This window comes from Rhipicephalus microplus, chromosome 3 (assembly GCF_043290135.1).
Source record: "Rhipicephalus microplus isolate Deutch F79 chromosome 3, USDA_Rmic, whole genome shotgun sequence".
NCBI lineage: Eukaryota > Metazoa > Arthropoda > Arachnida > Ixodida > Ixodidae > Rhipicephalus > Rhipicephalus microplus.
In genome coordinates this window covers 231,727,549-231,788,496 of record NC_134702.1, presented here as the reverse complement: position 1 = coordinate 231,788,496, position 60,948 = coordinate 231,727,549, and the positions used below count along the sequence as shown (strand labels likewise).

The window sequence follows — 60,948 nt, the reverse complement described above, 5'->3', positions numbered from 1 at the left end:
CGCGATATACGTGCGAATCCCCTGGCTGATCACCGTTACCTACACCTGAAGAGGGAACTGATCCACCGCTTTCACCTTCACAAGACGAGAAGGTGCGTCACCTGCTCCAGCACGAAGAACTCGGTGACCGCAAGCCATCGCAGCTCCTGCGTTGCATGCGTGACCTCATGAGCAGCACCCCGGTCGACGACTCCCTCCTCCGTATAATCTGGCTTCAGCGTCTACCCTCACATGCTCAGGCCATCTTCCAGGTGCAGCCGAATCTCCCGCTGGACCAGCTCTCTCACATCGCTGACCAATTCGTCGAGATTTCGTTGCCAGCATCGCCTCTCACTGTCAACGCCGTTGACACCCGACATCCCAGCAGCGAGCTCGCGCGCCGTGTCGACGAAATCACCCGTCAGCAGGACTCAATTCAAAAGTGCTTGGATCAAAGCCCGAAGCTTCGTCCACAAAAACGCTCCCAAAGCCAAGACAACAACGCCGCTCCATCGCACGGAAATGATAACGGCCCCTGCCACTACCATCGCCGCTTCGGGGACACAGCCCGGAAATGTCGACCACCTTGCTCAGCTGGACATCAGGGAAACTTCAACGGCAGCCCGCAAAGACGGCCGCGAGCTGCCAACTTTTTTGCTGCCAGCATTTTATTTTGCCAGTGGATTATGGAAAATTTTTGTAGACGCGCCGTCCGTTCAGTGGCATGCTTGGCCGGAAATTGTTCACTAGGTGCAGAGTGCCGACAGGAGTTTCTTCAGCTTGTAGATGACGGAAGACTTCCAGCTGCAACGGATGAAAACCAGTGGATTATAAAAGCTAGCATTCTAAAAACGACAGTTTTTGTATTTTTTGTGAGGCATACTGTGTGTCCTTGACTTTGAACTTGGATAGAAAGCATTGGTTCCCTGGTAGATCAATGTACTTTTATTGTAATTTCGCGCCTATCCCATTTCCTCGGCTTCTCAGCCCATATTTTCGAACACGGGAACTAGTATGACATACAGATGCTCTTCCTTTTTTGGGAGCCTGATAGAAGCATCAGTTTTTTATAATAAGAATATGCAAATATGTAACATACAGCGTTACTCTCAAGCTAACATAAATAGTCACGTGCTTCTAGGACAGCTGCTTCTGGAATAACATCTCTGTCGAGAGGCAAATGCACGTCGTTTAACATACAGCTTTCCTACCGAGAGCGTTTAGACAAAAAATTGTTTACATTGTGTGGGGCCCACCAAAAAGCATTGAAATAACTGCATTGATATTTTTTCATAACTTTTACTTCTTGCATCCACGTAGCTATACAAAAGAAACGTTACACGGCAACGTGAAATCCTAAATATAAAATGAATTGCCATTGAGTCTTACGGAACGAATAAACACCAAAAAAAATACAGAAAAAAAGCGACGGGCAGGTGCCACCACCGCGTCGTCGTAGCAAAGCGTTAGAAACACCTTTGTGAGCATCGCGTCGCACTGTCAGCGCAACGCAATAAACGCTACAGTCCTTAGAGTTACTTGTGTGTGCTTCTTCTAGTATAAAGGCAGACACACAAAATATTGACGTGTTGTTTTGGCGCCTCAGATATGCGCAATAATTGTTTTTTATCTGACACTCGCTCAACTATGAACGCCAAAACTTCAGCAATATTTGTGGGTGCTCTGGATGGGGTTGGCCGCTTGATGCCGTTTGAGGTATCGTTAGGGCGGACAAACAGACAAACGTATCGACAGACAGACAGACCAAAATTTTTTTTGTGGAAGCTCCTCAAGAAGAACTATCGTTTTCAAAAAAAAACAAATTGGCCCGAATCTACATGTTACACTGTATTTATTGTCGAAAGAAAAGTCTTGCGTCCGGAGAGAGTGAACAAAACGTTTATTTGATGTTCTGCGCAAGAAAATCGGTGAGTGGTATTCTGAAGGCGCTGCGTTAGAGTGACTCGAGTGTGTAGCAGAGGCGAACAAGCGCATCTAGGCACGATAGACACGAGTGCCACCTGGCAGTTATCTTCGAAAACGAAGGCGTGCGCGACCGCGGAGAAAAATGCGCGCCAGTCTCGGAGGTGATAAGGTGTAGAATGCAAAACGACGGGCAGGTGCCACCACCGTGTCGTCATAGAAAAGCGTTGGGAACACCTTCTTGAGCGTCGCGTTGTACTGTCAGCGCCGCGCGATAAACGCTACTGTCCTTTAAGTGTCTTTCTTCTAGTATAAAGGCGAACACTTGAAAATAGACGTGTTCTTATGGCACCTCAGATATGCGCAATATTTGCTTTTTTTTTCATTGACATTCGCACAACTATAAACGCTAAATCTTGAGCAGTATTAGTGGGCGCTGCGAGTAGGGTTGGCCGTTTGGTGCCGTTTCAGGTATCGTTAGGGCGGACAAACAGACAAATGTACAGGCAGACAGACAGGCCGAAATTTTGCAGTCCTGGTCTCCAAGAGAGACTATCGTCTTTAAAAAACAGCATATCCACGAAGTGTGTGATGATATGTTGCGACGAAGAATGCCTGCGTAAGTGGCATTCGCACGAGGGAGAAAACTCCGGAGGAGAGGGCAGGATGCTACATCACGGCGATAGAGAGAGAGAACAACTTTATTATGGTCCAGTGCAGACGCTGAGGTTGCCACGCGTCACCCGGTACTCCCACGTGGGGACTGGCAGGTCTAGCCTGACGGCCCTGTCGCGGGCACACTGGACGGCCAGGATTTGGCCCTGAAGTTCTGGACTGCTCAGAAGCGCATCCCACTCGGGTTTGCTATAAGTCGGTCCAAGCGACCCGCACTCCCAGAGCATGTGTGCTAACGTAGCGGTCTGCCCGCAAGCGGCGCAGGCGGCATCGGGGAATTTGTGAGGATAAATTTAATTTAGGTATTCTAACGACGGGTACGAATGGGTTTGAAGTAAGTGCAACGAGACGGCCTGTGCTCAATTGAGTTTTGAATGTGGCATTGGGAATGCCTGCCTCGCCATGTAGTAATACTTGGTAATCTCGTTGTGTGTAGTAGGTGTGTCTTTATGTCCCACGTAGTCGGCACTGCAGCCGTCACCCAGGTCGAGAGCAGCGCGGTCAGTGAGTACGCGCACTGCTGTGTGGGCCGACTCATTCGGGTTCAGTGCAACGCCGTTTACGGAGCCGACATGCACGGGGAACCAATGTATGGTGTGAGGGACAATCGTATCGCTGGTGGAGCTGTTCAAGATCCTGGCTGCCTGCGTTGATATGCGGCCCTTTTGGAAGGCTCTGACTGCGACTTTGGAGTCGCTGTACACCTCTTCGCACCGATCGTTTAGCATAGCGAGTGCGATGGCCACTTGTTCGGCCACCTGGGGATTCGTTGTGCGTCCGTGGCGCAGTTCGTAGTCGAGCCCGTCTGGTCCACGACCACCGCTGCGAACTTTTTGCCGTCTAGATATGCTACAGCGTCAACGAAACTTGCATTTACGCCACCTTTTCCCAGTTGCTTCAGTAGAGCCGTCGGCCTTGCCCGACGACGTCCCTCATTGTGTTCATGGTGAGTGTTGCGGGGTATTGGGGCAACAATGACGTTTTCCTGTATATGTTTTGATATACACATGTTATTTGTTTCCAGCTCCATTGTGTTAAAACCTAGCTCGCCAAGTATGCGCTGACCAGCCGTCGTAGTGAAAAAGCGAGCCAGCTGCGAGCGTTGCTGCGTTTCCGCTATCTCGGCGGCAGAGTTGTGCACACCGAGCGCGAGCAAGTTCTCGGTGTGCGTGCGTACGGGCAGCCCCAGTGCTTTATTGACGGTCTCTCTGATAATCACGTCGAGCTTGTCCCACTCCGACCTAAGCAAGTTTTGCATGGCAACGGTGTAGGCGAAGTGGCAGAGCAGAAACGCATTGATGAGCCTTAACAAATTTTCTTCCTTAAGGCCTTTATGTCTCCTGGAGACTCTTTTGACGAGTCGAAAAGCGTTGTCAGTCTTCGCGGCAATCTTCCGCAGTGCAGTGCCGTTGCCACCCTTCGCTTCAATAAACATGCCGAGGATCCGGATGGTGTCTACCCTCGGGATTTCCTCGCCGTCACTCGTGTAATTGTGAATATCGCTTTCTTCGACGGTTTTCCATCCCTTAGGTCGGCCACCTCGTTCTTTTCTATAGAGCAGGAGCTCCGAGTCGGTGGGTGAGCATTTGAGTCCCGTTTGGCGCAAGTACGATTCCACCTCGGTGACTTCTTCTTGAAGGGCATCTTGCACCCGGCCTTCGCTGCCGCCAACGCACCAGATTGTGATGTCGTCGGCGTAAATGGTATGCTTGATGCCGTCCACGCTATCCAGTCTTTTCGACAGTCCGATCATGCAGAGATTGAACAGCACCGGAGAATTCCTAGACCCCTGGGGCGTGCCTCGATGTCCGAGTGGTACGTCTTCAGAGAAGAAGTTCTTGATGCGCAGCCTCGCTTTTCTTCCAGACAAGAAGGACTTGATGTAGTTGTACAGCCTGGGCCCAAGCTCGAGTTTTGTTACAGTCTCCAAGATGAATTCGTGCTTGATGTTGTCAAAGGCCTTTTCTAGGTCTAGGCCAAGAAGAGCCTTTGTATCTCTAGATTATCCATCAAGGACTTGGTGCCTAATGAGCAGCATTGCATCCTGCGTTGAAAGGCCGATACGAAACCCAATCATATTGTGCGTATAAATCTCATTTCCCTCCAGGTAGTCGTTAAGTCTGTTGAGAATTGCGTGTTCTGCCACCTTGCCCACGCACGACGTGAGGGAAATGGGGCGAAGATTCTCAACGCTAGGAGACTTTCCTGGCTTGGGAATCAGTACGGTGTCAGCTAGCTTCCATTCCTCAGGAACCCTTCCCGTTTTCCATGCTTCATTGATGAAACCAGTTAGACGTTCTATGGATGCGTCGTCAAGGTTTCTGAGGGCTATGTTCGCGATCCCGTCTGGCCCTGGTGCCGACTTGCGATTGAGCATTCACTCTCCTGATTTCAGCCTCTGAAATGTCTTCGTATAGTTCCGGTAGAGGAGGACCGCCATACTCCGGGAACACGCCGTCTTCGTCCTCTAGTTCGACCGGCAGATACTTGGAAACTAATTGGGTAACGAGTTCGTCAACCCCTATTCTTTGGTGGCTTCGTGAAGGGCACGCGCTAAAGTGTGTCTCTGGTTGACTCTAGTGCTGTGCTCGTCCAGGACGTGCTTCAGAAGGTGCCATTTCTGATTTGACCATCGGCGGACTCGCACAACTCGTCCCACTGCTGTTTGCACAGTGTGTCGCAATGCTGTTCGATTTCTTTGTTCAACTTTGATATTCTTTGCCGCAGCCTACGGTTGTGCCTCTGCTTCTTCCATCGAGAAAATAGAACTAACTTTGCTTCGAGCAGGTGGGCAAGCCTACTGTCCGTCTTCTGCACATACAAATCTGTTTTTATCTTCATGATGGCAGCGGTGGTATCTCTGCGGATGCCCCCGCACCATTCCTCGAAACTATCAGGAGCACTGGCCCTTGCACCGCGAACGCTGCGAAAAAGATCCCAGTCAACCACCGCGAACTCTCGGACTTTGCTTCAGTCCACTATAATAGAAGTTTGCAGAACGTAGTGGTCGCTGCCAAAATCCATGGCGGTGTTGGCCCATGTAGTCTTTTCGACATTCTTGATGAAAGCGAGGTCTCGCGTCGTGTCTCTGGTTGCAGAGTTGCCTATCCGCGTAGTAAAAGCCTTATCATTGATTGAGGTAAGGTCTAGTTCGGTGGCATCCTGCCAGAGACCGCGACCTTTTCTCGTCTCATACACGTATCCCCTTAAGCCATGTGGGGCATTGAAGTCACCTACTCTGACAAGGGGCCGAGGACCGGCTAATTCAACTGCCTTCTCGAGCAACGTCTTGAAATGCTGGCGCCTGTGCCTGGGGTTACTGTAAACATTCAAAACAAAAACACTGTTTTTCCGATGATTGCGCCTTGGTGTGTGAAGTAGGATCTCTACCATTACATATTCGATATTGCATCTGGCCATCTGCAAGCTGTGCGCGACGTGCATCAGCTTTTTACTTATAAGTGTGCAGACACCTCGTCCTCCTGACTGGCCAGGGACTGCACGGTAACCAGAAAAGGACGCTGCAGAGGCTAAGGTCTCTGGAGGGCTACAGTTTGAGGTTTCTTCGTTATTGTTCTAAAGTACTGCTGCAGGAGTGCTCTTTTACCAGCATACCCCCTGCAATTCCATTGCCAAATACAGGCAGTGTCTTTATCGTTATTCATTATGGATTCTACTTTGATCACCGCCCGGGGGGGTCAGTGTGGCTCGAAAAATCTGTTCATCTTCATAATTAGCTCCTTGGCTATCGACGTGCACGGTAATGGCCATCTCCACGTTGCCAGGCAACGCACCCTGTGGTGCAGATTTAGGCAGTTTGGCGTGAATTTCTAGGGCAATGATGCGCTCGTTCATTGCCCTAAGCCCCTCTACTGGGTCACTGAGTGCAGCCTGCATCTGCCTAACACTCTCCGTGAGGCTAGCTACGCTCCCTGCCACCATCCTAATGTTCTCTGTAATTGTAACCAGCGTTTGCTTAATCTCCTCGACTTGAGATTCCGTGTTCGTAAGCTTGCTTACTACCGCTCTGCGTTTGGTTGCCATGGGACCATCGCCAATAGTAGCCGGAACCGGCGAATCGGTGGTTTCGCCTTCAGTTTTGCTGTGCGTCGCGCTCAGCATTCTTTCAAACTCCGCCATTTCATTTGCCAATTTAGTAAGCGTATCCTTAAGCTCGGCGTTTTTCTTTTTCAATCGTAATATCTCCGCATCTCTAGCATGCTCTGGGGACGGGTCGCATTGCCAGGGTTGCTCTCCGTCATTACTACAAACCCTGTCGGCCCAGGTAAGGTTTAACGTGCGCCTGCTCTGGTCCTCGGTGACGTCGACTGCCCCGGACAGCTGGAGTCCCCGTGCGTGCCCACAGTCTGTCCTGGGCGGGGTGTCTGGTCTGGTGCTCGATGCGTTCGTCTTTCCCTGGCCAGGTCTGAGACTGGATCCGGAATGGGCACCACAGCTGGGACGTAGTCTGGTGCCACCCCTGGATTGAGACCGTGTCCTGGACATGGAGTGGCCCCCGGATCTCAAACGGTATGCGAGACGCCATTTGGACGTGGAACAACTCCTCCAGCTGCCTCTAGTTCTGGATCTCCCTCGTGATTTGAATCAGCCTCCAGGAGTCGATGGTCTGGGCTGGCCCTGCTGATGACAGTCATTGAGCTCGAGGAAGCCATCTACATTGATGGATGGAGACCTCTCCTGAAGGGCGCAGGCCCTAAGGCCTCGCCTGCGCCTGACAACATAGGGTATCCGATATCGGTGCTGGCATTCCCTGGATGCGGTGAGGTGCTTTGCGCCACACAAACTGCATATTGGTTCACAAACATGATTCTCTTCTTGCTGGATAGCTTATCTGCAAGCCTTGCAGAGTGAAGCGTCGGGCGTCGGGCAGACGTCAGAGCGGTGTCCTAGTTGGCCGCAGGCATAGCAAACATCAACTTGCTTTCTGTATGAAGTGCACTTGATGAGGGTGCCGCCATAGGAAACATAATTGGGAACCTTGTACCCGTCGCACGGCCCTATGATCACGCCAGTATTCTTGATTCTTTTTGCTCCGAGGGCCAGTGGATTTCTCGCGTTGACAATCTTCCGGTCGATGGCTCCTGGATCATCACTAATAGGGATCCCATGGATGACTCTCTTGCAGGTGGCATGTGGAGCAGCAACATATGCACTGATTTCGTGGCGCTGTCCGGCCAGAGTAATAGCTTCAACGTTAACGTAGCGCTTAACATTCTCTTGGCTCGAAGTACTGACGACCATAATATTTTGCAGGTGATTAGGGCACATTGTGTCCGTGTTTCTCTCTTCCGGACCGAGCCCCGCCGCACTCCATATGGCCTCTGCCACGACAGACGCACCAGAATTGCTAATACACAGACCACCTCTCGGCCTCACGACGACCTTAGTTTCTTCACATGGCAGCGGTGGCGTCTTGCTTCCCCTTATAAGGCTTTTGTTTACATCTCTGAAGCTGTGACGGCCGGGCGTAGGTTCTCGAGCATTCTTCTTAGACGCCGGCGTTCTGGCGCAAGCAGCTCTACTAGCTTTCCTCGCTTCTGATCGTCTTTTAGTCACCGTAATCCACCCGGAATCCTTGTTATCCTCTTCAGCGTCCCCCGGGGTATTCGATTATTCATCTTCCATCTCTAAATGTGGCGAGAACAAGTCCTTTAATGTTTGAGACGCGGTGCCTGTGCACCACGCAAACAACGGCACGGCCGGGCCGAACGGCGGCGTTTGTAGCTGCACACTCAGCGTCGTCGTCACGAAAGTCACCTTATAATGTACAAATAGTCCACCCACCGGTGTGGTTCTTGTGTCCACAGCGTCCCGGTGATTTTAGAAGTCCTTTGCGACCCAATTTCTTGTGAATGCTGCCTTACATAACACCAAGAAGCGAATAAATCACTGGAACTGATCGCAACGCGTCCGACCTGCACGGCGCCATCCTGGCCTTTGACCTCATCACGGGACAACGACGTCACGGGTTAGTGTGTCGACGCGACCTCTTCGCGTCTCCTCGGGGAAGACGGGGATCGTTTCTTTTTTTTTCGGGAGACGGGAACCCGTGCAGCTTGCATGTAGCGAAATTTCGATAGGGTCTCTGGCCAGCTTGTAGCTCTTTCTCCTGCAGTGCATGCAGAACGCGGCGGTGGTGGTTGTTCCGAATTACGCTCCGGACTTGCGTGCACCGGGATGGTAAAAAAATGAACGATGATGCAACTTTTTAAATATGATAGTCTTTCTTGGGGACCTACGACGGAAAAAGTTTGGTCTGTCTGCCTGTCTGTCTGTCTGTCTCTACATTTGTCTGTTTGTCCGCCCTAACGATACCTCAAACGGCAACAAACGGCCAACCACATCCGCAGCGTTCACCAATAATGCTCGAGGTATAGCGTACATAGCTGTGCGATTGTCAATTAAAAAGAAATTATTGCGCATATTTGTGGCGCCACAACAACGCTTCGATGTTTTGCATGTCTGCCTTTTTACTAGAACAGGCACGCACAATTAACGCCAAGGAATGTAGCGTTTATCGCGCTCCGCTGACAGTGCAACGCGATCCTCAGAAAGGGGTTTCCAAGGCTTTGCTACGACGTCACGGTGGTGGAACCTGCTCATCGCTGTGCGTTCTACACTTTATCACTTCCGAGACTGGCGCGCATCTTTCTCCGCAGGATGCCCGCCTTCGTTTTCGAAGATAACTGCCAGATGGCGCTGGCGTCTAATGTGGCTCGATGTGCTCGTTCGCCTCCGCTACACGCTCGAGGAACTCTAACGCAGCGCCTCCAGAATACCATACACGAAGTTGCTTGCGCATAACATCAAATAAACGTCTTGTTCACTCTCTCCAGACGCGAGACTATCGTCTTTCGACGACATTTGCTGTGTAAGATGAAGATTTGGAACCAATTTTTTTTCTTTTTTCTCGTGAATGAATACTCTCGCTTGTCGGACATCTCTTCCGATTACTATAGTAAAACTAACCTCAAGAATGGTGTGTGGAAGACGATAGTCAAGCAGATGATGGAGCGCTACCTTCTCTATACAGTGATATTTAGTCAAGTTTTAAAGTGGTTATTCCGCTAAGAATTGTGACATCACCCGCTTTTGCTGTTGTCACTGGTTCCACCGCGGTGGTCTAGTGACTAAGGTACTCGGCTGCTTACCCGCAGGTCGCGGGATCAAATCTCGGCATCGGCGGCTACAGTTCTGATGAGGGCGGAAATGTTGTAGGCCCGTGTGCTCAGATCTGGGTGCATGTTAAAGAACTCCAGGTGGGCGAAATTTTTGGAGCCCTCTACTACGGCGTCGCTCATAATCATATGGTGGTTTTGGGACGTTAAACCTCACATATCAATCACTAAATTGTTGTTGGCACTGCTGCTGCTACTGCTCTGCTTGTTCAACCTGATGGAGATGTCTTAAATTATAACAAATTTTTAACGGGCCTCTTTATTCAAGATTAGATTATTACAATATAGTATAGGCAGACCAAGAAACCAAGAGCTGCTTTTTATTTTCAGAAACATGACCAACTTCTCATTTTACTTTATCGGCTGCACTGATGCACCAGAATCTTAGGCTGAGTTCACGTAGTGAAGACAGAAGTGGTCTGTTATTACCTTGTGTTTCTAAATTAGAATGAGACGCTTGTTCAGATAATTGCCAAATATCATAGGCTAGATCCCTTCCATTTTTCGTTGTTGACATGAGAGAAATGCTATGATAGCATAATTCCTTCGTTCACAGAAAGCCAACCGACATTGAAAGATACTAAAAATTCTATCTGCTGTCTCAATAGTAGTATTTGACGAGACAAAGAGGCTGTGAGCAATTTCTTAGTCTAAAAAAAGAAAAGCTGTTGTCGATGACGCTGCCCAGAAGGGCGCTTTGGGCGAGATCATATCTGCAAAAAAAAAGAAAAGCTTGTGGGGGCGAGTCAAACCAAAGGTAACGCCGAGTCTGCATTCCACAAAAAAAGACATATAAGCAAGAAAGTTTCTGAAACCAGCAAAGCGGCAGGGGGGAGGGGTGGAAAACTGGAACTTCCCGAAAACTACAATAGCACTTTCCTCACCCAAGAAACACTAGCGCTTTCTTCCTTCTTCAGTCAAGACACAACGCAGCTTTGACCCCCACTCCCTCCAAGACGAAAGCTTGCCGATATCTATGGCTGAGGGGTAAAAAATACTTCAGTGCTCCAGCTCCATTGTATGGGGGAGGCTCTGGGAACACTTATCTCGCAGACCGTTTGCCTCGTCCGTGTGAGTGAGGGACATTTGGGGAGGGGGAGCTTATCCTCGCCTGTTGACGTCATTAGGCTCCGCCTTTATTCCTTGTGTATTTCTCCCGCGTGTGAATCCCGCTGTAAATACGTCTTGCAATGTGCATCTGTCCGTCCGGCTGTGCATCATCCGTGTGTTCGTTCAAGCGTCCGTCCGTCCGCACCTCGATATTCTGCCGACGAGCACAAACTGCAGTGAACTTCTGCAGCCGACGCTCTCGTCATCCATGCTCTGCCATGCAGCACGATCCGGCAAGCAGACTTGTACGTCAACAATCCAGGAAAATGAAAGATAACGGGCGCGCTGGCGGAGCCCCGCGGAACCCGTGCAGTAGCCAATCGGAGAGCACCTGCACCGCTAATGCCATCTAGAGTACCTTTGTAAGCATTCATTAAGCGCATCTACTTTCTTCACGCAAGTTTGTCATCATGACTGGTCGTCATCTTCATCTGCTGTAGGAATTTGGCTAGCTTGGGTTCTGTGCTTCGGATGTGGTCTCTTCAGAGTGTCTTCTGGGCCTGATAAAGGTTGTCTTTACCATTGCATCACAAGCGGCGCAGTGTGCTCTGCGATCTTCCGTCCTCTCCCAGCCCGCCCTACCTCCCGGAGCTCCGCTCAGGTTGTCGTCTTTGTCAGTTGTCCGGTAACAACCGGCGCTTCTGCGTCTACCTCCATGGCCCCGGCTACCGCGGCCTATCCATCGTGGATTATCACCATGCACCATCGTGATCCGCCCACATTCTCCGGACTTAGAGGTGAGTCTGTGGAGGATTGGTTGAACCAGTTAAATAGAGTTAGTTCCACTAACAACTGGGATGATCCTTCCAAGCTTTGCCGAGTTTCTTTCTATCTGACAGGCGTAGCGAAAACCTCTTTTTTCAAACATGAAACGGGCATCACAGACTGGACACATTTCAAGCAACAATTTCGCCAAATCTTCTGCACCCCGGCGGTTCGTTAAACCTTCGCGAAGAAGACCCTGGGCGCTCGAAAGCACCAATGCGGTGAGTCTTACACCTCGTACACAGAGCATGTGCTTGCTCGTTTCAGCACGTCCATGTCCGAATCAGAGAGGGTTCGGCATCTATTGAAAGAGATCGGCACGGTCGCGTTCAGTGCCTTGGTCATACAAGACCCGTCCACAGTCACTGACGTGGTTGCCACGTGCCAACGCATAGAAGAACTTGAGTCCCAACGGTTACCACCATACAGCCCTGAAAACATCACCATGACTAATGCCTCATTGCGTGCTATGATCCGGGCGATTATACGGGAAGGGCTGCAATATTTCGGCCTCTCAGGGACACCGAATCCACATCCCCGTCCAACAATCTTGCGCGACGTTATCAAAAACGAGTTGGCGTTCATCACCGGGTCAGCGTATGTAGACTTTTCGGTACCTCGACTTCAGCCGACGTACGTTTAAGTTCTTGTTGGTTCACCACCCGTGGTACAATCGGTGCCTGCACACTCGACGCCTGTTCCGCTGGCTTCGATAACTCTGAGTGCATATAGCCAACCCTTTCAACGACCATAGGGGCCCCGTCGTCCGAACTGTTATTACTGCCGCTATCGGGGCCACATTGCACGCTTCTGTCGGAAGCGTCAGTAGAACAATTGTCGTGAATTCAACTGCTACGGACGGGATGATGGAACAAGTGGGTCCGCTTTCCAACGTCGTCTTTATGATCCGCCGCTACGTTGCTCACCGTCGCCAACTGCGACATCTGAGTCAAACCCACCTTACCACTCTACTAGACGCAGCTCACCATTACCCCTCCACTGCTCCACGTCCCCATTGCGACCTGTCTCGCAATTCACCAACCAACGCCCGGAAAACTAACTTGTGGAGCTTTTGGAGGAAAAGCTGCATCGAAGAAAAAAACAAATTCCTCCAGTGCGTCTATATATTACGATATCTGTTTTATTAGAAGGTGTGCACGTGGATGCTTTAATAGACACTGGTACTTGTTTATCTGTGATTTATCGTTCCTTGTGCTCCTGCCTGCAAAAAGTCACCGCCCCTTAGAGTGAACCTACACTGCTGGCTGCTCAAAGGGGCGCCATTAGACCTGCCGCTATATGCACCTCTCGTGTTTTATTGCTGGTCTTCTCCATTTTGAACAATTCGCCATGCTGAGTTCGTGTGCCCACCAGCTCATTAAAGGCTGGGATTTTCTAACTACGGCAAACGCTTCCATCTGCAGTCGAGAAAACGTTGTTTTTATGATGGAAACTGACTATGCCATTTATGCGGATGGCAAGCCCGTTCGCTTGCTCACTGCGGAAGATACCGAGCTACCACCCGGTCGTCAGTGAATAGTTACCATCGCTTCTAACATGATCGACTCTGGTGACGTGTTTGTCTAACCATTTGCACGCTGTTTCGCAGGTGGTATAGAGCTTGTTTCAGGTATAGTGTGGTTCCACAATGGCTCTGGGCTTCTCTACGCTACAAACCACACATCTGAGAAAATTCTCATTCCTAAAGGCAGCACAATGAATTGCGTAGCCGAATCCCAGCTTGTCTCTGTTGTCCCGCTTATGCCAGCGTGCTCTGACCGTCCTTCTATCAGATGTTCATCATGCGTTTCTGTTCTCGATGCGACTATGAGTCCAGAGCTGACCTCTTCACTGACAGATAAGTTGCTTGCCTTGCTACAAAAGCATAGAAGATTGATGCCCTTTCCTAATATCTGGTACTCTAATCGATGGTTATCACGCATCGTATCCAGACCGATGGCACTTGCATCGTACGCCGTCGACCATATCGCGTCTGTTCATCCAAGCGTGACGCCATAGAAAAAAAAATGTAGCCGATATGCTGCAGCAGAGCATCATAAGTTCTTCCGCGAGTCCTTGGTCGTCCCCTGTTGTTTCGGTAAGGAAAAAAAAGATGGCTACGTGCGATTTTGCATAGACTACAGGGCCCTCAATAAGATTACCCGCAAGGAGGTTTGCCCCATGTCGCGCATAGACGATGCCTTGGATTCACTACCTGATGCCGAGTACTTCGTAAGCCTAGACCTGCGTTCGCGTTACTGGCAAATACCCATACACGAGGACCACAAAGAAAAGACGGCGTTTTCAACACCAGATGTGCTGTACGACGTTGCAACCACACCGACGGTCGTCTGTCGGATCTGTTGTTTGAAATATTCTACCAACATATCTCCGGGAATCGCTTTGGTAAGGACCTCGACGAGCATGGCAACATAGGAGAGCTCCGGGCATCCGAACGCCCTAAGTCCTTCGATATTGAAGTGGATGGTGTCCAATAGGTTTTGCAGCAAAGAGACAATGCTAGAGGACTTTACTGCCTTGAGCGTTCGAAGGTTTGACAAGTATTGTTGCTCGATGATCTTCTTGTTTCCAAAGCTGTCTTTTAGAAAGGTGATGGCGCTTTCGTACGACTGCTCCAAGGCTTGAATGCTGTCGATGGCCTTCAATACCTGTCTAGTCACTAGGCTCTTCAAATAGTGGAACCGTTTGATGCTGGGGCTTTCGTGAACCGCGTGGTGAAACATATCTCAGAAAGGTTGCCACTTCGTTAGGCTTCTGTTGAAGTGAAGCAGCTCAAGTTTAGGCAGACGAGAGCCAACGAGCCTATGTATCATCTGATCGCCAAAGGCACGGCTACCTGCAGTGACGATACTTTCGTTTGCAATGTTCATTGCCGTATTGTCGCAGATCCTGGATGTCGACGCCTTCAGCTCCTTCATGTGGTGACTCAGCATGGCCAGCGTAGCAGCAGCGTTGTCTTCATACTCTTCTACGGAGGCATAATCTTCTGAAACTTGGTCGTCGGTGAACTGTGCTTCGAGGTCTAAGCTGAGCCCCCACACGACTTCGTTGCATGCCTTCAGCTGGTCGCGCATCACACGAATATCTAATGGCGCGAACTGGTTGGAGTCGATCAGTTGCCGTACTTCGTTCGGTAAACGCGTGTACAGAGCTTGCTGAGGCGTTCGTTTGCATTTGATGCGCTTCGTATTCGTTGCGAGCGAAGTACTTGCGTCGGATCGCCTGGATGGCAGAGTCCCGAGTTTCTCAGCACCATAAAATGTAGAATAAAAAGTATCTTTGCCAATAGAGTGAGCGAAAACAAAGGTTTAGGGACTCTAAGATATAACAAACGCGTCCAATGTCCGGCAAACGCTCGTCTAGCGCACACCAGCCACGAGCTCCCCTATCGTGCCCACACTTCGTGGTCCTCTTCCTTCAATAACATATTCAACACCTCCCGTTCAACTTCCAGGCGACACTTCGTGTTCTGCATTATTATTGCTCAACATCGCACGGTCAATCCCTCACCCTTCACGCACGCAGCAAGGCCACCAGAACAATTGTGGTGTCTACATGCACTGGAAGCCCTGACAAACACCCCTAGAATTCCAATGAAAAAACAATAGTCAAATTTGGTCCTAAAACAAACAACACTACTATTTCTGCATGATGAACACAGTGGACGCATTCACATTCACACGGATGGGTTGGTTACTTCAGCAATCTCCGCAGGCCCAGTGGTACTTCCGGAGAAATCCGTGAAAACAAAGTTCACAATATTGTACCTGATATCATGGATGGCTGCAGAACTTGGCGCCTTCCGTGCTGCTCCGGCCCCGCCGTGGTGGTCTAGTGGCTAAGGTGTTCGGCTGCTGACCCGCAGGTCGCGGGATTGAATCCCGGCTGTGGCGGCTGCATTTCCGATGGTGGCGGAAATGTTGTAGGCCCGTGTGCTCAGCTTTGGGTGCACGTTAAAGAACCCTAGGTGGTAGAAATTTCCGGAGCCCTCCACTACGGCGTCTCTCATAATCATATGGTGGTTTTGGGACGTTAAACCCCACATATAAATCATTCAATTCCGTGCTGCTTTGGAGTTTCTAGTTGAAGAACCACCGCAGACATGGTCAACCTTTTCCCACTCCAAAGCAGCCCTGCAGGGCATTACCTCCCCATATCGTCATGGACAGAATGAACAGATAGTCGCTGATATAACAATGCTTCACCGCCGGGCAATAGAGAAGCAGCGTGGTGTAGCGAATCAAGGAATGCCAGGCCACTGCGGCATCGACGAAAGCGACCATGCATGCGGATTAAGCAGTTCCATCTGCTCATGATAATGCCCCTTGTGCAGCTATTCTGTTATCAAGAACGGCTGCCGCTACGCAACTACGATCACTTGCACGAGAAAGGCGCTCGCTCAGTGGAATTCGATGGCATTAACCATAGTCCGTCTTCATAAATTGGACCCAAACCTACAGCTCTATCTTACATCGGGTCTAACCAGAGCTGAAGAGACGCTTTTGTGCCATGTTTGACTCGGGGTGACCTTTACGAATGCTTATTGGTTTCAATTCGAAATGTCCAGCAGCCCGACACTTTGGCTGCACCGAAGCAATTTCCTATCTTCTATGCGAGTGTCCTTGCTTGAATGCGCCAAGAAAAAAAAACATTCGAAAGGTCTAAATAGACTTCACAATCGCACTTGTCGGAAGAGAGAGTATTAGGACACTGACCGAGACCGTCCTCAGCATGCAAGGGATTGACAGCTTCTTGCGGGCAAGTGGTCTTAGAGACTTAATAGTGTCATCGACCGCACTGTTGACCTTCTTTCCTTTTTTCGCTTTAAAACGTCTGTTTTATGTCATCTTTTATTCCCCTTACCCCGTTCCCCAGCAAAGTGTAACCAGCCGGTCTGAGAACTGGCTAACCTTCCTGCCCTTACTCTTTCCTTCATCCTGCTTCTCCTCATTGACCACTGATTGCGCTGCCTCCGATGTTATGATGCCTTTCAAAACTACTCCTTTGTGAGTTTCTTGCTGATAACATGTCGAAGCTAAAAAAATCACAATCACTTGCACAGGCTAAGAATGCTCAGCGTTACAAACAACGCTTCTGATGGGAACAGCAAGACAGTGATGCTGGCTTGAGTGGAATGCTTCACAGAAGCCATCTGAGACGAGTAGAATGTGCAAGCTGTGCACTTGTTGACGAGGCAATTCTTCAGATACAGCTCACGGCGTTATGGAGATATGCCAGGTGTTCTCAAAAGGCTTAAACAAAGCTTTTTTTTATTCAGCAGTTGTAGTAATTTGATTTTCATTACTTTTTCCCTGTTTTTACTGTGCAAAAATTGCCAAACGCGTACTTGGACAGCTGGTTCTACTGAACACTACATTCTCATTAATGTGAAATATTTGAAGCACTCAGCTTTGCAGAACACCCAGCCACTCACCTGTGATTCGCTCACTTTCTCATAGTTCTTTAGCACAGCCCAGATGACCGCCTCCGCACAAGGTGGCGTTGTGAGAGAGCCTCGGTAGAAGTAGGACAAAGACGGCTTCTGTGGTAGAAGGTCTGCAAGGGAAGCGAACTGAGACAGCTGCACTTGCCTGTCCGCTCGCTTATTCATTCGACGAATGGCTTTGACGACACTTCCCAGAGCCCGGTTGCCGTGCTTTTCGATCTGCAGCAGTGCCGATATTGAGCGTAAGAAAAAAAGCTTCGAAAGAACGGTTCAATTCTAAACAGAGACATTCTTTCCTCCATGCTGATAATCGGACCAGTATAGACATGCTTAGTAGCATTACTTAAAAAAAGGAACGGAAAATAAAAATCAACAATAAAAAATTCACCAAGAAAAGTATGCCAAGAAAAAACAGAAAGAACGCCGAAATCGGCACTTCGAGCGCTGCTCGCATACTTTCTTTTCTCGCGTTCTTTCTGTCTTGGCTCTTCTCAATTTTAGGCTTGCACCGCATGTTTGAAGTAACGAGGACTTGCCCAACATAGTGGGCTGTCGGCACTTAGCCGCGTCAAACCTCAGTTGATATAGGCAACAACAATGGGAACGAGTAGTCCTGCCAACAATGAAGCGTGGCCACGTCAAATAACAGATGACGTTGTTAATAGGTCAGATTAATATATCATAATCGGCCGATCGCCAAAAAGCCTACGATAAGATCGAGGCCATCAATTACTGGAAAACGGTGCGAGTAAAAAGTCACACTTTGAACCGGAAGGTCGAAGCGAGCCCCAGGCTCCGGCGTGGCTCAGTGGAACAATACTAGGCTGGCACGCAGCCGACCCGAATTTGATCCCCACGGTGTGCACAGTGTTTTTCATTTACTCAGTTTTTTTTTCTTATTTCGTGCAATAATAGTTACGGACACCTGCATCGGCGGAAAACTATGGCGCCACGTGTGACACGTGTTGTGATCTCACAACAGATTCCGCTGTAAAAGGGAAAACAGAAAGAAAAGATAAAAACGAAGAAGAACGACCAATAGAAAAATAGAGAATGGGGGGAAAACGCCAGGTCTTCGCGGAAGACGCAGCACGGTCACATCGAATGCTGAAATCAGCTTTTCAGAGCTTTTCCTAATTTTTCATTGGATAACTGCATCGGACACATTTGCTGGGTACCCACAACGGTAGTAATTATATAATTTATGGGTAGTAGCCCAGCACTCGCTATGCTATCCTTCGTCATTCTTCTGATGAGCGTGGTATCCCCTAAACGCTTGCAAGACATTTTGTGCCAATTGTTGATGCAGTAACTGACGGAGATGAGGAATTATGCCTGAAGTGGGTATGTGCCACAGTCATCATAGGTGATCAAGAACAAGCTTTTGTAATGGGTTTGAGCATCGGACGACCCACTCGTTATGCTATTCACATTGTGTGACGCCTGTTTTTTTCTGTTCTAAAACACTTCGTTACTGACAATAACGCGATTCCTATCGTGATATCAAGCCTGCCTAAAGGAATTTTGTGAACAAGTACGAAACACCGGCATGGCTCAGTAGTAAAAACCTGGGCTGGCACGAAATGGACCTGGGCGCGAGCCCCACTGCGTCCTTGGTTATAAGTTTTTTTTTTCTTATTTTCTGCGATACTGGTTACGGACGCAGGTGGTAGTGACGGACCACTACGGCGCCGCGCGTTGCCCGAGCTGTAAACAGGCAAAAAGTGTGCAAAAAAGAACAAAATACATAGTGAGAGAAAGTGTGATAATCACAAGATTAACAGGGGAAGTGTCTCAGACTGGCTGGCTGAGGTTTGGTACGAGGGCCTAACTTTTTCAAAGGCACCGTGTCATCCTTGGCGCGTTAGTTTTAAAGGGGTTAATGGTGACGTCATCTTTTGGTGGTGGCGCGTGTTTTTGTTCATGATTGCCGTCTGGCAAGCAAAATACTATCAAGCATAAGAGTGCAGTCCTTGCTTCACTTCAAGTCAGGTGGTAGTAATTCAAAAGTGTTCTCTGAGAGTGTTTTTCCACTCTCTTAGAACAATTTTGAATCGCTACCACCTGACTTGAAGTGAAGCGAGGACTGCATTCGTCTGCTTGATAGTACTTCGCTTTTCAGATAGCGACCATCATCAGATACACGCGCCACCACCATGAGATGACGTCACCACTAACCCCTTTAAAAGTAACACGCCAAGAAAGACATCACGCCTTTGAAAAAGATAGGTCCTTCTGTTGAAACGTCGGCCAGCCCGTCTGAGGCAATTCTTCTGTTCATCTTTTGATTATACCACGACGTTGTTTTCATCTGTCGGCTCCCATCAAGATTTTGGATAGTGAGAGAAACAAAGATCAAAACACACTGAAGAAACACAAATAGAAATAAAAAACCAGGACTTTAGAAAAGAAAGAAAAAGTTTGAATAAACATAAACCAGGTAAGATGCCCAGCTCCCCTCTTTTGTAAGGCTTGGCACTAATTGACGTGAAGATGCCTCATTTTTTCTTGTATCCTTACATACCACGCCTATTGAACTGCTCATATGTCTATTTTCATATTGATATTTATATTCACTTACTAAGCTGCTATAGAACCTGGCCTGCTAAGTTGCGCCGTACAAAAACTCCAGGTTGTGCGTATTTTCAACTGCTTACCTTGAAAAGAACGGCAACAACTAGAAGGCCATCAGGGTGCTCGTATGCCTCTTCTGTGCTGTCGTATAAAGTATTGAAGTGTACCAGGTGCATCTAAAACAAGATGGACAAAGAGACAGGGAGCGTAGTAAGGCTAGCGTGAACATAGATAAACACGAACAGGTATTCGCGATTCCAAATTAGCACTCGACCCCTAATTGCCACGCCTGGAAACGCTGCTAACAGGCCCAACCTTGAGTGGAAATATGCTGTACCACGTTTCGCGCGTTGAAAAGGCGCCGCACAGTTCCTTTATTCTCGCCACGCCACACGCCCGAGCCCGAAAAGTTGAAAGCAGTGTCCAAGGACCATTGCATTGAGCCCCAACGCGTCATCGTGGTGGAAAAGATAGCAACCTATTGTTCTATTCCTTTCCAGAGGGTGCAGACAAAGCGTGACAGAGAACAGCCTAGATGAGAAAGTTGCGCAATAGAAAGAAGGTGATGGGCATTACGGTGGTTTGTTGGTTTGTTCTGAGCTATTCGCTCATGACGAGTTAGTTCTATCGGTGAGCACACAATTATTTAGCGTTTGCATTTATGTCAATATTTGGACATGTTGGACATGTAAGCGTGGCATATAGCTTCGTTTATTCTCCGCGTATACTTGTGTTCTGCGCAAGTTGTAGTGCTACCCTTTCTCAAATTTGGGTGCTGTAAATTTTCACCCGAAAAATTTTTGATTTAGTATATGTGTGTATACAAGTGCACAAAAGCATGCGCGAATGTACATATAGGATGGGTGTACCTCAACGAGAAAGACTTCTCGCTACACCCCTGTATGCTTCTTCTGCGTGAACTGCGTAGTGAAACCTGAAACATATTTATATCCACGAACGTACGGTGTTTATGCCTGCGTTGTTCTGCGATCTCTACAGACGCGGGGCTGTGCTCTCGTTGAATGTGGCGCGCTGACAGTTTAAGTTCGTCGGTGTGCTGTTATCACCAGCCGATATTCGACGTGTACCGCCACAACACATAGCGGGCGCAAGCTGCATCCGCCAAGCTGGATGTCACGTGTTGTTTGTGAGTGTATATTATTAGTCATCGGAATAACCGGCAGGGGGGTTTGTCGCCCGTACCATTCAGTGCACCTGTACGATTCCCTTTTTTTTTTTGCGCCGACGCTCGGATGCGGGCTGTGTGTCGACATATTGTCAGAATCGGGTTTTCGTCAGCTATCTCTGTGACGCCGGGTATAGCAGCGTCTTAAGGAATGGAAAACAAGCCTGCGACGGTGATCCCGGTTCTTCAGCAGCCACCATCGCTGGACTTTGAAAAGACGTCAGAGCGGCCGGAGTGGATCGACCACTTCGATAACTACCGCTTCGCCAAAGCCTTCAACGATCCCGGCTGCGGCGGCTGCATTTCCGATGGAGGCGGAAATGTTGTAGGCCCGTGTGCTCAGATTTGGGTGCACGTTAAAGAACCCTAGGTGGTCGAAATTTCCGGAGCCCTCCACTACGGCGTCTCTCATAATCATATGGTGGTTTTGGGACGTTAAACCCCACATATCAAATCAAAGCCCTCAACGAACGCTCCGGAGAAGCTCCAGGTTGTTGCTGTGTGAGGGCAGCCATAGGATGAGTGTACTAGGCAAGTTTGTGGCTAAAATGCCGTGGAAAGTAGAAACTGTCCGTCAAACTTTGTTGTAAGTACACTGGGTGACGCCCTTTCGGGGCTGCCAGCCTTGGAGGCCTTAGGCATTGTGAAATTTGCCAACTCGCTGACAGCAGATCAGAAGCAATGTGAAGTACTTTTTCCGCACGCCGATTGGAGCCAAAGGACAATTCCACGAGAGTACACTATGAGGCTACAGCCTGGAGCTGTCCCACATGCCGAAACCGTCGCGCGGACAGTGCCGATTCCACTCATAGGCAAGCTCAAGCAAGAGATCGAGACACTAGTGCGCATGGGGATAATTAGAAAAGTAGACGGCCCCACTGAGTGGTGTGTCGGAATCGTGCTGGTCACGAAGCAGTCGGGAGAGCTAAGAGTGTGCGTAGAGCTCACGAAACTAAATAAGTGCGTTGTTCGTGAACGCTTTACGTTGCCTACAATAGACCAAGCTCTGGGATCTCTGGCAGGTGCTAAATGATTCTCCAAGCTTGACGCCTTCTCGGTGTTTCACCAAATTTGTCTAAGTGAGGACTCCGAAGAGCGAACTACGTTCTTGACTCCTTTCGGTGGGTACTGTTTTACCAGACTTCCATTCAGAATAACGTCCGCTGCAGAATAATTTCGGAAAAGAAAGTCCGAAATTATATGTGGCCTGCCAGGCGTTGTCAACGTCATGGATGATATTTTAGTGTTCGGCGAAACGAACGCCCAACATGATGAACGTCTAATCCAGATTCTCTCACGCTTAGCTAGTTACAATGTGACCCCGAAGAAAGAAAAATGCGTGTTTGGTATTAATGATGTGCAATTTCTTGGACATAATTTGAAGGAGAGCGGAATTAAGCCAGATCCAGCTAAGGTCAGTGCTATCAAGAATGTCCGCGCACCGAAAAATGTCACCGAAGTAAGAAGCTTACTCGGCATGGCCAATTACTTGGGTCTCTCCTGCCTTATTTGGCACACACTACTGCCCCGATGCGGGCTGTTTTACGCAAAGATACTGAATGAGTTTGGGGGTGCGACCGAAAAAAATTCTTAAATGACCTGAAAGAGCTAATGTGTTCTGCAAAGTGTATGTCCATGTATGGTGCAACGCTTCCATCAGTTCTGTCAGCAGACGCCTCCTCTTTCGGATTGGGAGTGGTTCTTTTTCAGACGCAGAAAACAGGTCAACGTAGCCAATAGCTTTTGCGTCTTGCTCCCTTACAAACACTGAGTGACGATACTCTCAGGTAGAAAAAGAAGCGCTGGCACTGGCATGGGCTGCTGAAAGATTTGACGAATACATTGATGACCTAAATGTCGTCTTTGAAACTGATCACAAGCCATTGGTATCTCTATTGGGCCAGATGGCCATTGACGACATGCCATCGCGAATTCAACGATTGAGGCTAAGCCTTATGCGAAGTCTGTTCAGTGTCCAGTACGTGCCGCGTAAATCGCTTATCACAGCTGACACACTATCACATTCACCGGTGGCACTCAGAGATGGCGAAAAAACGTCGAGTGTATCAGACGTCACAGCATATTCTAAGGCATGTTTGCTGGAATTGGAAATGGGGGAAATTTTTTTGCTCAGAATGAAAGAGTGTCAAATGAGAGACGACATTTGCAAATGGTTGCACAGGCTGTCACAAACCAGTTGGCCCAAAAAACCCATTGTTTCTTTGTTCCTGATTCCATACTGGCACGATAGAGCGTGCCTCAACATCATTGATGGTCTCTTGTTGAAAGAAACGAGGCTTGTAATCCCGCAACCTTTACGGGCGGAAGTGCTGCGCAAATTGCACGATGGGCATCAGGGCATCGGTCGATGTCGCAGGGTGGCTAAAGGTTTGGTTTGGTGGCCTGGATTGAGCACCGAGCTGCCCCAGTTCGTAAACCAGTGTGATGTTTGCGCACAACATGCGCCGCAACAAACTGAGCCCATGATAGCGACCGTGACCCATTCATTCCCTTGGGAGATGGTTGGGGTGGATTTATGCGAGATCAAAGGTCAGGCCTACCTTGTCGTGGTTGATTATTTTTTGCGCAACACCGAGATTGATATTCTTCCTTCCACACGATCTGGCATGGTAATTGAAAGACTGAAAAGCATTTTTCCAAAGCATGGAAACGCTGAGTCTGTGGTGACCGATAATGGTCCTCAGTCTGTAGCGACTGACTTTGAACACTTCGCTAGGGCGTATGGGTTCCGCCATGTCACCGCGAATCCAAGACAACCGCAGTGCAGCGCGGAAGTTCAATGAATGGTTCAGACGATTAAGCACCTCATTTTAAAGTCCAAAGACCCTTACCTCGCACTGTTGGCGACTGCCGGAGTACTTAAAGTGAGTCATGCGGAAATACTGATGAGTAGGCGACTCAAGACAAGAGTGTCAATGCTACCTCCTCTCCAAAACCCAGGACAAAGCGGCCCGACAGTAGCAGTGGCCACTGACCAAGAGGTCAGGAAGGGGCAGTGCCATTATTACAACCAGCGCCACCGCGCCAGGCCACTTCCCAAGTTGAAAGTAGGGGACCGGGGTGGATGACTGACTTGAAACGCAAGGCCACAGCCCTTGCAGCAACGCCGCAACCCCGCTCATACGTGGTGTGGACAGACGACGGGGTTGATCTCCGTATTGGTAGGAAGCGCAGCCTCTATTACACAGAACACACAACACAATAATAATGTGTTAAAGTGGCTGCGCTTCCTACCAAGATTGATTCATAGCAGCTGGCCCAATACAATTGTTCATTGATTGCCGTAGGAACAGGAGAAGGCTTAACTGCCTACCTAGAGAACATGCAAGCACAGAAACCTTTGAGTTTCCAGTGAATTAAGAGCAGCCAGGTGCTGCACAGTTAGTCAACGGCACTGATATTCACAGTAACTAGGGGTCGCTCAACCGTAGTCCAAATGAAAAGGGAAACGGGGACATTTCCGCGCAAGCGAGTGCTGCTCCCTTGAATGGTAGCACAGGCGAATGCAACAGACGCTGTGCCTCGAACTGGTGACGTGGCCAATGGTGACTCTGCACGCACAGTAACGAGATACGGTATAGTGGCGAAGAAGCCCATAGGGCTTTGTATTGAGGAGTAGCTCTCTGCCATGTTGTTGTTTTGGCGGAATTGTTTTTCTTTGTGTAATGTATATGTTTTACCTCCGTGGTGCACGTCAATTTGAAATCGGTATGTGCTGTTATCACCTGCCGGTGTTCGAAGTGTACCGCCACAACAGATAGCGTGCTCAAGCTCCGTCCGCCAAGCTGTATGTCACGTTATGTTTGTGCATGTGTATTATTAGCCATTCGGAATAAACGGCAGGGGTTTTTTCGTCCATACCTTTCAGCGTGGCTGTACGATTCCCTTTTTGCTTGCGCCGACACTTCGCGCATGTGGGCTGTGTCTCGACAGTCAGCTCAACAAAAATTTGACGAACGGCAAAACGCTATAGTCCCAGCTTTTGGAGCATTCGAGTAGCGGGCACGTCGCTTGCTTCCTTTCCAACACAGTGCAGCGCCATTTCTGTTGGAGTAGGCTTGTTCCCGAGTCGTTCATTTATCATCATTCCCTAGAACAACCAATCACGAGTTTATGGATGCCAAATAAGGTTGATTAAACATGAATTTGCCTTGACTAGTTATGAGTTTCTTATAGTAATATTAGTTTTACCAAGGTCACACGGCTGATATTTTTTTCGGAGACAGAGGAAGGGTCATTGATTGTTTGATATGTGGAGCTTAACGTCCCAAAACCACCATATGATTATGAGAGACGCCGTAGTGGAGGGCTCCAGAAATTTCGACCACCTGGGGTTCTTTAACGTGCACCCAAATCTGAGCACACGGGCCTACAACATTTCCGCCTCTACAGAGGAACGGTCAAATACCCTGTACGTAAGTTTGTGCGTGCGTAGCAGGCTTGAAATGCGTGGTCTTGTGTGCTTGCCTGTGTATATTATGTTCGCAGTGTTGTATCTTTTACCAAAAAAATAACTAAATACGTTGCTCGTTACACAAACAAAATAAATAAATCGCAGCATATTCACGGAGTGAATGATGAGTGGGGTGAAGCGCTAGAGGGTTCAGTCGCTAAACCGTGAACCATCCGCAAACATCGCCCGCTACATGATCGGAGACGTCACAAACACTGTATATATTTTTTCAAAAATTTTATTCTTCGGAAGTGGTAGCTACACGTCGCTGCCGTTCCCCCCTCATTATAACAGCTTTGTGGTCGGTGAAATGGTGGATCTGTGATGGGGCGTACTGGGATGTTTGCAAGGACAAAGTAGTGGGCAGTTTGCAAAGGTGAAACTATAAGCGATCACATACACAACAGATTGACACAGTGGGAGAATCTGTGGTTTTCTAACGTGCACCTGGATACAGGTACATGACCATCCTGCATTTTATATTGGCTACTTCTCAACAGTATTTGCTTTATGGTCAATCAAATGGAGGATCGGTAATGGGGCGTAGTGGAATGTTTGCAAGGACGAAGTAGTGGGCAGTTTGTGAAGGTGGAACTATAGGTGGTCACGTTCATACAAGGGATGGACAGACCCACGCCTTTAGGAGATTCTCTCCTAAAAGGAATGTGTTACCGCTCTAAGTTCCCTATAAAAAAAGGTAACGCGGTACCGTTACCGTTACTGAAAAAAAAAGGCAGATCCCATGCACAGTGGGAATCGATGATAGGTGGAGCACGTCGTTAGGTGGTGGAGGTGGATGATGCCCTACATGACTTCCGTGTCATGATTATCAAGTTTAGATGTGTCGTTTACCTTCGTCATTTATTCGCGTCACGTGATACCAAATTGAGTATACGTGGAGCAAGTGAAACGGCTGCGAGCATGCTATGAGCATGGTATGTTGTCATGTTCTCACATGTCACGCCTGTCGAGATTCTCATGTTTACATCATTCATATATTTTGTCATCTATTGACGTCACGTGAAACCAAATTTGGTATATGTGGAGTTAGCAAAACGGCAGCGAGCGCATCATAAAGCACCCAATATACTCGAGCGTAGAGTTTACGTGCGCGCATGCTGCCCGACGGCACTCAGTGCAAAATGCGACATGCTGCATTTCGTGCCGATGTGTTACCCAGACAACACTGCATCTCCCTCTTTTCGCGACAGAAGGACACCGGACGTGCTGAAATGCGGCATGTGTCAAAGCAACGCAGCGCGGCGCGCGCCTGGGAGTATATGGCAGGACCGGTGCCTGCTTGGCAATGCCGGTGTGACTCGACGAAGAAAACGCCGGTGAGCACGCGCACCACGTCACGTCGAAATGTACTGGCGCATTGACTGTGGCATGTAGTCACGTTCTCACATGACACGCATCTCATGATTATCATGTTTGCACCAGTCACAGTCCTTCGTCATCCGTTGGCGTCATGTAATACGAAATTTAGCATATGTAAAGCTAGAGAAACGGCCGCGAGCGCATCATGAGTGTGGCATGTAGTCATGTTATTACATGACACGCATCTCATGTTTATCATATTTGCATCATTATCATACCTTCGTCATCCATTAACGTCCCGTAATAAGAATTTCGGTATAAGTTAAGCTAGTTAAACGACCGCCAGCGCATCATGATCGTGGCATGTAGTCATGTTGTTTCATGACACTCATCTCCTCAATATCATTTTCGCATGACTCACATACCTTCGCCATCTATACATGTACCGTAATAGAAAAATCGGTATTTGGAACGCTAGCGAAACGCCCGCGAGTGCATCATGAGCTTGGCATATCATGTTGTTATATGATATGCATGTTATGATTTTGATGTTAGGGTCTGTCCCTTGTGTTCGCCATGCAGTCATGTCATACCATACCAGTATTTCAACATGCCATGTGAACGAAAGCACCGCAAGAGCTGCTGCAGCATGAAGTGTGAATTATGACATTCATGACATTCATGTCATGATTTTCATGTTATGACTAGTCAAGTCTGTTCTTCATATATGCAGTCATGTTATGTCATACCAAGTTCGGTATCAATACAATTATCGAAACGGCTAAGAGAGCTAGAAGTCGTAGGCGGCTAGATAGATAGATAGATAGATAGATAGATAGATAGATAGATAGATAGATAGATAGATAGATAGATAGATAGATAGATAGATAGATAGATAGATAGATAGATAGATACGCACAAAGTCCCTGAAGTTCGCTAAAAATGCTCTGAATTTAAAAAAGTAATAGAAGTTAGCTCTGCCGGTACTCAGCAATGAGATGTTTTAATGTATTTTTACAGCAACCTACATTATTACTTTATATCTCGAATTTATGTTTCAGATAAAATGTCTAATCCAAACAAGAATATTTTAAATGTTCTTATTTAACAAATATTATTTGCACACATACACCATACCTTAGCATTGTTAGAGTGGCTTAAAGTAGCTTGTAGAGTTACATAGATCGGCTTGTGGCTATTTGTCACACAGTGAAGCTAACGCTTGAAAAACGAGCATCAAAGAGCGTTTTAGAAAGTGAATCGCGCCGTGCTAAGGGCGAATTTTCTGGTTCAGTACTATCCGCAGAAAGACTTCTTGCTGGTGTGTGACGCTTCATCAGATGGTTTAGGGGTAGTATTGTCGCATCGCGTTAATGGCGTGGATCTCCCGATAGCATTTTCTTCTAGAACGCTGACGTCCGCAAAATGGAATGATGTCAGATAATGAAAGAAGCGCTGGCCTTGGTCTTTGGAATTTGCAAGTTCGGCCTATTCTTTCTGGGAAACCGTTTCACTCTGGTGACAGATCATAAGCCACTCACTGGCCTTTTCCCCGCAAAAAAGTCCACTCCGCAAATGGTGGCAGCTTGAATTAGGTGTTTAGTGCTCTCACTGTCAGCTTACCCGGACAATCTAGAATACCGCGAGAGAACACACAATGGTAACGCACATACCTTTAGTTGCCAGGTGACCATGAACGTGGAAGTCAAGACGTGACCGAATACGTACTTTATACGCCGGGTTCAGACGCAAGTGCACTTCCGCCTAATGAAACGATTGCTTTGAAACGATATTAAAAGGGGGCCTGAAGAAAAACAAGCGTGGCACATTTCAAGAAAAAATGTGTCGTTTGCTGTTCCGTTACAGATATACGCCTCTCGAAGGTGGCAAATCACTAGCACAACGGCTGCTGAGATTCGAGACCCACACAAAGTTGTCCACCCACTTTCTAGCAGGGTAAGTGCCTACAGAGGCCAAGGTTGCCCGTGAAGAACCTTCGTCAACAGAAACGCCACCACTTTTCCCACTCAGAAAGTTCATCTGGTCCCGTTATTTTCAATAAGACCAGAGATAGCTATCAGGTATGGAAGACAACCAGATAATGAAGGTGGAGGCCACCCTGAGAACTCAGCGTCAGCACCTCGATCAGCTGAGGGCACGTCTGCCGTCAGCCACGCCGCAAAAGAGGACATCGAGGACCAGCGCCAGTTAAGCGGAAACTCATCCGGGCACAGACGCTCGAGAAGCTAGAGCAACGTGGAACTCCAGTCCAGCGACCCCTCAGCCACCCGTCTTGACGTCAGAAACTGGGGCGCCGTAAGCTGTTCTAACTGTACTCCACCATTCAACGTGAACAAGACGTCCTCCGGAATGACTGGGCTTTTAAAGGGGGAACAGATGGAGAATTTTTGATAAACCGCTATATTTCACATGTTTCGTTATCATTTGTGAGCAAGCCCTGATGTAGTCGGCCTTAACTTTTGTCGGGATTCACGTGGTTATATTGCCTATGAAAAGGCCAAGTGCCAAGCAATAAACAGTTCAGTTCGTATTGCTACTAAGTTGCGTCATATTAGCCGTAAAGCCACGCAGCGCGCAAGTGCCTGCACCTTTAGCAGAATCCCGCTACACACTAGCAGTTGCATTCAACCACGGGATCAGTGGACAAGTTCTTCGACTTGAAGTAAATCTGATATGGTTAGAAGAGGCGCGATACTTGCACGCACAACGCAACTATTTTCGCTGTTTCACCAGAGAAATGCTTTATGCCTGAGGCCGTCCGCTACCAACATCCTTTGGTCTTCGACGAAGCGACGCGATCGGACGCTACAATCAAGAAACTTTGTCAGCGCCAAGCGAAAGTGCCGTGTTGACTCTGTAGACACATCGTTGAACTGTAGACATCTCTGTTTTTCCACCACTGTTGCTAGTCCACGGATCGTTTTATGGAATTCGCAATAGTGCCCGTTTAACGGTGGACGAGCACATGCAGCCAAATCAGTAAAAAAGTTAGCTTGTCAAAGCTGTGACAGAAGTACCTTCAATTACGAACGTTGACAGCTGCAAATGAATTTTACGTACTTCTGCACGAGCTGCACAAGTTGATGCATATCGCCCTTATTTCCACTTCGCGCCTCGCACTTGCACTGTTATGTTTATTATGTGCCTTGCCAAAAGCCGCAGTATCATTGGACTGCCGAGTATCTAATAGAGTGACGCTATCTGTGTCGCCACAGCGAGCATTTTTTTCGTGATGTTCGTGGCTCTGGCATTGCAATCAACGTCGCTCATATTTGAGGAAGATTTGAGGAAGTATATGTCTCATCCGCTCAGTTAGTTTTGCCTTGTTTTTCACTTTTTCATTCTGGATGTAAGTGGCTGTAAATGCTCGTTTGGTGACTCGTTCGAGAGTATGGGGAATAGAGGAACGCTGAGAGGGCCAATTTCAGGTGATACTGCAGCAGACACTTGTGAAGGTATTTCGTCAACAATAAAGCCTGCAAGACACTAGACGCATGGGAAGCCATCATGCATAAATACCTTAAAACAGCCGCGAAAGGCTTTGTTGAGACGGCACTTTTTATTAACAGGCGTGCGACTAAAGCAAAGGGAAGGAAACTTTCTTTTAAAGGAACTCTAACGAGCTAAACAGTTTTTCTGTTAGCAAATTACCCTTTCACATTTCCAAAGTCAGCGCATTCCAGCGGAAAGAGGTTCCATGAGTGAAAAAATGCGCAGGAAAGTAAAATGTGGGTGACAACGCCGCATGGAAGTTTTTGCAACAAACGCCATGACGTCACAGATTTCAACGGCGTTCACTAAGGCATACGCGGCTCCTAATGGGTGTAAATGGAGCGAAATGGCTGCTGCTGGGGCCAAAGATTCATCATACGAAGTTTTCTGAAAGTTCATTGAGCCAATGTCTGCAAATTATGTCAAATCTACTTTCAAAGTCATGACACCAGGCCTGTGGATTACAGCGCGGAATGTGTCATGGGTCGGAAGGAAGGTCGCTGGAGGATGCGAAAAACAAACAGGTTTATGGCACTATTTACACATATTTACAGAAAAGAAGGGTTAGTGGTTTCACAAACCACGAGCGTGGTGGTTGAACGTTACATAGTTCAGAGCGACGTCCAGAACTCTGAGGCGTCGTTTTATGCCCTGTCGGGCTCCTCCTCTCCGAGTGGAACACCAATCACACACACACAACAGGTGAGGGGGATGAGCATGCACGGTCCACGTGAACGTCGAATATTGAGTTGTGAACACTGCACTGCAAGGTGGCGTCAGCAGGGCTCCAAGGTGGTGGCAGCAGGTGGCGTCAGCAGTGTGCCGCTAGTCGAGAGTTCCCACGATCCTGGCAGCATACTTCAAAGGGTCCGCCGCACAGCTCGCCCGATCAGCGGGGTGATCTTCGGTGGCCGCCACGGTCTTTTCCAGGAAGATGCTTTCTTTGTTGTCCTCCCTCGTCGTGGCGACACGACGTCTCATTCTCCGGCTAGCAGGGAGAATGCCTGGCGGGCACAGGCAGCCGGCCGGTCGTCTACTTGATTGGGGATTAAAAGGAGCGCCACTCTCCTGTCAGCTCTGGCGCCGGTCACGCCAGCTTCCTCGTCGCTCGATGAGTCGCTGAGGGCATCAGTCACCACTTTTGCTCGAAGAGACGACAAAAGGGTCCGAATTTGAAAGACGGGAACTTGCCTTTGCTTGCCGCATGGTCTGGATAATTGCTCAAATCTTCGACAGCGTCTGTCATACTGGGCGCCGAAGGGATCGAGAGCCTCGCCAGGGCACTGGCTAACTCACAATGGCGTCTGTCCAGACGAATTTCCAGGTCAAACTTAACAAATGTAAAACTGATACTTCGACCTTGATCATATCCTCGAATAATGAATAGTAGAATAAGGACATTATAGTTTCTTATGTAGACTTTATCAATATAAATCACTTTATTGTTTCATTGTAGTGTCCCTTCAATAATGTAAGGGGCCTCCCAGTCTACCTCATTCCTGGGTTCTGGTACACCTGTCGCGTGATCACGTGGTGTGCAGAGATATAGCTTGGTATTTCAATACTTTTTCAGGTCATGAAACTCCCTTGTCGCTGAACAGGAGAGCTTCGTATACGCCCACACTTTTTCGCGCAGTGGCGCTGGCGTAGCTAGAAGGGGGACGAGGAAGCCGGCTCGGCCGGCTGCTCTGCTGGCCGCCATCAGGCTGCTCTGCTGGCCGCCACTGATGGCGGCCAGCAAAGCAGCCGGCCGAGCGCGTAGTGTTGGTGGTCGCGCTGTTCGCGTCTCTTTTTTTTCTTTTCGGGGTCGCATAGTGTGGACAGTGATGCCCAACACTTGCTGCGTGCTGAGCTGTCACTCTGCATACAATAGCCGCCGTCGGAGAAGTTTCACTGTTCTCTTTACCAGCTATCAAAGAACAACGCGACAAGTGGAAACATGCGATCCCGCGACAGGACTGCCGGATTTTCATTGTACTCAAAATACGCGCGCATGTGTGAAAAATGTATTGAAGGGTCATGGTTAGAGCCAAGCAGGTTTCTCACAATTCGGGGCCAAGTACTGCACAAGTTGTGAGCAAGATCTGCTCATCTTTTTCTCCGAAGAAGGCGGGGACTCTGCAGACGCATAGGCTGATGCACGTCATTGGATGAGTTTCATATTTGCATTTACTGCAGAGCTGCCTTTCAGTTTTGTAATAATGATAATAAAAATACTTGGCGTTTCACGTCTCAGAACCATGGTGTGATTTTAAAGAATGCCGAAGTTTAGGGCTCCGAAAATTTTTGCCATCTGGTGTGTTATTTAACGTGCACTGACCAGCCACTCTACAGGGGCCTTTAAAGTTTGCCTCCATCGAAATTCCACCATTGCGGCCGGTGTCAAAACCGGAGCCTGTGACTCAGCAGCGCAGCACCGCAACCACTGCCCCACCAAGGTGCACACTTCCTTTCTTTCGACCTCAATCAAAAGAGGAAGGGAGGGGTTGCTGTGCATCTTCTACCCAAAGATCCAAAGTGAGGTTTAAAGGCCCAAAGCCACTTAGTCTACGGGTCCGGGCGCCATAGTGCGAATAACTCCAGATGATTTCTACCGCCCAGTCTTACTCTACATTGCATTAAATTGCATAGCACGTGGCTTCAAGCACTGCGCCTCCTTCGATGTGCGATGGCCACGGCCGGACCAGGACCTGCGTCATTCGCTTTTCAGTACAGAAATGGAGGACCGTAATCGGTGAGACACCACGGCAGCTATAACGAAGAAACAGATACTTGATTTATTCTCCTTATATCGTTCTGAACAGATAAAAACAACGCACATGGAATACCGAATCGGACTGTGTGCTGGTAAACGTGCCTTCAGCTGCGCGTACCCAACATGTACATATTTTGCCGCCAATATTGATTTCGTTATTCGCTATGACGTTGTGATTCCAAAGCTCTATATGCTCCTAGCAAGGCAAGCTCCACGGCAATGCACATGTCACGCAAAGGCTGAGGATGCAGCATGTGAGAAACGAGTACGTGAACCGAGAAAAGTGAAACAGTAGATGTAAATATTTGACTTTTGGCTCACACCCACCTTCAGTGATAAGCCTTGAGTCAGGTAGCTTAGAAAACAGACATTTAGAAACTAAAAAACAACATTGTCTTGTTTTGGGCTGCTGGATCATCTTCTATAACATAGCGACGAAAAAACACCATTGAATCAATTCTTATCAAATAAACAGCAAATGAATATATAGAGGAAAATTTACTAGAGGCTATCTTGATTATCTATGAAGCTTTGGAACAGTTCGCGCCGGTTGGTAGGTGTGTTGTCGTTACCGTGAGAGCTTAAGTTAGATCCCAACAAATGCAGACTTCGGTGGCGTAGCTGTCCATCACCACCGTCAAGTTCCGGTAAGGGGTCGTGATAACAGATTTAACATAGCGTGGTCACATAATGAAAATGCATTCGGCGTCACGCAATGTGAAATACATACCCACTAGGAAGATTACTAAATATTCTCACCCATGCAACACGGCTTTGTCGTAATTATTTGCAGCGAAGAGCCACACCATCAATAAAATGTTCATAATGCTTTACACATGGGCGTAGCCAAGGGGGAGGGGGAATCGGATGTTCAATATCTGCCCCCCAAAACTTTTCTATTTCACTAACACATGCTCAAATACAAACACACCTACAAACATGCATAAATCAAGGTTGAAACATCCCCCTCCCCCGAAAAAGTTTTCTTTCTACGCTCCTGGCTTCACAAATGTGTAGCTGGCAGCTAGCTTCTCCGCAGAATTAGGGTGGCTAGCTACCGTAGCAGCATGTTGAACTATAGCATAATTCATTTCACGAAATTGCGACCACTAATAGCTTAATGGGTACTTCGCAAACATACTTGCCAAACACGTGCGCAAAAGAAGGGGAGAAGCTTTGTGTGTGTGGGGGGGGGGGGGGTAGGTGGCCGCTTCTTTCCTACTCAACTGAGCGAGGCGGTGAAAACTCAGCACCCTACATTGACAAATAGGAAGGGAAGTGCTGCGAACACCCTTGCCCCCCCCCCTCCCCCTTTGAAGGGTATCCCTGCGCACGTCTCTGGTACTGCTTAACAACGGAGACTGCTCTTACAGGTTGCGCTTGAACTGTGCTTTGTGTTCAATGCAGGAATGGGAATCTTTCTTTTTTATTGACGGACGCGTATATACTGGTCATCTCGCTTGTGACGGCTATAGCATTTCAAATTTCATTCAATAAAATGTGCGACCGTGTCTGCTGTCAGGAAGTCCAAGTACAAGCCATGACTGACCAACTTGGTTGCACAGAAATAACTACTAAAAAAAGGAGCATATCGCAACACTTACTTCCATAGCGAAGGATTTTCCATCTACACGATGTTCGCTCCCTTGTGTGGACTTGTCGCCCCAGTGGAAGTGCAGCTGTTTGAATTTGTAGACGCCAGGCAAGTCATCTAGAGTTACAAAGGCCTTGCTTCGTCTGGTAGGAGTGATCGTTACTGAAATAGTCAATAAAAACAGCGGAGGAGATGGTTTAAACTGGTCAAGAGATTTGGCGCAATAAAAAAATGACTACGTAAACTCCTTTGAAGCCTCCGGCACATACAGCGTGATTTAGACAGCAATCACAAATATGTATTTTCTCAACAGCGAATAGTAAAGGACTTGTGGTTTAACATTCGCTGTTTAAAAAGTCACACCGTTTTCGGAAAGGAGAGCTCAGATGAGCTGAGCGTAGGCACGTTCTCGGTTGCCCTCCTCCCTTTCTTTGAAGCTGTTGGCACCTGTTGTTTGTTGGAGAAGATAGCGTTCTATTGGCCGACAGCCTGCATAAATTGAGAGCGGTGTTTGCATCAGATGAGCTTCTCGCCGCGTCGTGCTGCCACGTGCGGTATCCTGCTAACATTGCGCTGTGAGCCGCGATCGCGCAGGCAAATAACAACTGGAGGGAACGTTTGCATATCGCCGTCCGCCCTCAGATTCGTGACGCGCGTTCAGTTACCTTTTTTTCACCGTGTCATTTCTTCTTGCATAGCTTCCAGAGTGATTTTCGTGATATGAGAAGCGTGAAAGCGCTTCAAGAGCGTCACATACCTGTATATGTCATAGCATTTCAAGGACGTTGAACAATATTTATGAAAACTTGTGTCCTTCGCGAATTACTTGGACAATACTTAGGGCTTCTTTAGGGTACCTACGTGTGAACATTTCATATTCATGTTACAAAAAATAACTAAGTAAAGTTCAAGTGCACCTGGTTCTTCAAACCTTTCTTGATTTGAATAGTGGTGCCTCCCAGCCGATATGGAAGGGCTGTGTAATCTCCCTCTACATGGAGCTGTTATGTCTTTGCATCACAGTTGTTTGTTCAAAAAGAGTGGATTGTGTAATTTATTTTGGTAGAGTAACTGTGAAATGCGCAGCTATAAAATACAAATTATTCAGTCTTTTGGCACGGCGATGCAACATGCCTCCTAGCAGTACTTGCTGAAAAGTTTCCGGCACACTAGACGAGGTATATATTTTTGCAGATGCCTGCTGTTAAGCAAGCACATGATTGAAAATGGCGAAGGTATTATCTTACCAATCGTGTACCAAATAGATGCAATATGGCTGGCCATGTTTCCAACTAGAAGGACGTTGCTCAAAAGTGTTTTTCAAGAAAGCCATCATTTGTTTTTAAGTAGTAATTGTCAGAAAACATCACAAGTAGAAGTCTACTTATCGTGATTGCAGTGCTCCTCCTTGCACCGGGAACATTCGGGCGTAAAAAAATTAGCGTTTTTTAGGTAATGACAAACCCTAAGTGCCGACTAGTCGCAAATGGCTTTAGTTGTCTTGTACAAGTGCAGTAGATGCAGGATGTTCCATGCGAAGAGTAGTTTTTTTTTGTGTCCACAGAAAAAGAAGGATCTTTTTGAAGAACTCACTTTTCATAGAATAGTGTATTGATCGCTTAAGTGTCCATATACCATAGATAAGGCAAATAGAAAATGCAAAACCTTTTTTTCTATTCTATTGCTTCTGTAATTCTCGCTGTAGGCTGCTGTAATGATGAATTGAATGGATCGCGCGCATTTATTATTGACGCTCAATGTAAAACACAGTGTTTGGCCTTTCAAAGCAGATATGTTCTTTGCAAAGGAGGACTTGGCGTGTTGTAACTGATTTAGCAGCATTGTCTTAAAACCGTTATATCTGAAAAGGCATTATGAAAAAATATTTATGTACAACCGCACTATATAGTTGCTCAAGTCCACGGATGTGTCGGCTGTTTATTGTAACGTCTGTTGTGTTGCTCTAAATTTCTTGTTCAATTCTGGCACTGTTATGCAATGAGCGCCAGTTGTCTTCTGCCATGCACAGCAGTAACTAGTGACAAAGTTTTTTCCTTTATGTAACAAAAATAACCTCACTTTAGTAGTGTGGCTTTTGACAAAATCACATGGAGCATTGTATAGAGATTATTCGGACTGAAAATTACGGTGACCGCACGCATTCTATAAGTCAATGCCATGCGAAACATGGGTGAGTAGTGCATTTCTCCATTGCTCAGGGTAACAAGAATATCGCAATTCACTCAGAATTTCTCAAAAACTATATTTTGTATTTAGGACTTACTTGGACTGATCCCTCGCCAATATTTTAGCCAACCAGACTCACTCAGACTCAATCTCACAGCTCGATCTGAGTCTGAGTCAGCCAACTCATGAATGAGTTTGCCGACCTATGCTTTGAGCCAAGCATTGCGAGGTTGCCAGACGTATTTGTGTACTGTAAGCTGCTCTGAGCATATCGCAGACCAATCAGACGCACCCACTATACTGGCGCGCAAGGAGCATCCTATGGTCTGACGTAACGTATGTACTCATTTAGGAGCACGTTTTAGTATTATGAAAATGATTGCTGGTTTTTTCCTCCTGGTCAGAAAAACCATTTATCATAGCTTTTTCAGTAATTAGAGCTTATATTGTCGCAGTTCACCGAGTATGGAGGCTTTATTGTAATGAACAGAAGGACGCTGTTCCCTCAGAGACATCAATGGTGGACTCGGCCAAAAGAACTTCTGCTTCTTCTCTTTTTTTCGTGATGCGCCTCTCGTGCGAATCTGTCGTCGTCTTCACGGCATAGCTTTGCACAAATAGGGACGTCACATTACCTTCCCTCCAGAGGGAGCATCATCTCGATGCTCACCAAGTAGCAGTGGATGTGCAATTAGATGGTCGATATCCACATCAGTTCGAAAGGCATGACTTTATGCGCACTACGTGCACAGTCTGAGGCAGACGCTGACGGCGTCTTCAGCAAAACGAACCAGCAGCAACGACCTCGTAGGTGACGTCGCTGAAGCAGCGCAGTACTTTATTCGGTCCATAGTATCGGCGCAGAAGTTTCTCCAACAGACCTCGCCATCACTTAGGAGACAAAACCCAGGCTCCTTCCTGGTGTATAAGCTACAAATCTATGACGGAGATTGTATCGACGAGCGTCGCGTGTTTGTTGGCTGGTTATTCTAACCCGAGCAAGTTGCCTCGCTCTCTCGGCACGCTCAGTGAAGTCTGTGGCATCTTGGAATCGGAATCATGAGGCAGCATAGCATTGAGCACTGTAGTGACTTCTCGGCCATCGACCCGTCCGAACAGAGTCATTCTCGTTGTTTTCTGGTGGGCTGTATTGTACGCAAAAGTGACGTACGATAAAGCTTTGTCCCAATTCTTGTGCTCCACGTCGACGTACATGCAAAGCATGTCTGCAATTGTCTTGTTGAGGCGTTCAGTGACCCCATTTGTTTTTGGGTTATAAGCTAATGTTTTTACACGCACTGAGCCACAGAATGTGAGCGCCATGTGCTGAAGCTCACCTGTGAACGCAGTTCCTTTGTCGGTTATGACGACCGCGGGAGCACTGTGTCTTAGGACAATGTACTCAATAAAGAATTGTGCCGCTTCAGCGGCTGTGCTGCTCGGAATGGTCTTGGTTTCCGCGTATCTGTTGACGTAGTCAGTCGCGACCTTGATCCCCTTGTTGCCAAATGGGCCTAAGAGGTCCATTAAAAACTAGCAATGTGGACCTACGTGCAAACCAGCACGTAGGCCCACATTGCTAGTTTCTGTGTGTATGGTTGTTGGTGCATCCTCATCAAAGTGAGCGACCACCGGCGTAGTTTGTAGACGCTGCCGTAACTCGTTGAATGCCGCCTCTTGCTCCTCACCCCATATAAGCGTAATATCTACTCTCGTTAGGCTGGTGAGTAGAGGTGCCGTGCGCAAAGTCTGCTATAAATCGCCGGTAGCAGACGAAGAGACCCAGGAAACGTCTGACTCCCTTCTTATCCCTGGGCCTTCCAAACTTTGCGATCACAGCAGATTTCTCCGGGTCAGGTCTAACACTTTTGCGACGAACATCATCTCCCAGAAACTGAAGCTCTTCAAATCTGAAGTGGCGTTTTTCTGGCTTCAATCTTAGCCGTTCTGACCGTATAGCTCGAATAACTGACAACAGTCGTTTTAGGTGTTCTTCGAACGTGGCGGATAAAACAATCACGTCGTCCAAGTACACAAAGCTCGTTTTCCATTTGAGACCGGATGGAACAGTAGCTATAGGTTTTTGAAATGTGGCTGGGGCCAAGCATAAACCAAAAGGGAGGACTTTGAATTCCTAAAGCCCATCAGGCGTCACGAAGGCGGTCTTCTCACGGGCACGCTCATCAACTTCTATTTGCCAGTATCCACTTTTAAGATCGATTGATGAAAAGTAACGTGCATGTCATAGCCTGTCCAGAGAGTCATGCATCCATGATAAGGAACAAAAGATATTTCTAATTAACATGGTTGAGCTTACGATAATTGGTGCAGAAACGCAGGCTTCCGTCTTTTTTTTTGACAATCACTACAGGTTGTTCTCAAGGGCTCTTTGATGGTTGTACTACATCATTTTCCAGCATCTCAACCTGCTCCTGTATTGCCTCACGTTCTTTCTGAGCCACATGACATAAGTTCTGCCGGAAGGGTCTAGCTGCTTTCTTTTCGTGATGATGCGGTGTTTAATCAGCGTCGTCTCACGAACTCGTGACGTAGAGGACAAGCAGTCCCTAAACTGTTCTAGCAGCTTCATAAATATTGTTACAGCGAGCTGTGATGAAATAGTTTTATTTACGAGAGTTCAGCGATGGTTGTTCACGGTGGTGCACTGAGATCTTGCACAGCCTCTTCGTTTCCCTTCCTTTCTTTTCTCTGCCTTTCACATGTGCGTTACATACCCCCGCAAGCAGACAAAGCCCATCGGGTGCGCTATGATGCACAAGGAGGGTAGAAAGGTTTCAGGCGAGCAATGTGAGTGAGCTGCGTTCTGTTCGATCGTCGACCATTAAACAAAAGACGAGCTATTGCGTAGGTGAGTGGATAAACGCTCCGAAACAGCAGATGGGCCTAAATATCGTGACAGAAGCTTTTGACGCAATCCACGCTTGCTTTGCGGTGTTCGAAGCAACACCAAGTCACCTTTTTCGAATGATACTGGTAAGTAACGGTCGTCGTTCTGTTCCTTCGATCGACGTTGAGAAGCCGGAGGCTGAAGACGAGCGATTCGGTGGGCTTTCTGCGCGAGCCACAAGGTGTTCGATACAGAATCGTCCTTGTGTAGAATGAAGGGTAAGAAAGTTTCCAGGGGGCTTAGTGGCAAGCTGGCGTACAACAAACAAAATGGGCTAAAGTTCGTTGTTCAATGTTTCGCGGTGTTGTACGCGTACTTGATGAAAAGCAGCATGTCATCCCAGTTCTTGTGATTGAAGGAAACATACATGGCAAGCATGTTGACAACGTTCTGTTTGCCCGTTTAACGAGGCCATTTGTCTGCGGATGATACGGTGTGGAATGACGGATCTGTGTCGTGAACATGCGAAGTAATCATTTAACGGCCTCAGCAGTGAACTGGCGGCCACGGTCACTGATGATAACACGTGGTGGGCCATGGCAAAGGACCACGGAGTGGAGCAAGAAGACTTCCACGGAAGCAGTATTGAAGAGGGAATGGCTGCGGTTTCGGCATACCGCGTAAGATGATCCACGCAGACGATTATCCAATGGTTCATATTGTTAGATAACGAAAATGCACCCAGAATGTCAATTCTCATTTGTTCAAAAGGTGTGCTGGGTGGTGTGAATGGCTGAAGGGGACCTGGTGTTGTGGTGGCCGGGCGCATGTGACGTTGGCACGTATGGCAGCTAGCGACGTAACACTTCGTTGTTTCGCACATCTTGGGCCAGTAAAAGCGTTCCTGTGTGCGGTGCAGCGTTCCTATGAAGCCGTAATGACTGGATGTCACATTGTCATGCATAGCGCGTAGAACAGCGGAGCGTAGACTCTCAGGGACAACAAACAGAAAACGTGCTCCAGGTCTGCAGCAGTTAGTCTTATCTAGCAACTTGTCTTGAACCGTAAAGCAACCACTGTGTTGGGAGGTACGGGCGGCGGCAAAAAGAGGATCCAGATTGAGATCGTTGAGTTGTTCTCTCTTGTAGTCGGCCGCGTCGGGTAACGTGATAGTAACAACAGCAAGGCAGTCATCAAAATTATCAACATCACAGTAGGTGGTTGCAAGAGGTATCCGGTAGAGGCAGCCTGCTTCGGCGCGACAACGGCTACTCTTGTACGACACCGTAAAGTCGTATTCCTAAGTCGCAGCGCCCAACGTGCGAAGCGGCCAGAGGGATCACGGAAACCGACCAGCCAGCATAAAAAATGATGATCGGTAATTAACTTAAATGGCCTCCCGTGAAGATAACCACGGGACTTCTGCACGGCAAAACAGCTGCCCGACATTCCTGTTCCGTAACTGGGTAATTGCGTTCAGATTTCCTCAGGCAAAGGCTGGCATATGCCACGACATGCTCTACGCCACTGTGACGTTGTACAAGCACCGCTCCTAAACCAATACCACTAGCGTCTGTGTGTACCTCAGTCGGGCAAGATGGATCGAAGTGACGCAACAGTGGTTCTGACGTTAGTAAAAATTTAAGAGAATGTGGCGTCACACTCTGGTGTCCAGTTGAAGGTTCCATCCTGTCGCAAGATGCTTGTCAGCGGGTGCACGATCTCAGCAAATCGTGGAACAAAACGACGGAAATATGAGCATAGGCTACAAATCCGTGAAAATTTCGTGCGGACTGCGGCGTTTTGAAAACTATCACGGCTTTTATCTTGCGAAGATCACGCCTGACGCCATCCTTGTCGACTAAGTGGCCCTAGCACCAGAGTTTGACGTTCGACAAAGCGACATTTTTTTTAAAATTCAGAACCAGCCCAGCTTCTTTGATGCAGTCGAGAACAAGACTGAGATGGCTGTTATGTTCTTCAAACGTGCGGCCAAAGATCACAACGTCGTCAAGGTAGCACATGCATATCTCCCATTTTAGACCGTGTAATACTGTGTCCATAAATCTTTCAAAGGTGGCAGGAGCATTACGTAGGCCAAAAGGCATGACGTTGAATTCAATTGCGCCATCCTGATTTACAAAAGCAGTCTTTTCTTTGTCGCCGGGTTTCATGGGTATTTGCCAATAACCTGATCGCAAATGAGTTGAAAAATAGGAGGCGGCATGCAAGCTATCTATGGCGTCATCAATCCACGGTAAGATATATACATCTTTCTTTGTCACAGTGTTTACACGCCGGTAATCTCCGCAGAGTCTCCAGGAACCGTCCTTTTTTCCTTAGAAGAATTACCGAGGCAGCCCACAGGCTAGACGACTCTTGCACGACACCTTTGTTCAGCATGTCCTTTACTTATCAAGGTGGACGATTGGGCGAGTTGGTGATTCATGATCGACGTATGTAACTGCGCGGTAGTAAACACGGACGACAAGAAGATACAAGGACAAGCGCAGACTATCAACTGAAGGTTTATTTTTCACAAACCACATATATATGACTGAAACAGAAACAGAAAACACGAAAATCAACAAAAACTGATGACTTAGCACTTAACAATCGACAAAACGTGAACGTTTGACAAAAGCAGATTCAAGGACCATGTGCGCCACTTGCCAGATACCGTAGCTCTTTATCTAAAAGAGCTAACGACGGTTTGCTGACGCAGTGTTCTGGTTCCCGTGCCATTTTTTCCGCTTCGACGATCATACGGGTATGATCGTCTTTGTGCCTGAACATTACGACCGTGCTTTCGAACTGCGCAAGGCAGCCACACCTACTGATGTGCTGAGCTAAAAAACCCTCATTGCCAGTGCTCACATTGCGTGCGTGCTCGCGCAGGCGCTCATTTAGGCATCTCCCAGTCTGCCCGATGTAACACGCACCACAAGATAGCGGAATTCTATATACTACATTCATGTCACATCTGACAAACTGGGTTTTATGCCTGACAGTGCAAGCTTGTTTGGGCCTATTGTTTACACATGTCATTTTGGCTAGCTGAGAGAGCTTGTAAGGTGCCGAAAAAACGACCTTTACGCCCATGCGCTGACCGAGCTTTTTTATCTTGTGAGATAGCTGGTGCTTGTAAGGGATTACCGCGACTTTGTCACGTTTGCTTTTGTCTCTGTCATTAGTGCTCTCTCTGCTTCTGGGCTTTTTCTTCTTTTTTATTGTTTCTGCCACAGAAATGAGAAGCGAATCCGGGTAGCCAGCTTCTTTCAGACGCTCAACTTGATTTTGGAAGCTTGTTTCCATCATATGAAAACATGATCTGTCCAGGGCATTAGTGAAGCAGGTGTTCACTATGCCTCTCTTAACCAATTTGCTATGCGCTGATTTAAAAGGCAAAAGCGGTTTCATAGCGCGAGGCTCATACATCCAGCATGCGTGATTCACGCTGAACAAAAGTCTCATGTCTAGGAAGCGAATCGAGTTGTTCACTGGGAGTTCATGGGTCAGTACGAGTGGACTCAAGCAGTCACTAAAAACTTCAATTACATCAGATGACAACCCCATTACTCTAGCAGATTCACACTTAAAAACCACCAGGTAGTCGTCGACGAACCTGAAAATTCTCACAACTTCCTGGCAACTCAGCCGCTCTTTCAAGTTCCTGTCGAACTTCGCAAGCAACAAATCACTCAGAATCGGTGCAATCGAAGATCCTATTGAAACGCCATTATTTTGATAAACATCACCGTTCCATTCTACAAAGGTAGAGGTCAGATAGGTAGCTAGCAGGTCAAGAAAACTGCTAGAAAACGTTCCAGAATGCAGAAACGTTCCAGAATGCAGCTGGTGTCAGTGTTAGCAGTTTTCTTGACCTGCTAGCTACCTATCTGACCTCTACCTTTGTAGAATGGAACGGTGATGTTTATCAAAATAATGGCGTTTCAATAGGATCTTCGATTGCACCGATTCTGAGTGATTTGTTGCTTGCGAAGTTCGACAGGAACTTGAAAGAGCGGCTGAGTTGCCAGGAAGTTGTGAGAATTTTCAGGTTCGTCGACGACTACCTGGTGGTTTTTAAGTGTGAATCTGCTAGAGTAATGGGGTTGTCATCTGATGTAATTGAAGTTTTTAGTGACTGCTTGAGTCCACTCGTACTGACCCATGAACTCCCAGTGAACAACTCGATTCGCTTCCTAGACATGAGACTTTTGTTCAGCGTGAATCACGCATGCTGGATGTATGAGCCTCGCGCTATGAAACCGCTTTTGCCTTTTAAATCAGCGCATAGCAAATTGGTTAAGAGAGGCATAGTGAACACCTGCTTCACTAATGCCCTGGACAGATCATGTTTTCATATGATGGAAACAAGCTTCCAAAATCAAGTTGAGCGTCTGAAAGAAGCTGGCTACCCGGATTCGCTTCTCATTTCTGTGGCAGAAACAATAAAAAAGAAGAAAAAGCCCAGAAGCAGAGAGAGCACTAATGACAGAGACAAAAGCAAACGTGACAAAGTCGCGGTAATCCCTTACAAGCACCAGCTATCTCACAAGATAAAAAAGCTCGGTCAGCGCATGGGCGTAAAGGTCGTTTTTTCGGCACCTTACAAGCTCTCTCAGCTAGCCAAAATGACATGTGTAAACAATAGGCCCAAACAAGCTTGCACTGTCAGGCATAAAACCCAGTTTGTCAGATGTGACATGAATGTAGTATATAGAATTCCGCTATCTTGTGGTGCGTGTTACATCGGGCAGACTGGGAGATGCCTAAATGAGCACCTGCGCGAGCACGCACGCAATGTGAGCACTGGCAATGAGGGTTTTTTAGCTCAGCACATCAGTAGGTGTGGCTGCCTTGCGCAGTTCGAAAGCACGGTCGTAATGTTCAGGCACAAAGACGATCATACCCGTATGATCGTCGAAGCGGAAAAAATGGCACGGGAACCAGAACACTGCGTCAGCAAACCGTCGTTAGCTCTTTTAGATAAAGAGCTACGGTATCTGGCAAGTGGCGCACATGGTCCTTGAATCTGCTTTTGTCAAACGTTCACGTTTTGTCGATTGTTAAGTGCTAAGTCATCAGTTTTTGTTGATTTTCGTGTTTTCTGTTTCTGTTTCAGTCATATATATGTGGTTTGTGAAAAATAAACCTTCAGTTGATAGTCTGCGCTTGTCCTTGTATCTTCTTGTCGTCCGTGTTTACTACCGCGCAGTTACATACGTCGGTCCTTTACTTGTTCGGTGATAAATTTGCACTCAGAGGATGACACTCGGTAGGGCTTTCGGCGGATGGGGTGTGCAGAGCCGGTGTCTATTTTGTGACGAGCGCGGGACGAGGGTAACTGAAGGGGTGCATCTCTAGGCTTGAAGTCGAGAGCAGCAACATGCCGGGAAAGGACCTATACCAACGTTTGCCGTTCTGTCGTACTGAGAGCCTTACTTATCATACCGAGTATCAGATCTTCATTATGGCGAATATCACAAGGAGAGGAAGAGGTGGTTAGGTTCGTAACTAGTGCCGCTATCGAGCTGCATAAGGCTTCATTGAAGAAGGCTATCTTCATTCAGCGAGGCAGCACAACCGACGTGGCAGAACAATTCAGCGCCCACAATGTTGCTACTCCTTTTGTCTTGCACACAGCAGAGTAGGCCAAAGCATGTTCTTGGAACAGTTCTTGCGCAGTGGCCCCACTACAATATAAACACAAGCAGCATCAACCGCTGTGGAAGAGACTCGATTGGGTGTCAAGCACCAAGGCGGTGCTATCAACTCATCAATCACAATAAGTATGTTCCTGTCTTCGCCACGGTAGTCTTTTTCGGAAAGCTACGGTAGAAACAAACTGTTTAATGATATTTCCCCACTACCACAGTCGACGGAAGCACCGCATTGCTCCAAGAAATCGATACGAAGAATGATGTCGTGCGAACAACTAGATAAAACCGGAAATTTGGATAAAATACTTTTGCAGCCAATGAAACACTGGCAACACATACACCAAAAAGATCAAGCCCCTCGCCACCTACACCACGAAAGGCAATAGTATTGTTCCATGAAAACATGGCTTTGCGACCTAAGTGGTTTCTGAAGGTGAGGCTCATCACATACACAGTTACCCCAGTGTCAACTAACGCCATCGTCAGTATTCCATCTATCAACACATTCACTTCGTTTTTGAGCATAACAAAAGGCGGAGGCATAACTTGAAGAGACCGTCCAGCGACCTCACATCCATTGACCACGGGTGCTAGTTCCCCGGCGGCGGAGACGAAGAACGACGCTGAGGAGACGGCGCGCGACGGCAACAGTTAGATGGTAGTGTCAAATTCCGCTCGGATGCTGGCAAATTGCTGCGTCTGGGCTCGCGTGAAAAACGGTTTCTTGGAAACAAGTCGGTTGTCCGCAGGTCACATGAAGCACCAGGTCTTGGTGCCGAAGCCATGACTGGTGCACTTTGTGACGGGCGGCGTTGTTGGCAGCGATTCTTGGCGATGTGGTGAGTGAAACCACATTTGTAGCACACGGGAGGGTCGCGGTTCACACTACATTACTCGCAACGAGTTCTGTGCCGCTGCTGTCGGCGAGAAAGTTTGTTATCACGCGAATAATGGGTTTCTGCGACTCTCTGGAATCTATTGTATTGGTCGTGTCACCTTGGTAGTAGGGTCGGTGCTGTCCTTGCCGCAGCGGAACGTAGTCTGGCTCGGAGTCCTGAGCATAAGAACGTGGCTGTCCTCGCCATGATCGAGCGTCATAGGCCGGGCCTCTATCGTAGAGACGTGGCTAATACTGAGGCCCGGCATCGGAATAATCGATGCCCTCCGCCACGCGATGCGAGGAGAATACAGAAGCAACGTTTGGCTCGTATTCTGGTGGCAGGTAGGAAGGATGAGTGCTTGGGTCGTGCGCCACTTGCGCGTACATGCCGAGTTCCTCACGTGTTATTTGCCGGATCGTTGACACAACATCAAGCGGCCGGTTGTTCTCTATACTTGCGATAGTCGTCACATTCGCTAGCCTGCCGAACTTCGGCGTGATGCACCTGGTCTTCAGTTGCTCAAGGAAGGAAGGAAAATAGAAGGAAAAGAACGGCAGAGAAGTTAACCAGCCTATAGGAAGCCAGTTTGCTACCCTGCGCATGGGAGGGGGATGGGGGAGGTGAAAGATAGAGAGCAGAGAGGGAAGAGAGATAAACACAGCACATTCGGCAACACACACGCACACACTCCGTCATTGTCCAGTCTTGCCTTTCACGGTGCTTGGCATTGCTGTTACAGTCGCTAGTTCAAGTCCGTGTCACGTAGGAATTTCAGTTGCTTAAAAGTGCGGCAATGACAAATGACCTCGGTGACAGATTTCAGTTGCTCTAATGTGCGGCAACGAGGAATGACCTCGGTGACAGATGTCAGGGTGTCTTTCGCGATGAGAGAAATGTAAACATCCTCGGTGACTCTTTTTAAGATGTGCCTGTCTTTTTCTTCCTGAGACATTGCAGAGTCAATGATGCTACATAGCTTCATAACTTCCTCAATGTACGTCGTGAAAGTTTCACCTGGCAGTTGCACACGTTGCATTAGCGTCTGTTCTGCTCTTTTCTTCTTCGTTTTGGGGTCACCGAAACGCTCTTTGATCTCAGAAACGAATGTGTCCCACGTCGTTAGCGTTTCCTCGTGGATCTCGTACAACAACAGCGTAGTATCCGTCAGCAAGAACGCGACGTACGAAAGCTGAGAAGCGGCATCCCATTTGTTGGCGGCGCTCACTCGTGTGTAATGGATGAGCCAAGCTTCGACGTCTTCATCTGGTCTGCCAGTGAAGGGACGAGCATCTCTTGGTTGTGGAGCCAGACTGGTTGGCGCTGAAGTCAAGAGGGGTGGATGTTCATATGCGTTGTGGGACATGTCAGCCCAGATGGATTCGATGGAAGTCCTGCTAGGTGACGGCTTCGTTGAAGAGCTTGCGGGTCAACCTTCGCCTTGGGTGTTGATTACCGAGCACGTCCACCACAACTGTTACAGCGAGTTGTGATGAAATGGTCATATTTAAAACAAAACGAGGACACACTATATTCCGGATGCACCCACCAACCCGCGTTACAACATTAGGCAACACTATCTGAAAACACCAAAAATAGGAAGAAATCAGGGAAAACAGTTAAAGATTTAGCAAGCACGTTCACTACTTAATAAAATATATGAATTTCACGACGAAGGTATGGAAGCGTCAAGTGAATAATTGAAAACATTGCTCATTTCACAAAATATTGAGTTCGTCTGACAAGTATGCTGTATGTATTTTCAATTTCCATGTTTTAATTGCAATTTTCAGTCGTTAACTTAGGCAAAATGATACTACCAATCAGTGTAATATGTAACATTTTTGTTATTGTTTGTTTGCAGACATAACGTGTTTATTCTCGCTTTTCCTCTTTTTCTGCACATTTTCTTTTATTTTCTTGACTATTCAATGCAATATGTGTGTAGAGTAAACTTCGTATTGATTTACGCATGTACTAACTGTCGTAGGAGCAGAAGCCTTTGTCAGGCCACATGGCCTTTAGCTTCTGCTTCCTTTCTGTTTTAAACAGAAGAAATAAAGTCAATTCAATTTAATTCAATTTACAAGCGGTAAGCGATGGTCGTTCGCCGTAGTCCACTGCGATCTTGCCAAGCCTCTTCGTCTTCCTTCCTTTCTCTTTTCTGCCTTTCGCATGTTTATTACAATATATTTCAGTCAGCGTTAAACTTGGTCTGATGTCAAATGTAGGTGTCTGGGGTAGTGTAGGAGCAATCGCCTCGTCTTGCACAGTCCTAACTGTTGTCGAGCTCCTCGAGGTATGCTGCAGCAAAGCCTTTACCAAACTGTCGGCGTTCATTTGCGAAGTACGTCAGTAGCACCTCTGCATGCCCATCGACTGTGGTGACAATACCATGATAGATGGCGTCCCCTTGTGGCAGCGAAGCGCAGTTGCATGCTCGGCTAGTGGTTCTTCGTTATACTGCCTACCGCAGCTAAAGTAAACAAGGCTGCATAGTCGCAGCAGTATACACACGTTCTCATTAATCACAAGTACGACCCTGTGTCTTTGTTGTGCGTCATGGGTGGCGTCATTGTCAGCTGAAAATGTCACCACACTGTCTCGCATGTTGACAATGGTGCCGTACTACATTAGGAAGTGTGTTCCTAAAATTAGCGATTTGCAGCACTCTGTAGGAAGGACAAATGTGGCAAGAAAAACCATATTCTCATTGGTGAGTCTCGCAGTGCATTCGCCTGTTAGGGTCATCAGCTGGCCTCCAGCATTCGAATTTAAGGGCCCTTGTATTCCGCTCTGACTTTCTTGAGTTTGTTGGCTAGTGGCTCACTTACAATAGAAAAGTGAGTGCCAGTATTAACCAAGGCTGTTACTTCTTGCCCTTCAATCGTCACAGTGAGGTCGGCTGCCACAGTGCTCTCTTTGTGATTTGTTTCATCAGTGACATCTGCTTTCATCAATGTAGGGATATTTGCGGCAGTTTGAGGACCAGCTACCCCCCCCCCCCCTTGGAGGGCGCTGATTTTAGTTTCCCTGTCGTGGGCTTGGAGATCGACCTCTGGCGACGTCAGCAAAACTCCGGTGGCTTCGGGAAGAAAAACAGGCTGGCGATAGTGCGCGCATTCGCAGGCTAGAGCAGCTTTGTTGCCAGCCGGCAGGGTCGTCTTCAAAAGCAACACTGCTTTCGTCAAATTGGCGGCGAGTAGTATCAGGCAAGCTGATACAGTATCCAGCTGGCCGATACGGGCAATAACGATGAATATGTTTCGGCGGCCTACAATTCTAGCGAAAAAAATGGCGATCTCCGGTTCGCTATATATCGGTCTTGCACACGCCTGGCAGATTCCCGTCTGGTCCACGCTGCGATAGGGGGTGGTTGGTGGTACTGTGGCACCGGCGTGGATTACGGACGACGATCTGCGTCCGCATAGCTGTATGCGTTCGGTTGGTAGGATAGCTCAGCAGAAAATGAACATCGTTGGCATCACTGTATGCCACTGGCTGGTAGGACACTTCTGAACGAGGTTCGGGGGAAGCGAACGCCTGTCAGACAGAGTTCGTGGCGCACGACTTCAGAGGCAACTGACTTCCGGCTTTGGTGGTGGTTGTGACAATACTTTGTACCTTGCGTTCTCTTTGGTAATCTCGTTACGTACAGTCTGCCAAACCAGTTGGCGTAGGCAGCTCTCATCGGATTACCTGGCCATAGTGGTGGCACCTATTGAGGCACTGGTGATGAGGCGACTGTATTTCTGGTATGGCTGCTGCAAGGCCCACTCGATTCCTGTGGCCTCCCTAATAAACTCGTCTTCTGTTGTGGGAGGATTGCGCTCAAGGCCAGCGAACAGTTTTGTCTCGACGCTGCGCATCAGATGGCTGAGCTTTTTAGCTTCAGGCATGTTGAGATCCACGCGGTGAAACAAACGCGCCTTGTCTTCAACCAACATCGCGACTCCCTCATTTCATTGTTGAATGTGCGATTAAAGAAGGCGGTGCGCGTTTTCAGTTTGGTCTGCACTCCCAAAGGTATCAACTAGCCGACGGCGAAACTCATCTCACATTGTCAAAGTACTCTTGTGGTTTATAAACCACGTTTTAGCGTAGTTTTCAATCGCGTGGTATACGTTGAGTAGCTGCTCGTCGTCAGAAATCCACTGGTTAGACTTTGCTACCCGATCAAACTGCTCTAGTCAGTCTTCCGCATTTTCGTTTTTGTAACCATGAAACGGCTCAGGAAGCCGATGGTTTTGGACTGTTACCGGTGTTGGCTTACTTGATGAGGTCATTTCTTGAACAGGGATGTCCGTTTACAGAGGTGGTCTTTGTAGGGACCGAATTTTACTGTCTGGAAGAACACTCTAGTGCCACGCAGAACGCATGGGTTTTATTCTGATTCAAAGCAATTTTTTGTCAATGCACTCAATGGAGTTCTCGCTCACTTTCAACGATGCTCACTCTGCTACAAGATATGCGATCAAGGTTCCTTAACGCTCTTACGTTAAAATTAGCGTGGTTTGCACTGAACAGACCGCGTGAATCGCCTACGACTCATACCCGCATTTCATGAGCCTTTTTATGTGGGTACGTACAGCACCTCACTGAAAGTGTGGGTTTCACGAAGAACTCGTCAAGCACCTCCACATGTATCTATTCTTGCCATGACCTTTTGATGGTATTCGTAATATACTAACGTCATGACGTGCGTGCGTATTTTGGTTTGTCAAGTTATGTAGAGGACCAATTCAGAGCTCAGGCCTAGGCGGCTGGGCACTCTCGTGATAGATAGATAGATAGATAGATAGATAGATAGATATATAGATAGATAGATAGATAGATAGATAGATAGATAGATAGATAGATAGATAGATAGATAGATAGATAGATAGATAGATAGATAGATAGATAGATAGATAGATAGATAGATAGATAGATAGATAGATAGATAGATAGATAGAAGCGGGGTCAAAGTACAGTTAGTGTTCTAACAAATGCTTCGCAATCGACATGACCGCGTTGCTATAATTTGCACAAAAACTACCAAACCATTCAGTGCGGACACTAGCGCAACACTTTCATTGCAATAAGTATACTGAATTGCAATTAGTATATAATTGGTACCGTATATCCATTTCGTGCTCATTCGCCGTAAACATAAAAGATGAGTTCTTTGGTTATGACTTGCTAAACGTGTTCGATTTTTGAAAGTTATAGTGGCAACTAATTTCTGTGTCGCGTTCGATTCTGTAGAGACGTATATTGAACGCACACTACCTTAAGCGTTCGGATGACGGATCTGAAATTTCGGTCGTTTAAAACAACCTCTGTTGATCCATGCAGGTCAGCTACCAGACGCACCACATACCTGTGTGTCCGTCATTCTCGGTGACAGCCTCCCGCAAAGCTTCACGGTAGTGAAGAAAGTTTATTGGGCCCAAAGAACTGTCGAAGATGGCTGCACTTGTAGTGATATTGATTGGTGATTGGAAGGAGCCGCCACACTGATTCTTCGTGTTCATTCGCAGCCTGGGCCACTCTGAAATACCTGTTTAGAGTCACTTAGTAAGCTAGAAGCTACGACAACAGTTGAAAAATGAGAAGAGATGAATTCTTTTTGTTTCTCTTTTCTTCATAGGGAACCCCTGGGTGAATCAGAATAACCATAACTTCGTTGAGCCAAAATGTGCTGTATAATGGTACTACTGATAGGAGATGACTTATTGGAAAACTTTAGCGAGAGCTAATCGAAAGAATGAAGCTTTTTTGACAGCAAGAGCACCGTGCGCTGCGCAATAAGAAACTTGAGAGATCGCTATAGGTCTGGATGGATATAATCAAGTGTTCAAATACATAATAGTAAAGAAATGTTGGGGCTTCCGTTCAAAGTGCGCGAAATAGCAGTGTCATGGGTACAACTCCGTATTCGTCGACCTCCCCAAATAAGTTCTGAATTGATGAAGTTTATTCGGGTTTGTTGGTAGCAGTGTAATAGAAGTAGAAGTTTTATCCGCAACGTGCTTTGTTTCACCGGGCTGAGCACTTCCGTTTTGCGTTTCCAGCATGTTGTTCATTAGTTGTTCTCTTCCCCCTCCCTGCATTAAAGTCTTTGCCATTCTCTGTCGGCAAGTGGCGAGTGGTGGAGTTTTCCCTATTTCAGAGGAACGTCAGTAGTTCCACGCAGGTGAGAGTCATGGATTAGCCATATACAGTTTCACTAATATATCTGATAGATGTGACTGGTGTCTGTTGAACATTTTTGCTAATGTACGCGTACACAGTAGAAGCTTCGGAGACGCTTAAGCTTCGCGTTCAAACTTAGAATGCGATAGCATAATCGGGCGAGCCACGTACGTCACCTTTTCAAATGGTAGCCTAGCTTCGGTTCTGGGTGCATGCCTCAACAACGCTGTAAAAAAACAAAGAACTGTGCGAGCAACATTAGCTGTTTCAAACAATTCTATGTATTGCTTTCAGCAAGTATAGTCGTTAAGTTCTCGCTACGTTATGATGCACTTATCGAAAGTTGCAAATGGTAGGTAAGTGATAAGCGCAGGTATATTAAAGTAGTGGCGTTATTATACATACAAGATTAGAGCGAGCATTTTTGTTGATTTCCTTCAACTTATTTATTCCCGATACAGGAAAACACATAATAACTTTGTAGGGTAAAGGAGCTCGTTTCACCTAAATGCCTGGGTCGGTGTCGGTGCAGGTTCTGTTTGTAATTTGTAAGAAATGAGCACAGTCTGTGAGTTAATAGTCAAGACAGGTCTAAATAAAATAAATTATAAAAACTATCTGTGTGAGTGAGAATTGAACCCAGGCTTCCCACGTGAAAGTCAGGTGTTCTACTACAGAGTCATGCCATTTTCTGAAATTATAACGCGGACAAACACTATATGAGCGTCATGTATTTATAGATGTATACATTATTGAAAAAAGTATATATTTACGCTACTGGTTACTCAAACAAAAAAATGGCCCCATATATGCATGTTTGACGGAAAATGTTCTCAAAACACGATAGTCTTCGGTGTGGAGAGAGTGAATAAAATATTTTTTTTGGGGGGGGGGGAGAGGTTTGCGAGAGAAAATCAGTGAATGGGATTCTGGAAGTGCTGCGGGAGACATGAGCGTCATCTTGCGGCAATCTCGGAAAGCGAAAAACAAAAGAATTGTCTTTGTTATAGTAAGCGCAATATTAGAGGCCGTATTTTGTAGATTTAGAGGTACGTGGCAGCACCAAGATGCCCCCGCAAAGCGTAGGAAACGCCTTTTCGTGCATAGCGTCTCATTGCCAGCGCAGCACAATAAACACTACAGTTGTAGAATTACTTGTGTATGCCTTTTCTAGTATAAAAAAAACCAACAAAGTAATATTTTGTTGATATTGTGCCTAAGATACGCGCAATATTTGCTTTTTAATGGACAACCGTATAAGTATGAACGCAGAAGCCAGAGCAATATTGGTGGGCACTGGGGATGTGGTCGTACTAGAGCCGTTTCGCGTGACAAACAGACGAACAAAAAAACAGGCAGACAGAAAGACAGACAGACCTTTTTTTAAGCTGAAGTATCCCTTGAAGACTATCGTCTCTAATAGTAATGCGTTACCTACCTACGTTACCTCTAAGAAAAGGCAACGCATTGCCATTAGCGAACGAAAAGTAACGGATGTTACCTCTGCCGCTACTCCCAAATCATATATTTTATACAATGTGCCTTTGCTGCAGGAACCCACAATAAGAATTTTTTAAAATTTCTATTGGGTTGAAGGCTAAACTATTAACCCAAACAAATATACTACCAAAATGCTCATTTAACGAGAATTATTTCAACAAATATATTGAACCTAGGCAATATTATATAAAGATGCCTGTAGAGTTACTAGTAAAGGCTACTGACTCTCCGGCACGTGCAGGATTAAGCCATTTTTTCTGACTAGGACATTTCACAAAAAACTAGATTCAATCATTCACGCTATCTACAAAGTAAACATCACTTAACTCTCGAAAATTTTTGACTAACACCTTTTCCTGATCCGAACAGCACCTTCGGTGGAGCTCGTCGAAATCAAAACTGGTGGTCTTTGGCTTCTCATATGGTCCACTGCGCGCTAGTAGGCAGCCGCAGAGGCCTTTGCTCACGCTTTCTTTTTATTTTTATTTTTTGGAGGAGGAGAGGGGCATATTCACGTTTGTGACACCAGACGTTCCTTGGTGCGCACCTGTCGTCCTGTTTTGGCCAGCGAATATCTTGGCGCGTGCCTAACCGACGCCGTCGCGCATGAGCGCACTATCTACGTGCAAAAGATCTATTCTGACACCGTGCTTCTACTTGTAAAATTGTTGCACGAATTTGTAGTAGTAAAGAAATGACTTAATCAGCCTCGCTTGTTCTCGAGCCTGAAAGTAAAGCAAGGGTAGCCGTAGTGTTCGAGTGACAGCGGTATGAATGGGATTTTTTTAAAGCTGGGGGATGCCAATCAATGCACCAAGTATATTTTTTGCGCAAAAAAATATGGACGTTTAGCACGTCGCATTCTTTCTGACGCCTTTCTTCCTGCCGTGGGCTCACGCCTACTCTTCATGATGTATGAAATTCCTTTGTGGCATATTGGAATCTACTGCGCGCATATAGAACGGTTATAGTGACCATGCATGCTGTCTGCAGGATCGGCCAGAAATTCACAAAAGACGCTTAAAATAACTTTCTTTTAAGTTGACATTGCGGGAATTGTAAAGTTTGATGCGGTGGTCGTTCGCCAAGCTGTGCTCAACGAGTGTACTCGTTTTTCACCGAATCCTTCTGCAGGCTTTTGGGAAATTCAATCAGCTGCTTCCCCCGCGAACGAAGCGGCACAATCAGCACGTGCTAAGAGTAAGCCGGAACACGCACTTTTCCTTCTGACAGCCTATCTTTTGGGCACGGAAAAGCGCAGGTGACAGCTATAAACCTGCTATAATCTGATTGCACGCAAACTTGTCCGTACATTTTCTCATGGCGGACTGAAAGATCTTCTCCAAGCTTTTTGGGGCAATGGCGCAACCTTCTCCGCCTTGAATCAGTGCATCTAAAAAAATTTTCACCCACAATTTGCACACGCACTCAAAAAAGTGATGCCGCTCGTGCTTTCTTTGCCCATGCCTCGCAAGCAGTCAGCAGTCCGACGCTGCGGCAAATGAATTCGTCGGGGTGATCTCTGGGAAAATCGAATCTACAAATAAAAAAACGGGCAACGGGACATCATATGTTACCGAAAATCTCATCGTAAATACGTTGCCCATTTCATTTCTGAAATCGTAAAGCGTACGTTACTAAGTTACAGGTAACGGCGTTACTTGAAACGCATTAGCACCAACACTGCATGTATTGAAGGGAGTATATTTAGTGCATGAAATATTGCGAGGCAGACCTAGAGCACCACGCCGCGTATAAGAACAGGTGAACTGTAGAGCTAGTGGGTGCTTTAAAGGAACACCAATTACAAAGCAGTTAGACCTGTTGCACCATCAATAGCAGCAAAAGCATCTGCAAATAGAGCTGCTGCGTAGGTTCGCGTATTTCCTTACATGCAGGTAGTGGGCCTTTCGCTGAATCGCAAAAGAACTAACTATGGTACATATGGGTTTTTTCTCACTCTGTGAATCTGTTTTTTTTGTTTTTTATATACTGTCTTCATTCTACAACTTCTTTCCTTTTTTTTTTTGTAAGCAATACTGCAGTTAATGCCCATATGAGACTATGTTCTTTTGGCCGATCCCCCAAAGTGGGTATGAGACATGCATTCTAGGCTACAAACAAAGTAACAAAGGGTCCTTAACAACTGTACTTGAAGGAGACATTTTCAGAAGATCCCAAATTACACATGTTACACGCAGAGTGATTCCTTTCCTTACGGCACTGTTGAGGCATTCACCGAGGAGCGAAGCCAGACTAACAATTCAGAAAATAATGCACCTGGGTCTCGAATATGCTATTGTGATATACTCTTGAAGGCGAAGCTCGATCAAGCATCCTCCACGTTTCAGCTTTATTCCTGATTGCCGTATGAGATTTTAACGTAGATATGCCAAAGTAGCGTAGGGATTACAACATAAAGGGAATATAAAAATAAAGTAATATAAAAAAGTGGACTCACCTTCCGTGCCATAACGCCAGGCTTTCACTGTATGGGAAACCAAAATTAAGATTACACAAAAATATAGGATCCTTATTTCCTGGTATATAAATACCACTACTGCTCAATATGCGGGATCGCCATCTAATGTAATGCGGCAACCGTATTGCGGCAACATTGAGCCCTTAATTACATGTACAATGCAGTTCTTGAATTTAGTTCGGACGATGAAATAACCAAAATATCTTCAAAAAGGCGGTCGGTTTCTCTATGGTTGTGAGCAGAGATTTATGATAACATTATCTATTTGAAACTGTTTAGCGACTGATATTATGCATTTTTCCCCACTTTTATCAGGTGCTGTACCCTGTCGTTTCGCCACCGATGGGGGGCTGGGGCTTTGTCAAGCTGTCATTGGACAGCTTTTTTCCCGGCCAACTTTTTTTCACCGTAAATGTTTTTGTTTTTGGTGAAAGTAAAGTTCTTTGATTGATTGATTGATTGATTATTTTGGCATATACAGCGCGAAAAACACACAGTGAGCGCAAAACAAACGACGACGAAGTGCCCTCCTCGTCATCGTTTGTCTTCCGTCTATTGTGTGTGTTTTTCAGTGCGCTGTAATGCACCATTATTTCTTTCATTTCGTTCATTTTATGATGTAAGTACTGCAAGATGCATAACATGAGCTATTATTATGAGAGAGTAATTATGTTTTACTGTTATTGTAAATAAAGTGTGAGCATAAAAAAATGTTACACTTACCGTATAGAGACCGAGTTGTCTCTTAAAGGACTATAGTCTAAACTCACCGGCATTAAGAGCAACGATCCAGATGGTAGTCCATGTAACCACAGCCTTTCGGCCTGGGACTTCCCAACCTTCTCGGACCATTCGGAAACCTGGAGTAACGCAAAATGTCTGGCCGTGGCTTGCAGTTTCAGATGTAGCTAAGCTACGAAGTTAATATATTCACCAGCCATGACCGTAAGTTGATTTCCATGATCGTCGTCAAGCAAGAGCTCGTTAGAACCCCAATATTGCATAAGAACACAGCGCGAGAAACTGTTCAGTCACATGCTCTAAGGTTTCATTTTCCATCTGCGGCTTTCTGAACCAAGAAAAAGGGCGAGGGGTAAGGGAGAGGTTGCAAATCACCAAAAATAAAAAAAGAAAGGCGCAAGTTTGTTCGTGGAGGTACGAGCGACACCTGCGTCGGGGTGCGCTTAAAATACAGTACATGTGCCCTCGTGCACTAAGAATGTCAAGCGCTCAAAACTGTCGGCCCGGCGTGTCATGGCGAAGAAGCGCAACGCCCGTATACAGCTCATAAATTGCCCACAACTTCAACACCACCTCATTGTGAGCGGCTTGAAAGTATATCAATGTCCAAGGAGAACCTTTGCTGACAGTGCTCATAAAGAGGCAAATGAAAAGGGAGAAGGTGTATTCCTCACAGTACTCTGCAGGAGCTGAGTTTGACAGCGTCTGTTACCTTTATTGGAAAGTAGTGGTTTGATTGCTGCAGTCAATAGCCGTATTTTGTCTAGATCAGAAATATATTGAGAAATAAAAAGTGCACATTACCCTACGCGTACACAAACATACACAGCTGCATAACAAATAACATATGTATACTCCAATAGAGTAAAATAAGCAGGATGCACAATGATAACATTTTCATATACAAGTAGCACAATTATGAAATCCCATTAAAATACCCGAGGGAGAAAAGAAAACAAATCGTCGGCGTTCGGTATTTAACGTACAGCTTCCATATCGGGTGAAAGTTGATTCTATAAAGAAAAAGCGAGGCAGAGAAACGACAAGAAAAAAAATTACGGCATCTCCCCTTGAAAGGAACCATGCGTAGAGGCGAAGCAGCGGACGCTAACGCTTACACTAGAGGCTACGTTGACGCTGGCTCTGAATATGGCGTTGTGCAATAGGGAAACCTGGGGATGCGCCATGCACGCAGTGATAGACTGCTGTTTCCTACTGGAACATGTTAATCACCACTAATGGGCAATGAGAGACAGAAAACTCCGTTTGGACGCAGATACCTGCAATCCTATATTAGTTTACGCGCACGCTGCGGATTTTTATTGTTCAACAAAGCATAAGAAAAATCTCTCACTGGCACGACCTTGGAGGCCAAGATACAGTGTCTATTTTGTTTATTTATTTATTTACATAATATTGCAGGCCCAGTGAAGAGCCCAAGCCGGAGGGACGTATTTACCAAGCTTGTAATAACGACAAGAGAAGATCAAGAACATGAAAAGCGCGAAGAATAAGGACATAACTCAAACAATGAATAAAAAAGACATTTAACACTTTAACAATGCAGGTCAAGATACAATATATTCAATTGAGTCTATGCTATTTATGAATAATGCTGGTAATTGATTCCATTCGGTTACAGTGCACGGGAAAAAGGAGAATTTGAAAATGGTAGTTCTAGCATTGAAGGGCGTTAGAGAGACGGCATGCCGGTGTCTTGTTCTGCGAGTGGTGAGTGGTTGGATGTATTGTTCTGGTCTCATTGACAATTTGTTATTCTTGAGAAGATAAAGAAATTTTAATCTTTGGATTTTACGTCTTAGTTCTAAGGTTGGTATGTTATGGTCTCTCATGAGTTGGGTTGGGGAATCGCTCGAACCAGTGAATCGAGCCAGTGAATTGAGGGATTTACTGGCCACTCCATATAAATATGGAGTGGCCAGTGAATGGTTGTGCAGTGGGAGCAGTCAGTTTTTTCAATAAAAAAACCTGCTATCAGACACTGCCTGCGTTGGCTTTCTAAGGCAAGACAGAGAGAGCTAAGAATAGGGAGAGAGGGGAAGGGGACGTGCATGCGCAATGGGAGTGTTAACGCCGCTGACAGCGATGCCGAAACGAACGACAAAGGGGAGTGAACGTAGGAGGGGAGGGGCGTGAGAGCACAGTAAGGGTGTTCACGTCGCATACCGGACTGAGCTCGACCTCAAAAAGATTTCATCTAGGCAGTGCCTGTAAATTTATTCCTTCAGTTCGCATCAGATTCAGTTCACACATTCGTAAAGAGAGATGGCTATAGGCCAAGCCTTCTCTCATCCAAATTGAATCTTTCCAAAGCTAGCGTTCACAAAAGAAATCTAAGAAAGGCCGACTGACCCACTATGACGCACGTGAGATTTGACTGTTTGTTCCGCAAGATATTTTTGTAGGTTCAAGTTAAAAAAAACACATATCAATAAGCTGCATAGCGTCAAGTTTAGATTACTCAACCATTCATTAAACGCGCACATTCCTGCTTTCACGGTCGATTCTATACTTGCTAAGAATTGCCTTTGTTATTACTCCGGCAGACTGCCAAAATCTCTGTCGCTGTAACGTAATACAGCCTCCTTGCAAACGTGATACCACTGAAGGAATAATATTGCATCATGGCTCTCTGTAGCGCCTTCATTAACAATGTATAGTGATACAGGGTGACCTAGCATGATGCAGCCTAATTTATAATAGCCATGAACATGACGGCGTGCGCGCGCATGTTCGCGGACGGCAGCCTGTTTTACCGTGCGCTCCAACTGCATCCCACCTACGGTGACGGCCGCGAGCGGATTGCGTGACTAGCACATACTGCAAATATAAACTACAGTGTTCTACGGTGCATAAGTAGTGAGCCATTGTTCTACTATGTGGAAAGTAGTTTTTCTAAGTACAATTGCGAATGCGAGCTCTCGCGTTCTACGATATACGTGCGTCGTGTGCCATATTTCTAGTTAGTGCGCGCATACCCCTATTGTGTAGGTTGGCTTTGCTGCATTGTGCTTTCCGTGCTCACGGCAAACAAGTGAGGCAAAAAAGCTTAGCTCTAATAGAAGTGGTGAAGACGGCACTAAGACGCAAAAGGCGTCAAACAACAAGGTGACGCTATGTCATTTCTAGGCCACCTTTAGGCTACTTCTATACGAGTCCGCTAGGTGCTGCCAGACTGTTTGCAGGTTGCTTGTCAGCGCAGATAAGTTCTGGTCAAACCGCAAACTTTCACACAGGCGACACAGATGTCCAAACAACGGAGACTGGAAGTCGCGCTGAAACCGAGCATTCGCGCCTAACATAGATCGAGAGGAACGCCGTGTTTGGCCTACGCATTCCATCGCTTCGTAGTCGTCTCACAGGCCCCGTTGCTTTTCCCATTCCCCCGGAACTCTCTCGTCTGCCGGAGCGATGAAGCGTAGCGCTGATCACTACCTGAGCTTCTCGACTCATGCTCATCTATGTTCATCACCCTTAGCCGATCATACATCTTATGTGACATCATTGCGTAATCTATCGTCGGCTGCAGCCTTCCCACCTCCCATGCTATCTGCCCTTCGCTCATCTCGGTACTGTTGCAAATGATAAAATTATGCCTTTCACACATATTCATTCGCATTTTTTTTCTGCTGGGTCAGTATATCTATATATATCTTCTATTTCCGCAGTCATATCTCCCAACATAATTACCTCACACTCTTCTTCTAGTTCATTATTGTCATTTGCGATGCAGTGCGCCATTTCTTAGTTTCCCTCTCTGGCTTCTGTCCCTGTCCACAACTATACGAAACCCAGGAGTGTGATCTGCCCTGCCACTTTCCCTTTTAGAGATATATGTTCCCTGCACTGCTGATTGACCCTTTGCAAGTCTGTATTTTATAAATAGATGCCCCAATACCCCCCCCCCCTTTTCT

The 60,948-nt window shown here is 46.9% G+C and overlaps 1 protein-coding gene across 2 annotated transcripts; it reads right to left on the bottom strand.

The window, feature by feature from the left end:
- Positions 1 to 585: 585 nt before the first annotated feature.
- LOC119167560 (carbonic anhydrase 7) lies at positions 586 to 57,323 on the bottom strand. 2 transcript variants are annotated; one of them, XM_037419065.2, is made up of 8 exons: positions 57,207 to 57,323; positions 57,043 to 57,132; positions 56,252 to 56,278; positions 51,476 to 51,655; positions 34,545 to 34,696; positions 19,776 to 19,868; positions 17,107 to 17,337; positions 586 to 783 (listed from the first exon to the last, which is right to left on the bottom strand). In XM_037419065.2, the coding sequence occupies exons 1-8, from the start codon at positions 57,274 to 57,276 to the stop codon at positions 664 to 666; spliced, it is 963 nt and encodes a 320-aa protein (XP_037274962.2). In that variant the 5' UTR covers positions 57,277 to 57,323; the 3' UTR covers positions 586 to 663. The 2 variants fall into 2 exon arrangements, with proteins under 2 accessions (XP_037274962.2, XP_037274963.2); XM_037419066.2 differs by lacking the exon at positions 51,476 to 51,655.
- Between the last annotated feature and the right edge of the window lie 3,625 nt (positions 57,324 to 60,948).

Bases quoted from the DNA above. Each gene is read 5' to 3' on its own strand.
- LOC119167560 (XM_037419065.2), bottom strand. From the start codon at position 57,276: ATGCAATATTGGGGTTCTAACGAGCTCTTGCTTGACGACGATCATGGA. The intron at 51,656-56,251 runs GTGAGTCCACTT...GACTCTAAACAG, and splicing joins CTGGCGTTATGGCACGGAAG to GTATTTCAGAGTGGCCCAGG. The intron at 784-17,106 runs GTGAGTGGCTGG...CATCCGTTGCAG, and splicing joins AGAAAGTGAGCGAATCACAG to CTGGAAGTCTTCCGTCATCT.